Source organism: Callospermophilus lateralis, chromosome 18 (assembly GCF_048772815.1).
Source record: "Callospermophilus lateralis isolate mCalLat2 chromosome 18, mCalLat2.hap1, whole genome shotgun sequence".
In the NCBI taxonomy this organism is placed as follows: domain Eukaryota; kingdom Metazoa; phylum Chordata; class Mammalia; order Rodentia; family Sciuridae; genus Callospermophilus; species Callospermophilus lateralis.
Genome location: NC_135322.1, coordinates 839208 through 900155, shown reverse-complemented (window position 1 = coordinate 900155; position 60948 = coordinate 839208). Strand labels below are relative to the sequence as shown.

General features: G+C 43.0%; 4 protein-coding genes and 1 pseudogene across 8 annotated transcripts; all 5 read left to right on the top strand.

The window, feature by feature from the left end:
* Positions 1-2238: 2238 nt before the first annotated feature.
* Znf304 (zinc finger protein 304) lies at positions 2239-11632 on the top strand. 2 transcript variants are annotated; one of them, XM_076839684.2, is made up of 2 exons: positions 2239-2403; positions 7970-11632. In XM_076839684.2, the coding sequence occupies exon 2, from the start codon at positions 8092-8094 to the stop codon at positions 9676-9678; it is 1587 nt and encodes a 528-aa protein (XP_076695799.2). In that variant the 5' UTR covers positions 2239-2403; positions 7970-8091; the 3' UTR covers positions 9679-11632. The 2 variants fall into 2 exon arrangements, with proteins under 2 accessions (XP_076695799.2, XP_076695798.2); XM_076839683.2 differs by lacking the exon at positions 2239-2403 and adding an exon at positions 2879-4348.
* Positions 11633-14850: 3218 nt separating this feature from the next.
* Positions 14851-24191, top strand: LOC143402255 (uncharacterized). Of its 3 annotated transcripts, XM_077105844.1 has the most exons (4): positions 14851-14932; positions 16785-16820; positions 19075-19201; positions 20456-24191. In XM_077105844.1, exons 2-4 carry the CDS (start codon positions 16797-16799, stop codon positions 21910-21912), a joined length of 1608 nt encoding a protein of 535 aa, XP_076961959.1. In that variant the 5' UTR covers positions 14851-14932; positions 16785-16796; the 3' UTR covers positions 21913-24191. The 3 variants fall into 3 exon arrangements, with proteins under 3 accessions (XP_076961959.1, XP_076961960.1, XP_076715762.2); XM_077105845.1 differs by lacking the exons at positions 14851-14932; positions 16785-16820 and adding an exon at positions 20003-20096 and having other exon boundaries at positions 19113-19201; XM_076859647.2 differs by lacking the exons at positions 14851-14932; positions 16785-16820; positions 19075-19201 and adding an exon at positions 19622-20096.
* Positions 24192-27084: 2893 nt separating this feature from the next.
* Positions 27085-31513, top strand: LOC143384154 (zinc finger protein 17-like; annotated as a pseudogene). The gene is made up of 3 exons (XR_013154565.1): positions 27085-27096; positions 29478-29604; positions 30830-31513. The product of XR_013154565.1 is annotated as a zinc finger protein 17-like (transcript).
* On the top strand, positions 31479-33566 carry LOC143384551 (uncharacterized). Its single transcript, XM_076839692.2, has one exon. It carries the CDS (start codon positions 31825-31827, stop codon positions 32869-32871), a length of 1047 nt encoding a protein of 348 aa, XP_076695807.2. The 5' UTR covers positions 31479-31824; the 3' UTR covers positions 32872-33566.
* Positions 33567-35648: 2082 nt separating this feature from the next.
* LOC143384547 (uncharacterized) lies at positions 35649-48099 on the top strand. The gene is made up of 5 exons (XM_076839689.2): positions 35649-35768; positions 39930-40097; positions 40219-40257; positions 42318-42444; positions 43845-48099. The coding sequence occupies exons 2-5, from the start codon at positions 40080-40082 to the stop codon at positions 45131-45133; spliced, it is 1473 nt and encodes a 490-aa protein (XP_076695804.2). The 5' UTR covers positions 35649-35768; positions 39930-40079; the 3' UTR covers positions 45134-48099.
* The last annotated feature ends 12849 nt before the right edge of the window (positions 48100-60948 follow it).

Here is a 60948-nt window from a genome sequence, read left to right as displayed (position 1 = left end):
GCCGTTTCTTCAACTTCAGCCTTGAAGACTGGAATGTGTGACGGGGACAGCTTTCCTGGAACAGAGCAAGAAAACAGCCGGGATGGAGTGAGGGAGCCCGCCTCGGTGTCATTTGGAAGACTCCATCTCGCTCAGCGGCCTCTGAGTGAGACTTGGGGCCCCGATTGCGGGGTGCAAGGCGACCCCTCGTGATGGTCCTTCTCAAGGGCTTTACTTAGAGATTCCACACCTCCTTCGCTGTGACCCCCCCAGGCGGCGCCTCGAGCAGTTTGAGAGCTACAGATCCAGTGGAGAGACTCGGGTCCTAGATTTCTCCTAGAGGGAATTTATCGTGTTTATCCAGTGTGCTCGCGGGTGGTGGGAATATCTGAAGCTTTCTAATCAAGTCATCTTGCTGATGTCATTTCACTTAAGAACGCTTAAAGCTTTGATTTTAAAAACTAAACCAAAGAAAAGAAATTTTAAAAACTAAGCGTTTTTCATGTCATTTAAAATGTCTGTATGTCTCTCATATTTCTTTATTTTGATCTATTTATTCATTTATTATTTTCTCCAAAGCATGATGGTGATCATGTAGCTGTGCCATCTTCACAGGTGACTCCTAATCATTTCTTCTGATGTTTTTTTTTTAATTTCCTTTTGTTTTTAAATTTCTTGAGAACTTCTCCAAGTCAACATTTTCCCAGGGTTTTATTTTGGCTAAAACAAACACTGCAAAACACGTATCCAAATTGAATTTATGATAAATCTTGGAAAACACACAGGGAGAAGGGATTTCATTGTTCAGTTTCATGAGATTGTTTTGTGTTGCTATAAAGAAATGTGATTGGTACCAGAGGCATCAAAATGTGCAAAGGTATGGGTGTGTGAGCCATCTTGGGGCTTTTGAAAAACTTATAGGGAGATCAGGGGCTCAGTACTGTGTTGGTCTAGCTGAGAGGCTGGTTTGAGAGGCTTTCCAGAGGAAGTGGATACTGAGTTGGGACTAGCTAAGAATACATAAATCCCAGCGGACTCGTTCCAGGAATGCCAAGGGGCTGGCATATCCTGAGGGGCGATCAGACAACCCTGAGGTCAGTGGTGACTGGACTGTGGTAAAAGAAAATACCTGTGTCTGGTTCGCGTGCATTAATCAATAGCAGGCATTCTTTAGATATCATTAATAGAGCTATTCATTATCCCTGCACTGATTATTTGTCCATGTTAGTAAAATTACATTATGTTAAAAGGTGAAAATAGCCCAGGTCTGGTGGTGCACCCTGTAATCCCAGCTAACTAGCCTGAGTGAGGCAGGGAAGTTGCAAGTTCAAAGCAAGTCTTAGGATCTTCCTGAGAGAAGAGTTAAAACGTAGAGTTTAAATTAGAGCTATGGGCTGGGGATGTGGCTCAGGCGGTAGCGCGCTCGCCTGGCATGCGTGCGGCCCAGGTTCGATCCTCAGCACCACATACAAACAAAGATGTTGTCCGCCGATAACTAAAAAATAAATATTAAAAATTCTTTCTCTCTCTCTCTCTCTCCCTCTCTCTTTAAAAAAAATAAATAAAATAATAAAACAAAATTAGAGCTAAACGAAAACCCTAGTTCTCAAATATGAGGTTGGGCTCCAACCCCAAGGGAACATATAGATTGGGTCCCAGGAGTTTCATTTTTATGTCTGTGGCAATGCAGATGTTGTGAAACCTGGGACCCCAACTTAGGAATCAAAGGAGTAGAAGGGCATTTAATGTTGGTACCGGAGTCCCCACGAGGGAGGTGTATTCGTTTATGACAATTTAAGTTCAGTCTCCAAAAGCTGAGAGTTGAGGCTGCACTACCCGGGCCTCAGAAGCAGGAAAGATTGTAGATTGAATCACCTGCTGGAGACTTCTGAGGCCTGGCATCGTCCCATGTGACGACGGAAACCCGAGTACTCCCCAGTAAAGGGAGCTCGTGTCTCCCAGACACTGTTTCCACCCTCTTTCTCCCCTACCTGCTCCTCAGCGGTGTTCTTGACGGTGGACCTGGAGCACCCAAGAGTGCCCAGGGTCGAACTGCATTACCCAGAAGTCTGCGCGGAGAGCACGCGGCTGCGTCGGGCCAACAACCGCGGGGAGGGCGTTTCCTGCCACCGCGGCGTGGGGGCGGGACTTCCGGCGTCGCTCTGTGACGCGTCTGCTGCGCGCGTTGGGGTGCGCCTGGCGGGCTGGTTGCGGGCCGCGTCTCTTCCCAGCTTCGCGGCGGGCGTAGGGCGGTGGGTGACGGTGCTCGCCGTCGCCCTGCGAGGACCTGGGATCCGGTCTCCACCTGTCCAGGAAGGCTGAGCCGCGGCGGAGGCTGGGGTCTAGCGGGACCCGCCGTGTTCGCCCGCGTGTCGCTACCCGGTCCCTCCCGTGGCGGCGTCCGGGCTGATGGACGCGGCGCAGGTGAATAGAGCGCCCCTCGGGCCCTCGCTGACCCGGGCATCGGTGGTGTGTGCCGGACGCTTCGCCCGAATGTAGCGTCGACCTGGCAGTGCGATGAGATGCAGGTTCCCACGGCCCGGAGCCGCGGGTCGAGACGCGGGGCGTGGTGAGGACGAGTTGGGAGGTTCCAGGCGCAGGTCCATGGTGCCGAGCCAGCAGGGCCTCCTGTCTGGCCTTGAGTGGCAGCTGGAGGAGCCCCGCTGCTCACCCGTGGGGTCCGTGTGGAGACGACAGTGCTCCGGGCCGGCTCGCAGGCTTCCCCTGGCCGCAGAGTGAGGAGTGCGGGTGTTGGCGGGAGGACCGGCCGGAGCCTGGGGCAGTGGTGTCGTGTGCGTTGACGGTGTGGCCGGTGTGGCCAGTGTGGCCAGCGCGCTGGGGAGATGTGTCTGTGTTCAAGTAGACTCGTGAGGTTTTCTGAGGGAGTCTTGATATCGTAGGACTCTTCAGCTGCCCTGTCTACAGTGAAGTCTAAGCGCCCTGCATGGGTGTCATTTCTAGCCGGAGGTCCTGAATCCAGACCAGGTGTTCTGTGGAGAAGATCCGGTAGTCAGTGGGAAGACACATGGAAAGGCGAATTAGACCCAGGAAGTGGCCTGTGCAAACGCTTGGACAGAAGATTGAATTGGGAATGCTGAAGGAACCACTGCTCTAGTATATCTACTGGGAACAGAGAGCATGGGTAGGGGTGAGAGGAATATTAGGTTGCAAAACTGGGCCTCTCTTGTGAGTGTGGTGAAGGCCATGGGAGATTTGGAGCAGATGAGAGAGATGATGAAACTCAGATTTAAACAGTTCCTTCTGCCTTTCAGATTGAGAACTGACTGTGGGCATGAGGGAGGAGTCTACTATTATTGATGACATCTGACAGAGTTGTGGATGAAGAGGTGAAAGAAGTTGGTGAACTTCTTATCTGTGTTTGAAGAATTGTGGCAGGTTTTTTTGATGTGAAGGGTGAAGTAGAGAAAGTTAATTGTCATGGGTGATCCAAGGTTTCTTTTGTTGTGCTTTATTTGGTAGAGTGATGAATGTGCTGTCATCTGAGATGGAGAAGTTCTCGCAATGATTTTTGTGTTTATATCAGACATTCTACCATGTTTAAGGAGTCCAAGAGACTCCCTGGTGGAATTACCCAGCTGGATATCCAGGTTTTTATTTCTGGGGATGGTTTCTGTTGAAGAAATTTCAAAGGCAACAGGCAATATGTGGAGCTATGGGAATATCTTAAAGTCATGGTAGCAGTGCAGTTAGCAAATAAGAAAGATGAAAGTGAGGATGGAGAGGTGAGTCTGTTGCTTAGGTGCCTTGGTGGCAGTGGTACATGTTTATGTTAGCTTGGGAGGAATGCCATGGAGATGGTATGGGCCAGGAGTTGCGGTGCTGGGTGTCCCAGATGTGAGCCAGGTTGGTCCTAAGACTGATGTACGTATTGGAAGGAATGTGAACTGACAGTCTTCCAGCTCTAGTATTTGTGGCTTCTGGGAGAAGGTTGAACAGAGGTTAGGTTGTGTCTGGCACCCATGGTATGGATAAAGCAGTACTGGTTGTCAGCTGAGTGGCGCACTTCATGCCAGGCCCATAGTTTAGGCAGCATCTTCACAGTTGCCTGGTTATGCTCAGGTTTAGACGTAGTGGTGAAAAAGACATGAGAAGCAGGCACTAAGGGGTTCAAGGGAGACTGGCCTGGAGAGGGACCAAGTGCTGTGTGTTATGTGAGTGGATAAACTGGGGGACTCTGGGGAGAGATGCTGCCTGAGGGCTCAACTCTCCTCATCATGCTAGGGCTGTGTGACCTTCGAGGATGTATTTGTATACTTCTCCTGGGAGGAGTGGGAACTCCTTGAAGAGGCTCAGAAATCCCTGTATCGTGATGTGATGTTGGAGAATTTTGCACTGGTGGCCACACTTGGTAAGTTCCTATTTTAGTTATGTATTGTTACATGGCAAGTCACTCCAAAATTTAGAGGCTTACCACAATGAGAACTACGTAGTTTAGTGCCTCAGATGTCTTGGCCACAGTTTATGTGGGTGTTTTTGGCTCTGTGTGAGGTTTTAGTGAAGTTGTCAGCCAGAGCTGAGGTGTCATCTAAAGGCCTTCCTTGGGAAGATTCTACTTACAAGCTTGCCCCTCATCTCCTTTTTTTGGTGGGGAGGCATTACTGAGGATTGAACCCAGGGCCTTATGCATGCAAACAGGCACTGTACCACTGAACTATATCCCTAGCCCAAGTTTGTCCCTTCTGGAACTGAGAGCATGAGTTTCTTGCTGTCTGTTGGCCTAAGACCTCCTAGTGTACCTCATATCATAGAAGCTGACTTCTCTGAGAGCAAGTGAGCAAGAGAAAGCACCTGGGATGGAAATCCAGTATTGTAACTTCATCGTAAAAGTGACATTCTATTTCTTCTTCTATATTCTCTTTTATAAATCAGTCAGTGCAGCTTATAATGAAGGGAAGAGGCTTACATGAGGGTCAAATTACCAATAAGTAGCATCAGTAGGAACCACTTTCAGCCATCTTTGAGGATTTCATCCATAGAACATTATGCTTATCCCATTGTCCTTGAATTGATTCTCCCCCAGAGATAGCACTTGTATGCTGTCATATCAGTGAATTTTCCACACATCCCACCACTTTTTTTTTCCATTCTGGTTATCAAACCCAGGGCCTTGTGGTTGTGCTAAGGAAGTGATCTGCCAGTGAGCTACACCCCTAGCCTACCCTCGCTTCCTGGGTTACCAGAGTGGATGGTATTTCTTGAGCAGTCTCCACACCACTTTACATAGTCTACAAGACTATGGGGATTCAGGGTTCTTTTAGTCTTCAAAGGATTTGACACACCTTGAACACTTACTGTCCCTGTTGCCCTCTGCTCTGCCACCTGTATTTCACAGGTTCTGCATCATCCTCTAGCTGACCTTTTCTGAGATGTGGCTATGTGTAGAGATTTAGCTTCACCTGGCTACAGCCCTCTTGAATCTTCACCACATAGTGTTTGTCCTGATGTGTTTGTCCACATAGTTTCCTTTCCCAGCACACTACAAACAGCCATTAGAGTGGTACATAGCCTTATGACCTGACCCTGGCATTGGCAGCACCAGGAATTGGACTGCTGTCTTTAATACCAGCTGGAGATAAATCAGGATGCATTAATCTTAAATGAAGTAAAAGCCCGCTTCCTCTATAAGTTGCAGATATCCTCTTGACTTGCTGCTGTCTGCTACACTGCTGTGATCAAGACCCCAATAAATTGAACTCTGTCCATTTCTGGATTCATTTACCTTTTTTTTTTTTTTTTGCGGGGAAGGGGGAAGTGGGGAGTTTAATGGCACTTTGCAGATTTTTCTCATATGCTGAGATTGGATTTTTCCAGAGTTGTTTGTATGCCAGCCTGGAGACCAAGAAAATAGGGAAGAGAAAAACTCTTAGTGGGAACCTCAGATTGGCCATCTGTCCCAGTGTGGGAGGGGTGACCCATTGTTAGATGTTTGTGGGCCACTGTTTGTACACCGGGACAACCCAGGAATGCTTCTGGGTGTGGCACAGGTGTTTGTTGAATGCTATTTATCCCACTGCAGTAAGGGAAGACTGTATTTCTGCTACAGCATATTGGCCATTGCTGTGGGCTTCTCAGTTGGTCAGTGATGTCCAGCTGGCTGTGAAAGGGAAAGCAAAGAAATTGCAAGATTTACAGCTTGAAAGAGATATGTATCTACCCCTCTCTTAGCCTACTATTTGACTGAAAAAGTGGAAGACCACATTATTAATCTAAAAACCTTAGCCTGGTGATTTCTGCAGCTTGGGGCAAATTACTGAAAGGAAACTCATGTGTGAGCTGTTGTCTCATGACCAGAATGGGATGCAAGAAATTGGAATCCCTGAGAGGAAGAAAGTGAGGAAGGACCTGAGTGATAGGGGATGTGGACCCCCTTGCTGTCTATGAGTCCTGCTTTTCTTCTCAGCTGTTACTGCAATGAAAAGTAGAGGATAGCATATTCAGTTGCAGGAACTCTGGCTACTTGGGAATAAACTGGTAGCAGCATTGTCAGATGTTGCAAAAACTTTTAAACAATTACCCTATGACTGTCTACTCTTATCTGCTCTAATAAAGTTCAAATTAATGTCTGCTCTGATCCTGTCCCTTGTGTAGGTGATATACAAGGCTGATATATGTTACTTTCTATAGGTGATACATGTTGCAGAAGAGAGAGGCGTGTGAGATTGTAAGATTCAGTTCAGATGAGTTGAAAGGGATTCAGCTTGACTTGACTGAAGCCATCTTGAATTATAACTACCATGATCACATGAGTAACCCTAATCTAATTTTCCCCTGTGGTTTTCTAGCATGCTATAAACAAAACCATTAGAATGGTATGTGGAGCTCTATGACTGGAACCTGGTGCTGTTACAGCAGAAATGTGGCTGATGTCTGTGATAATAGCTTGAGATAAACCAGGTACATTTCAGGTGGATGGAGTCACTTCTGCCCTGACAAGTGTATTAACTGTCTCCCTCTGAGCCATAATCCTGGTCTGAACTGACACTCTTGACCATGCTTCTCTCACCAATAAATTGCACTCATCATTAAGGATCCTCTAATCTGCCTGCCACTTCAGAGTTATAGCACCTTTGGCCAGGTGCTATAACTGGGACCATTTTTTTTTCTGGAATTCTGTTACCACAATTAGAGGTACTAAGTGGTAACTGGACTGTTTTGACAAATACCCCTTGGGTTTCAGGGTTTGTTTTACATTTTATTTACTTCTCTGTAGGGTGGGCTGACCTGGGCTGGTCACTTTCTCTTTGTTTCCTTGCAACTTTTCTTTTCTAGATCCTGTATAGTGCCCAGCGGCATAGGGGCAGAAGACTCTGGGTGTCTGGTTGAGCCAAATTTGCTTCAGTTTATAGTAAAAGAGAACTGTTGGAGACCTGCCCACCCCTCAAAAGGGAGCTGGGGAAGAGTTATGTTAGGGTTGGATTCAGATTCACCTTGAATTGTTATGTTCTGATCCCTATTGAGCCTGTTTTTCTTGGTGCTTTGTCCACTTGTCATTTCTGTCAACCATCCCTTGGTTATTTCCCCTCCTTTGTGGCCTCCATGTGTCACTCACTTTTCTTCACTCCGTCTGAAATGCTGTATGACACTGGCATATCTTAACATGTCATAAGTTGTGCACATTGAATAGTCCTTGAAATCAACCAGTATTGGAGTCAGATTTTTCTTGTCCCAGACACATCCTTCTGTGCAGGGTGTGTCTACTTAACACTAGCAGCCAGAGCCCTGCTGAAACCCTTTTGCAGAGGAGTGAATTAGATACCTTCCTTCGACTCCCTCTCCCATATGCCATCATTAGGTCTTTGCTCATCATTAAGGATCCTCTATTTTGTGACTTGTAAAGTCAAGTGGTCCTTGCCCACCTGATCCTGGCTCCCTGGTTCCTCCAATAAGCCAATTTGACTTTTTCTTCTAATGGAGTTACTGTTTTCCACCAAAGTCAACATGGTCTTCACCAGCATTTCTTTGCTTTCAGGTTGTTGGTGTGATGCAGATAATGAGAAGGCACTTTTTGAGCAGAGCATTTCAGTTGAAAGACAGTTGGAGATAAGACATCCTGAGTCAGATCTCTTCATTCAGAAAGCCTACCCATGTTTTATGGGTGTCCCACTCTTGAAAGACATTTTGCACCTGGATGAACACCAGGGATCATGCCCTGTGGAAAAACTGCACATGTGTGGGCCATGTGGGAGAGGATTCTTGTTTAGTGAAAAATTTTACCGGCACCAGAAGCTACAGTCTATAGAGAATCCCTTCCGAAGGGGTGATGGAAGTACCTCATTTACGAAGACCTGTACACTCTACACACCAGGGACACTCTTTTCATGCAGGGAAGAAGGGATAAACTTGCCAGATACCTTTGGCTTCTTTCAGCACCAGCCCAAGCACAGTGGATTGTGTCCATTCAAAAGGACTGAGTACATGAAGCCTCTCTCACAGAGTTCCAGTCTCAGGAAACACCAAGGAGACCATGATCAACAGATGGTTCACAATTGGAGAGAGAATCAAAAAACCTTCCTGAACACCTTCACTTTTTTTGACAAACAGATAACTCATACTGAGGGGAGACCCTTGAGATGCCTATCATATGGAGATGTATTCAAGGACAAGTCAATTCTTTTTAATCACAGAAAAATTTACAGTGGAGAAACATCTTTTGTGTGTAAGGAGTGTGGAAAAGCCTTTGTTCACTTGTCCCACCTAAAAATGCACCAGAAATTTCACACTGAAAAACAGCATTACACATGCAGTGAATGTGGGAAAACCTTTAGCCGCAAAGACACACTTGTTCAGCACCAGAGAGTTCACACTGGAGAAAGACCTTTTCAGTGCAGTGAGTGTGGGAAAGCTTTCAGTCGTAAAGACACACTTGTTCAGCACCAGAGATTTCATACTGGAGAAAGGCCTTACGAGTGCAGTGAATGTGGGAAATTCTTTAGTCAAAGCTCTCACCTTATTGAGCACTGGAGAATTCATACTGGGGCAAGGCCATATGAATGCACTGAATGTGGAAAATTCTTTGGCCATAAATCCAGCCTCATTAAACATCAGAGAGTTCACACAGGAGCAAAGTCTTATGTGTGCAGCAAATGTGGCAAAGCCTTCAGCTGCAAAGATACACTTATTCAGCACCAGATAATTCACACTGGAGCAAGACCTTATGAGTGTAGTCAATGTGGGAAAGCCTTCAGCCGTAAAGACACACTTGTGAAGCATCAGAAAATCCACACTGGAGAAAGACCTTATGAGTGTGGAGAATGTGGGAAATTCTTTAGACATAGCTCCAATCTCATTGTACACCAGAGAGTTCACACTGGAGCAAAGCCTTATGAGTGCAGAGAATGTGGAAAATGCTTTAGCCACAATTCCAGCCTCATTCTACATCAGCGAGTTCATACTGGAGCAAGGCCTTATGTGTGTAATGAATGTGGGAAGGCCTACATTAGTAGCTCTCACCTTGTTCAACACAAGAAAGTTCACACTGGAGCAAGACCTTATGAATGTAGTGAATGTGGGAAATTTTTTAGCCGCAACTCTAGCCTCATTCTCCACCAGAGAGTTCACACTGGAGAAAAGCCTTATGTCTGCAGTGAATGTGGGAAAGCGTATAGCAGAAGCTCCCATCTTGTGAGACACCAGAAAGTTCACATTGGGGAAAGGCCTTGTGTGCAACAGTTTTGGTGACTGTTTATCTGTATTTCTTAAATTTGTTTAGCAGCAAAAATGTCACCTTAGAGGGAGGTCTTACAAATGCAGAAAATTTGCTATTTCCTTTTTCAAGTAATAGTGCACACATCAAATAAAATCTCTGAGTTCCTTTTGTGAGAGAATCATCAGCCTGCATATGAACCTTGTACATTGTTACATCTACTCTGGTGAGATTTCCAGTAGGCACACATATGCATCATCTTTTCCTGAGGTGTATAGGAGTTTCTAAACTGTTCGTGACTCCAGAGTTAACATCACTGCCAGTACCTGTGGCAGAAGCCATCTTATTGCCACCAAGTCTATGGATAATCCCACCATTCTGCTCAAGGAAGGCAATCTCTTCTTGCTCTCCTGTTCCCTACAGGAAATCATGAGTGTTCTGGTCCATTGAGGGACCTCATTTCTCCCTTCACTGTTAAGGTCTGAGCTAGGGTCTGCTGAGCATTTTGAGACAAATTTTCCCTTGATGCAACAGTGTTGGCTGTGAACACAATAGCCATGACTTATTTTTCCTACTGCCAAGTCACACAATGTTGCAACTACCTGTTCCATTCTACTGTTTTATACAGTTATAAAGGCACTTTATGTCATTCTTTTTGCTTTGTTTACTTTGTGGAGTGAATTGAAAAAAAAAAAATTGGCTCCCGCCAACATGAAGAGAGGAACACTTTTTGTGTGCACAACTTATATTTCCCTCAGGGGGGACCACAGGAGTGCAGAGAATGGTTCTCAGTCTAGTTTACAGTATGTGTGCTGTTGCCATTGGCCTGCTAGTGAAGACTGAAGAGTTTTATGTGCTCTGGTTCTTTGCTCTGGATGCAAGGATTTCTGGTAATCCCATTGTTCATTCTGAGGAAGGAATAATTGGTATGATTATCTCTCATGCTCCTAAAAATAACATGAGTCAGGTTCCCTAAATGTCACATCCTCCAGCATCTCACATGTTGAAGGATTACCATGTCTTGAACCTGTACAGGGGCCATTATCTTATATCCAGCATCTCATAGGCAAGTGCATTTACTGTTAAAACATACAGGGTAACGCAGGAGTAATAATTAGTATAGAAACAATGAAATACTGGAGTGGATAGGACTGGCAATCAAAAGATTTGTACATTCTGACTGGTTGCCCACAAATACCCATGAGTATGGCTGTGTAGGATGAGGATGTATGGAAATTCTGAATCTTTTTAGATATTGATATTATTTCCTGTGGCCAAAGCTACTATCAGAGTACATAAGGTTTGTGGATTTCTGTACCCTCCACCCCAGCTATTGACCTTATGGCCATCACTGCATAGGTGGGGACCACAGAACTGATAAGAAGGATAGGGTTTCTCTGATCCCACCAGCACTCCTAAATAGGGAAACGAATATGGGACAGCCAAAACAATTGGCAGATCTGGTTTTCCATGAAGGAGGCTTGATAGACATTTCTATGAGGGAATATTGTTCTTAACGGCTTTATCAGGGTATGATTACATGCAATACATTGCAAATATGTAAAATATAAAATGTGTGCTGCTACAGCATGCACATAACAGCTGTGAAACAATCATAACCAAGTTACTGAATATTCCTTTTATCTCTATAATCCTACCAGTTCTTCCTAACTCTTCCATATTAACAACAGTAAGCAAGCATTTTGTAGGATTTCATAAATGGAATGGCAATTTTTTTTTTTGAGAATGAGGGTTTTTTTCACCAACTATGTTGAGATTAATCCATCTTGTTGCATGCATCAGTAGTTTGTATTGCTGAGCAGTATTGCACTCTATGACACATTTTCAAATCCATTGTGTTGTTAATGGATGTTTGGGTTGTTTCCAGTTTGGGGCTGTTACAAATAAAGCTACTATGTAGATTTATGTTCAAGTTTTGAGGTAATACTTTATTGTATAGATGGGCCACAGTTTGTTTATCCATTCACTTATTGAAAGACATATTAGTTGCTTTCCAGATTTGACAATTATGAATAAATCTGCTACAAACTTTTGTGTGTAGTTTATGTGTGGACATAAGTTTTCAACTCATTTATGTACATGCCAAGGAGCATAATTTGTTTAAGAGTATATTTAAGGGAGCCCATGAAAGGAGAAGGTGTGTGTAGAAAGAGAGGAAGACAAGAATAAAGTAGTGGGGACTATGAGTTTTGTGTAAAGTATAAGGAATGATTAGGTGAGGGACATCCCCATTGGGCAGGAAGAGAATATGCAGGTTAGGGTTTGTGGTTTTGAAACTGGGGTCTCTCCACTTCTACAGGTAGGTCTGGTCTGCACAAGCTGCTGGCTTCTACAGCTGAGGAAGCCTGCTGTAGTGTTCAAAGCTCATCAAGGCAGGGGATCCTGCCAGCATCAGCCCTGAGGGTCACCTCTGGCAAAGCCTTCACTGCAGTTCCTCGCTGCCATTCAGGGGTGTGTTGTGGCTCTTAATGTCAGGCTATGCTTTTCTGTGTTGCAGCAGACCCAGAAACTCACTGTGAATTTCTTCTTTGTGGGTTCTTGTGGATTTGAAGAATGACATTTACAGATGAGGAAGAATGAATGTAAAATATTAGGATTTATTCATATGAGAAGAAAAGAGAGAGGTTGCTGCTTGTGCTGGTCTAGACGTTTATATAGAACTTAGGTCAATGGCCATTGCCCAAACTTATACTAGTGAGAGTTTGGAAAAAAAAAAAAAAAGACTTGTTAGTCCTCCAGTCTCCATTCAGATCTACCCAACTTCCACTTTCCTGATGCTCATCAGGAAGCCAGAGTTTGAGGTCTGTGGTGCAGTGCAGTGTGAAGTAGGCATTTGCACTGGGGCCAGGCTGGCCCACAGTGGTGTGACAGGCTGGTGTACCCTGGGTTGTTTTGGCCTTGGCTCACATGCCTCAGGCCGGGGCCAGAAGGGCAGGCTTCACAGGCAGTGCAGCCCATTCTTGCCACCCTCCCTCCACCCCACCCTGGCCACTGCTCCACTCTTTCACCATTGCCTCAACAATGGCTATTGTAGCTCTGTGATCAGGGAGCCAGGTCAGTTTGGGGGATTACAGTATGAATTCTGCATACACAGTAACTACACAATCATTAAAAATGGCTCTTGGTAACTTCCTTTTCACAAGAGTTTTCCAAATTTTAACAATGTGCAGATAGTGTTGCATTTAAAAATACATGCAAGAGAGAGGAAAAAACTGTTTGTTTGGTCCTGTGATTAATGAATGCCAAGTAGACAAACTCTGAATCTAAGAAAACAGTTCTGTAAACAGAGAAACTGGAAACCCTACTATTGTGCCTGAAACATTACATACTACATTTGATAAAGCAGTAAATACTCATCACTGTATTTTAACCTATGACAAGTCTCTCAATTTATTATCCACTTCTTCCACCAAACAGTTAATGAAGAATGAAAAAAAGAGCCAGACATTCTGTTCATGCCTGTAATCCCAGTGACCTTCTAGGCTGAGGCATTGCAAGTTCAAGACCAGCCTCAGCAACCTAGCAAGACCCTGTCTCAAAAGAACTGGGGGTATATTTAGGTGGTAAAGTGGCCCAGAGTTCAATCCTCAGTATGTGGTTGGGGGAGACAGACAGGTTCAAGGAGAAGGGGAAGAGGAGAAGAAAAGGTATCACATTAAAACATGAGTGTGGCAAATATTTTGGTACAGTAACAGGCTCAACTTAATTTTCTGATTTCTTGGACTTAGTTCTCTCCAGCTTTACTTAGCTGGTCATACTGAATAGATATTATTCTTTAGAACTGATTTTGAATAACTACACAATCATTAAAAAAGGGCTCTTGGTAACTTCCATTTCACAATTGTTTTCTGAATTTTAACAATGTGCAGATAGTGTGGCATTTAAAAATGAAATGAAAACCACTTTTCAGCAAGATAAAATGATGGAATCTCACACCTTTTCTCGGGGTTAATATTCATGCTTTGCACATGTGCTTCTACACGAACAGCTCACATTGTTTTGGCAGGAAATAGCACAGTGATCAGTTCTCTCACTTTTATTTTTAGAGTATTAAAATAGCTTGAAAATATTTTAGATATTAAATAATTAAACATTATTTGAATAAAACTTGTTTCCTAGGTAGGAAAACAATCACTGACTGTATAGCCAGGAAGGATGTTTGCTCTTGGAATCAAACTTTTGCCCTTTCAATTCACATCAGTACATCTTATCATCCCTCCTCCACATTCCCACTGCTAGTCTTTCTTCTCCTAGGCCAAACATATGGAAGATTATTGTTACTGTTATTATTTTTATATTAGTGGTGGAGACTAAACCTACAGTCCCGCACATGCATCACAACTGAGGTATATATACACTTCGTCCCCCTTGAAACTATGAAATAACTCCAAAGCTTATCTCTACATGTATTTGAAAAGCAACAAGACAACCAAAAACTTTAGAGGATGTGGAGTCCCTTTATGGCGTAGTGTATCCCTTTAATTAAATAGTCTTTTAGGATCTTATGCTTCAGAGTCTGAAATAATGGGTTTCTAATGGGTTTCTAAAAGACTCCTACACTCCAAGATAACTTGATATGTCGCCTTTAAGAAAAAGCTTCCTATCTTTGCAGCACTGGAACCCCACTTCTCAGGGTCCCACCAGTGCCACCCTGCCTTTAGCAAACAAGGCGTGGTCAAATCACTGAGAGGAGACGGGCAGCGGTGTGCAAACTCCATTACCCAGAAGTCCTAGCGGAGGTCGCAGCGACTGGCCCAATGAAAGCTTACGCAGCGTCATTCACGTGCGTGCGCATCGCGCGGGGCGGGACTTCCGGCGGCAGTCATTTTGGTTGTTCTTGGGTTTCTTAATCCCTTCGGGCCTATGGAGTACTTGGTTGTCACCTCGGTGACAGCAGGAAAGCGCAAGAGGTTTGGCGCCCACACCCGAAGCCGGAGACGAGCCTGAGCTGATCCTGGCTGGCGAAGGCGGCACTGTTCCTACCCAAGCCCTTCCCCCAGCCCTGCCTCGCTCCCCCGCTGCCCGCCTGGGCGGGGGGAGGCCGCGCCCCTGAGCTCGGCCTCCCTGCCCGAGTGCCCGACCTGCCTGGGACAGAGCCCGGGTGGAGGCGCGCCTGCCCGCGGTCGGCAGCCAGGGCCGGTCGGAGCAGAGGGGCTTCATGTGGGGTCAGGTTTCAGCCATGTGACCCGGTGTGGAAACGTCCCCGTCCCCGCCTCGAATGCGAGTCGGCAGCATTGGGGAAACTGGGCGTCGGCCTGCAGAGAGCAGGTGAGACGGAGGGCGCGGCAGCCTCCCGCGGGGCCGCCGAGGAAGGTTGTGGGCGGGGTGAATGGGAGGGGCGTCCCGAGGAAGCGGTTCACGGGAGAGAGCGGGCGGCCGGCGGAGGCAGGACCCAAGTGAGACCTGACTCTAAGTAAAAAACAAAATAGGGCTGGGGTGTGGCTCAGTGGTTGAGTGCCCCTGAGTTCAATCCCCAGTACCAAAAAGAAAAAAAAAAAAGGAAAGAAAGAAAAGAAAAAGGGAGTTTACAGAGAGATAAGATGGGGAATTAAGGCAGAGGGACTGGTGAGGTAACAGCAGTGGATCCCAGGAATATTCTGGTAGGTGCTAGTGTGATGAGGTTTTAGGGATCTTACAGAGCCTAAAGGATTTCCTGCCGCTCCCCAACATCTGAAATAATGGTGTTGGGGAAGTTAGGAGGGGACAGGTTCAGGAAGAAGACCATGGGTTATTTCAGCCATATTCTTCCTGTATATCTCAGGTGCAGATAGCAGATAGATAGTGGACACAGGGGCCCGCAGTGGGAGGAAGAGGGCTGGGCCGGAAATATCAAAGGGATGGAAAGTGTGGGAAGGGCCTGAGGGCCCAATTGGGTGAGGAAGTCTTAAGGTTTTAAGACTGGGGGGGCTCTGTGGGGTTGGCTGAGACGTGAAGCAGACCATGTCCCGACTCTTCAGAGAGCTGCAAACCTGGCCAAGGAGGGATTCTGGACCATGTATGCAAAAAAGGAGATTTGGCTGGGCAGGTGTTGCATGCCCATGATCCCAGCAACCTGACGGGATGGGGCAAGAGGATTCAAGTTTGAGGACAGTCTTGGCAACTTGGAGCTGGACTGGGATGGAGACCAAGATGTTAGATTGTTCATATTCTCCACCTGAAGACTTGGCTGACCTTTAGGATCACTGTAGAACAAAAGAAAGGTCATGTAGGCTAGTGTAGCAGATAGACTCCAGACCAGGACACTGCTTCTTTTCCTCCCTCACATTTTAAGGCAAGAAGGGATAATTTGCTGTTGTAGTCAAAAAGAGACACCAACAAGTTCTCTTCCCTGTTAAGTAAGCAGGCCTGGTTGCAGAAAGGACAAGTAGTTGACTTGCCTGTTCAGCCTCTTCCTACAGCTTATTATTCTGAGAATGTATGAGCTACTTATTGATTTAAATACTAATTAACCAGTATCTTTCTAAATATATATATATATATAGGCAATTAGAAGTGAAATCATTTAGCTGGGTTCCACAGTGCATGCCTGTAATCCCAGTGACTTGGGAGGTTGAGGCATAAGGATTGCAAGTTCAAAGCCAGCCTCAGTAACTTAGTGAGGATCTAAGCAACTTAGTGAGACTCTGTCTCAATAAGTAAATAAATAAAAGTGAAGTTACTCAGTAAGTGCAAGTTCTGCAAACTTCATGATCAGTTTGACATTAATTTATCTCTATTTGCTTACTATGGAAAATTCATATCATATCCTCTACAACATCAAAAAAAAAAAAAGCTGAAAGGATACATCCAATTTCAAAGCCATAGTCCTTCATTTGTACTGAAAACTTATAAAACAATCCTATGGATAGAATTATCTGCTATGTAGTGTGTGCGTCAAATGTTTGATACCTATATGAGCCCTGTAAGTAGGAACCATTCTTCTCCTCTATTTAGAGATGAAGCCCAGGGAGGTTTAGTTCTTTCCCAGAGTCACAGGTCTGCTAAGCCCCTCTGAGCAGCTGAGTTCATAAAATCAGCTTGAGGTCAATTTGATCCAAGGCTGGGCAGAGAGGCGGTGGTCCAACTCAACCTGTAGGTTCTACTGTGATTGTGATTTCTCATGACCTCCCTCTTCCCTCAGGGTCCCCTGGCAATGGCAGAAATGAACCCTGCACAGGTGAGTAGAGGGTTCCCTTTCAACCACCCTGTTACCTCCCATGTGGCTCTGGCACCCCAATATAAGAGACTGTTTTTCTGCCCTTCTCCCCTCTTTCATGTCTGAAGAATGGGTTCCACCAGGTCCAATATCCTATATTTGGTCTTGGGTCATTCCTGTTTTTGACAGCTGATGGGGTAAGGTACAAGGCACGGGATCTAGAATGTTCAAGTGCTTGGAGGTGAAACAGAGCAGACATTTTCAGGGAACTGCAAATCTCTATTATGTGTGGTAGGCGTGGGGGCAGGGAGGGGTGGACAGAGGCACAGACATCAGGCCTAGAATGACAGCCTCAGGTTCTGTTCCTCTTATTTCGGGGGGGGGGGTGGAATCTAAGAAGATTTGAAGCAGAAGAGGGCCGTGTTATGACTCAGACTTAAAGGACTCCCTCTGGCTTTGCCATATGCTTTGTACTGGAGCTGCCCATGTTTCACAATATAGAAAGTGATAAGTGGGCTGGGTTGTGGCTCAGTGGTGGAGCATTTGCTTGGCATGTGTGAGGCACTGGATTTGATCCTCAGCATCACATAAAAATAAATAAAGGTATTGTGTCCACCTACCCTCCCCCCACACGAATATACACATTTATTTAAAAAAGAGAGAAAGTGATGTGGTGACTCCTGGTGGAGGAGTCCATATTGGAGACATGCACAGCATGGTGGCTGGTGTGGGACTGAGAATGAAGTTGTGGGTCAGAACTAGAAGGCAGCGTCTGTAGTCTGTAGGTTATTGTGGTAATGCTATTTAAGGATAAGGAGTGAGAGGTCAGGGGGACTGCAAACTGCATCTCTCAGTGGGATGCTTAGGTGCTAGTGGTTGGAGTTACAAAGTACCGATGAGGATTCGGAGTGTGAGAGTGTATGTGTGAGATAGTGGGGTGGAGGAATAAGACAGAATGAGGAGCAAGTGAACATGATATGGATACTGTGGGGGAAGGGGGGAGGGGATCAATAACCTTGCTAAGCCTTGATTGGGGTGAGGTGGGGTGAGGGTTTGGGTGAAGGTTTGAAGGTCAGTGCAGCTGGGTTTTGAATGAAGTTTTGGTGGAGAGCAGATGGTCATGACTGCTTATGGGACAAGAAATGCAGTGCAGAAGCTGGATGGCCATAGTGTTTGAGGTCCCTGCATAGGCTTGGGTGACTGAGTAGAGTTGAAAAGGGGCTAGAGTGGAGACCGTCACAGCAGGGCTTTGATCGACCCCTGGTGCTAGGGAAATCTGGTGTTATGAACCAGGACTGGGGCCGAATTGGTCACTGGTTGTATTTGCTCTATGCTATCTTGTTTCCATATTGCAGAGTAATGGAAATATCTGTGGTGTGGTCCAGGAGGTGTCTCTGGAACTATAGTAGTGGAGGAGCCGAAGCTGTGATCAAAGTGCAGTTCAAAGAGTGATGTGTGTGTTGGAGAATTGTTAGTGATTAAGTCTAGGCCCTGAACTGGGCACAGGAGGGAGAGGGGTGAGTCCAAGTTTGGTTTTCTGGGAAGCAAGATCTGGGGGGCCCAGGGAAACTGGCTGGCCTGAGGGGGTAGAGTTCTGTATGCCAGGCCCACAGCCTGGGTGGTGCTTATTTACTCCTCCTCCCACCTGTTTTTCTGTGTGCTAAACACAGTGATCATGGCAATGAGCTGCTCTTCTACTTTGGGAGGTGTGGAGGAGATTTAGTAGTGAGTGGTTGTGGGGAAGGACTGGAAACTGGACAGAAGTGTAGCAGTGATTGAACTTTATGGATATGAATGAGTGACGACAGGTATATGCCAATGACAATAAAAGAAAGAATTTATTCCTTACATTTTTCCAAGAACAGTGCATGCCACATGTTGCAGGGCCACATCACATAAAAGAATTGATTGGTCAGAAGGCATAAGTCAGGAGCAAAGGGGACGTTTAGGCCATGGTCATTATTGGGGTTCCCAAGGAAAAGACAAGTCAGGGCAGGATGACCAGCTTAAATTTGGGTGTTAAGTAATTCCAGCATTCCTGGGGCACCAGGGTTTGGCCCTGGTTTGACTTAGGACAAGGGGACTATGGGCTTGATCTGTGAGAGCTAGATGAGGAGGTCACTCTGAATGTGGGCTTAGCATGGCCTAGGAGATGTAAACAAACCTGTTAGTTTAGCCCCGTAATCAATGGGTGCCACATAGATCAATGTAGGATCTAACACAACCCAGTTTGAAGAGAAGGCTCTCATCTACTGGACTTTTTCTACTGTGGCAGGGTCGTGTGGTCTTTGAGGACGTGGCCATCTATTTCTCCCAGGAAGAGTGGGGGCACCTTGATGAGGCTCAGAGACTCCTGTACTGTGAGGTGATGCTGGAGACCTTGGCACTTTTGTCCTCACTAGGTAAGGCTCTCACTTCTACACAGTATCTTTGGTTGGGCTCCTGTCCCTGTTACCCAAGGGCAGCTCTGTTTTCCTGGTATGTTCATGGGTCTACTTCCTTCCCTGATTTCCAAGCAGGTATGTTGTGGGGGCCAGGCCAGGGCTCTGTCCACAGCTCCAGTTCTACCCTAGCAGCCCAGCCCCCACTGCTCTGAGGGCTTGCAAGAAAGACTCAAGTCAGAAATGTCCAGTTTATCCAAGAGATTCTACTGACCTTGCCTGTCCCTTGCCAGGTTATATTTGAACAGATGGCCTGGCCTGGAACAGGAATTTCTGGCACTGCAATGATCATTAATGTGGGGGCCACTGGGTTGATTCTGCAGGACTGTTCTCTGACATGCTTATGATTATGGAATGTGGGGTGTCATGGGGTGGATCTCTGTCCAGTTTCCTTCTTTTCCCTGGGACCAGCCCTTTCCAAGTCTCATGCAGTTTTTCACCTTGAGTGATAGGGAGAGCCCTGGGTACCTGAGAGGGTGAATATTACTTTAGCAATTGTAATAGAGTCTTAAAGGGGTTTGGTTCTGTTGGCTGGTAGTTGAGAAAGGGTGATGTCAGAGCTGGGTTCAGATCACACTGGGAACCTTCCCTGAGCTCACCATTGTTTGATGCCAGGGCCAGAGGCCACAATTTATACCTTCTCTTCTCCATTGTCATATCTACTCTGATGTCCTGCCCTTGTCTACCACTAGTGCCACACATCCCCTCCTCCCTTTTGTGGCCTCCATCTCTCACCCATTCCCCCCAATGTTCCCTTTGCAGGGCCCTCCAACACGTGAGCTTTACTTAAGGAGTTGTGAAGTCTGCATGCATCTCCACATTGAACACCTGATGCTGTCACCAATAGTGTCCCCAGGTCTGGATACAGCCTTCTACACATGTTCACAGTCACAAATAGCCGTGCCTCCTACACACTGTTCACCCGTCACAAACAGCCATGGCCTGTTGAAATCATTTGCAGAGCAGTAGGTTGGAGGGCTTGCTTCTTTCCCCTACACCATAGCCCCATTTTGTGTCTTTATCCATCGTCAGAGCTTTCCACCATGGAAGCTTGCCAGGCCCAGCTCTGTGCTGCAGGCCTTCCTCACTGGCTTTATATCCACCTCCTGTCAGCAAAGCCATGAACTTATTCATGGACGTCTGACACACATTTATGATGGGGCTCCCCCTCTCATCAGAGTCAACTTGCACTTCATCATATTTCTGTCCTTACAGGTTGTTGGTATGGAGCCGAGGCTGAGAAGGCAGCTCCTGAGCAAGGTGTTTCTGTAGGAGCACCACAGGTCAGGACTCCAAAGCCAGGTTCATCCACCCAGAATGCCCAGCCTAGTGAAACATGTGACCCACTCTTGAAAGATATTCTGCACCTGGCTGAACAAAATAGAACACAAACTGAACAAAAGATACATATTTGTGAGTCAGAGCCTTACCAGCCCCAAAAGCAGATTGAAAAGAATCTTTCCAGAAGGGACAATTGGAAACTTTCATTTTTGAAGAACCACGGAGTTCACATGGCAGAGAGGGCCCTCACGTGCAGGGAAGAGTGGAAGGAATTGCCAGCCACCTCACGCCTTTTCCAGCACCAAGTCTCTCACTGTGGGTGGAAGCCAGACAGGGAAACTGAGGGCAAGGAAGCCCTTCAGAGTGGACACAATGATTACGTATGCAGTCAATGTGGGAAAGCCTTCAGATACAAACATTCAATGCTTGAGCACCACAAAAGCCACAGAGGAGAAAGGCCTTATGAGTGCAGCAAATGTGGGAAATTCTTTAGGTACAATGCCAACTTTGTGAAACATCAGAGGATTCACAGTGGAGAAAGGACTTACGAATGTAGAGAGTGTGGAAAATCCTTTATGTACAACTATAGACTCATGAGACATAAGAGGGTTCACACTGGAGAAAGGCCTTATGAGTGTGACATTTGTGGGAAATTCTTTAGGTACAGTTCCACATTTTTTAGACATCAAAGAGTTCACACTGGAGAAAGGCCTTATGAATGCAGTGAATGTGGGAAATTCTTTATGGACAGCTCCACACTCATTAAACACCAGAGAGTTCACACTGGGGAAAGGCCTTATAAGTGCAGTGAATGTGGGAAGTTCTTTAGGTACAACTCCACACTCATTAGACATCAGAGACTTCACACTGGAGAAAGGCCTTATGAGTGTAGCATATGTGGGGAATTCTTTAGGTACAACTCTAACCTCATTAAACATTGGAGAAATCACACTGGAGAAAGGCCTTATAAGTGCAGTGAATGTGGGAAATCCTTTAGGTACCACTGCAGACTCATTAGACACCAGAGAGTTCACACTGGAGAAAGGCCTTACGAGTGCAGTCAATGTGGAAAATTCTTTAGGTACAACTCCAACCTCATTAAACACTGGAGAAATCATACTGGAGAAAGGCCTTACGAATGCAGTGAATGTGGGAAAGCCTTTAGCCACAAACATATACTTGTTGAGCACCAGAAAATCCACACTGGAGAAAGACCTTACGAGTGCAGTGAGTGCCGCAAGGCCTTCATTAGGAAATCCCATCTGGTTCACCACCAGAAAATCCACAGTGAAGAGAGGCTTGTCTGTCCTGTAGGTGTGGGGCTTTCTTCAAGTACAGCTCCAGCTTTATTAAACATTAGAAATTTCACAATGAAGAAAATCTACCATTGACCATTTTAAATTGACAGTTAATGCTATGTAAATTCATATTTCAAATGCAATTGATCTCAGAAACCTTTTTATCTTGCAGAAGTGATACCCTATTCTCCTCTTTCCTGGTGCCCCTGACTAGTACTCTTCTATATTCTGTTCTAAGGATTTGTTACCTATTAGCATCTTATATAAGTAGAGTCATACAACATTCATCTTTTTGTGAAACACTTATTTCACTTAGGATAATGTTCTTAAGGTTCACCCATTTGTAGCATGTGTCAGAAATCCTCACCCCACTGGCTTTTTTCCCCAGTGAAATAATATTCCATCGTATGTACATAACACATTTCTTTATCTATTCATTGGTTAATGGACATTGGGTTTCTTTTACCTTTTGACTACTAGGGAAAGTGCTGTTATGAACATAAACATACATACATAGCTTTTTGAAACCCCACTTCAGTTCTGTTTGGGTATTAGGGTATATGCCCAGAAGGGGAAATTTTGGATCATAAAATATTTTTAGGAACTGTTTTTCATACTACCTGCACCAGTTATGTTTTCACAACGGTGCTCAAGGGTTTCATTTTCTACATCCTTGCCAATATGCCAATACTTCAGTTCATTCTCTCTCTCTCTCTCTCTCTCTCTCTCTCTCTCTCTCAGAGAGGGAATTGTTTTTTTGTTTGTTTGTTTGTTTGTTTTGTTTTGTTTTTTAGCAGCTATCTTGGGTGTGAGGTGGAGCCCTGCATTTTCTACTTTTATACTGCTAACCATTAGTGACACATCTTTTCCTGTGCTTCTTCAGATTTGTATATCTGAAAAAATATCTTTTCAAGTCATTTTTCCATTTTTTAATGGGGCTATTTGATTTTTTTTTGTAGACCTGTAGAAACTTTTTAAACATTTTGGATTTTAATGCCATCCTAAATATATGCTTTTCAAATATTTTCTCCCAATCCATAGGTTACCTTTTTGTTTTATTAATTGTGCCCTTTGATGTTGTTTGAAGGAATTTTGATTGTTTTGTAGTCTAGTTAATTTTTATCCGTGCTTTTGATGTTATAACCAAGAAATCACTGTCAAATTCAGTGTCATGAAGCATTTTCCCTAAGGCCTTATGTTTATGTCTTTGATGATCTTTTGAGATAGGGTCTTGCTACGTTGCCCAGGCTGAACACCTGGGTACAAGTGATCTTCCCACCTCAGCCTTTGGAGTAGCTAGGACTACAGATATGTGTCATTGTGTGTGACTTAGGTTTATTTTGGTACAAAATATTAGGCCAAACTTCATACTGTTCCATGTGGGTATATAGCTTTCTAAGCACAATATATTGAAAAGATTGTCCTTTCTCCCTATTGAGTAGGCTTAGAACCCTTTTCAAAATCATTTGACCACATATGCCAGGGTTTATTTCTGAATTCTGTTCAGTTGATCTATATCCCTTTATAAGAGTATTACAATTGGATACATACTTTTAAATTTTTTTAAATGAATATAATGCTGAATCCACTTGGAGGCCTAGGCTAGAAGTAGGTCAGTTCCTCTTTTGGAGCAGCTAATTATATCTGTATCCAATTACTTAAATTAGCCCATTCACAGGGAATCTGGGAAACAGCTAATTCAATCCAGTAGTCTCATATAAACTGTCCCCTACAACTTCAGGTTGCTGTGGCTGCCCTGATGCTATTCCCTGTGGGGCCTGCTTGAGTTTTCTCTTTCCTAGCTGTAAATAATAAATACTTTTGCCTTTAATATATATTAAAGTGACATATGTTATTTCTTGCCATGAAGTGAACTTTGTTTCAAAAAACAATCCATACCAAGGAAGGTATTAAAATTGCAGTGGGCAGTGGGATGTAGCTCAGTTAGGCAACATGTGCAGAACCCTGGGTTCAGTTCTCAGCAACACATACACATACAAATGCAGTAGGTGTTGGAAAATTCTTTAGCCATTTTTCTGACCTAATTCAACACCAGGAAATTCACACTGGAGAAAGGCCTTAGGAGTACAAGCAGTGCGTTCTTTCCTTGTTCAACATAACTCATCACAGCAAATCTCTAGTGATTCGTTTTCTAAGGAGGTAGTCAGCAATTGATCCCCTGCTGTCCATATTAGGATTATTTGCTGTGTTGCCACATATATGGGAAACTTTGTGAACTGTGTGGCACTACGGAGTTTGACTGGCACCTTTGTCAGAGTTATTTCATTTTTACAAAAGTCATCTTCCCTCTAGCAATGTGCAGAGAACCACAGTGTGTAACAACTTTGTCACATTAAAATGCTCAGATATGACATCATGCCGTGCTCTCTTATTTCAACTGGAGGATTCACCAATTTTTTGACACCTTTGGGGCCTCGTGCCTTCCTTCATGATTGGTTTGGTTTGTGGATGTCTTTGGACAAAAGACAGGGGCTGGTATTGGCTGGAAGTTTTCCTTCAGGGCATTATCTGTCATTTTGTGACTCCCAGGATGGATTTTTCCGAGCTCCAAGTCAACCATACCATGAACTCCTCCCTTCTCTCCAGTTTTTGTAATAATTTCATATTATTTAAGCTACCATAAGTCTTAGGTATCTACTGTGTGCTATTAGTTTAGAACAAAATTGGTCTCTGCTAGAATAAAAGGATGAACTTTTTTTTTTCCTTTTGGCACCAGGGATTGAACTCAGGGGCACTGACCACTGAGCCACATCCCCAGCCCTATTTTGTATTTTTACTTAGAGACAGGGTCTCACTGAGTGCTTAGCTCCTCGCCTTTGCTGAGGCTGGCTTTGAACTCTCAGGATTCTCCTGTCTCAGCCTCCCAAGCCACTGGGATCACAGGCACGAACCACTCGCTCGCCACCACTGACTTCATTTGTAATGCTATAGTTTAGATTTTCTAATTATCTAGGTAAATGAGATGCTACAGTTACTCTTGTATGGATGCTGATATAGCATTTAAAAATATTCATCCATGTTTGTGCAAAACCAGCGTCTAGCTTTTTAAGAGGGAGCAAGGGGCTGCACTTTGCATTATTGGTGCATTGGGAATAAATAGCAACGTGCCTTGAAGTTTGACAATCGCTCTGAGCAAAACGTTCCTTACTATAGGAAAATAAAGCTTAAGTAACTTATATTTAGGTTCAGTTAAATATGAAGCGATTGTCAAAAATTGTAAACTAGCCACATCCCAGTGACTCAGAAAGCAGGAAGGATTCCAAGTTCAAAGTTAGCCTCAGCAATAGAGCAAGACCTCGTCTCAATAAAAAGTCAAGGGGACTGGGGCGGTGGCATGCAGTAAAACGCCTTGGGTTCAATCCCCAGTACCATGCCCACCCCACACCCCCCAAAAACAAAAACAAACAGTGCTTCTATAGTCTACACAGAAGGGCAGTTCAGAAGGCCTTTATTTGTTCGTTTGGTGGCGCTGAGGCTCGAACCCAGGGCCTCACGCGTGCCAGGCAAGGGCCCAGCCACTGAGCTAAGGCCCAGCCCCCAAATGGAGGCCCTTTCTCAAGGCCTCCCGCGCAGCCTGGCTTTCACCCCAAGAGTCAGGAGGGACCTGCCCTAGGTAGCCGGGCGGGCAGAGGCGTAGGGGCCACTTTCCCCCCACACTGCGATGCCAGGACGCCCAGCTCCCGTGGGGTCGGGTTTCAGCCTGTGACAAGGCGTGTGCGTAAAGGCTGTAGGCGCTGCCGAGTGGGCAGCCCTGCAGGGAGCGGGGAGCTGGCGGGGAGCCCTGGAAGGTTGGCTGGGAGGTGGGTCAGTTCCGTGGGCCTGCCCAGGTGGGAGGTTTACAGAGGGGTGGGAAGGAAGGGAGAGAAGGTGGGGTGGTGATAAGGAGGTGACTGTGGAAGACCCTAGGTGAACCGTGGTGCCAGAAGAGGGAGTGGTGGAGGATTCCTGCTACATTCCCTACGGCTAAGGGCAGTAGGGAATAAAGGTCCCGTCCATCTCATGGTTTTCTTTCTTTTTCTTATTTTGCCTTGAAAATCAGAAAGAATGGAGTTGGGGAGTCTCTTTCAGTGTGGTCATAAGGTAGATTGTGGATATGGTGATTCCGAGATGTCACAGGTGGAGACATCCCATGGAACAGGACGTAAGTTCCAAAATCAGGGAAAGTAGCAGGTCTGGAACTTTCAAAGGGTTAGAAGATGTGCACAGGACACGGGCTTGGCCTCTGGATCAGATTGAAAAGGAAGAATCCTGTTTTATTTCACATGGGCTCTTTAATGAGGAAGGTGAGGACTCAGACTTAGGAGGTACACTATGAGGGAGGCAGAAGAATCCCTGACTTCCCTTCAGAAAGGAGTAGATTGATTAATTGATTGATTGATTGGTGGTATTGAGGACTGAACCCAGGGCTTTTGCATAGGAGGCAAGCACTGTACCAACTGAGCTATATCCCCAGCCCAGGAGCACATCTGAAGTAAGAATTCTGTTTGTACAAAGAGAGTCCTGGATGAAGTACTGATGCCTGGAGTAGAGGTGTAAGTTGTTATAAACATGCTGCCCTCTGGGCTTCCTAGACCCCTAGGGTTGCTCTGTGAACAAGGGAAATATAAGTTGGGATAGTAGAACATTGGACCAGACCTGGACATACTTTCTGATCATCTACCCCAGTCCTGGGACCTCAGCAAACGTTCTTCAGAATATTAATGTAACAGAGTTGGTTGGTGAAGGGACCAATCACTGAGCTGCCTGCTCAGCATCTCCCAACAACTTAAGAATTTATAAAATATTTATTACACTAATTAACCAATATCCTACATGTGTATACATAGCTAGTCAGAAGTTAATGCAACCAACAGGTTATATTTAAGTACTTCATAATTGTTGGGATGTTCATTTACCTTTAAGTATTTGCTTACAATGAAAAGTGTTATATAGGGCTGGGGATGTGGCTCAAACGGTAGTGCTCACCTGGCATGCGTACGGCCCTGGTTCTATCCTCAGCACCACATACAAACAAAATGTTGTGTCCGCCGAAAACTAAAAAATAATAATAATAATAATAATAAAATAAAATTCTCTCTCTTTTAAAAAAAAGAAAAGTACTATATATTACATGTTTTCTTAATCCTAAAAAGTAGGGGAAATATCCAAATTTTCAAAATTCTTCCACTTCTTTTGCACTGAAAACACATAAACCTTTAATCTATAAACTGTAATTGCCAATGCAGTGTATTCTACTATGCCAACATGAACCTTATGGTGTGGAAACCATTTTTATCCCCATTTTACAGATAAGATCACTAAGGCTGAGGGGAGGTTCTGTCCTTGTCCAGAGTCAAAAAGGTACTAAGCTTAGCCTTAGGTCACTTTGCTCCAGGCAGGGCAGAACCACTAGTATCCATTTTCCATGGTCTGCCTCTTAGCCCTTTTAACTCACCTGGTTTCCTACAGACTATAGCTCTGTGTCCTGTACCCACCTCTCCCTAAATAGTCCCCTTCTCTGCCACTCTAGTTTTTAACGCTCAGGAGTCAGAAATTTTATTTAAGATAACCCAAGAACCTTGCCTGTTCCTGGTCAGGTTTCTATTCAGGTGAATGAAAACTGTGCCTTCCCTCCATTTATGTTGCTGGCATTCTTAGGGCCTGCACATGCCAGAAACTAGTAGTTTCTTTCAGGCCATCAGATCACTTTGAGGGAAAGTGGAATCAGCCACAAATGTGACTAGGCCTAGAGTGAGAATGTGGAGGTGAGTGCAGCTGACCTTTGATTAGAGATAGGTAGAGAGAGAAGGTTCCACTGCATGACCAGCACGCCGGCTTCATACTAGAGGTTCATAGCATAGAAGTTAACTAGCGAGATCAAAATAAACACACAAAACTCAATTTACCTTTTTCTTTGTTTTTTTAATTTTTTAAAATTATTAGTTGTTTAAAACATTACAAAGCTCTTGACATATCATATTTCATACATTTGATTCAGTGGATTATGAACTCCCATTTTTACCCCATATACATATTGCAGATTCACATCGGTCACACATCCACTTTTTTACTATCTTTTTCCTTGACCAGGTCTGAGATGGCTCTCCCTCTGGCTCCTGCCTCGAGCCACCCTGTGGGGCAGCAAGGCTTACTCAGGACCAGCAGGAGAGAGAGAGAGAGAGAGAGAGAGAGAGAGAGCACGCCAGGGAGTGGCCTTTTATTGGGGAACAAGAAATTCAGGGTAAAATTCCATCCAATGAAGGTCGAGGGGGACAGCATTCCAAGGTCAGGGTCAGTGATTGGTCTTAGGGTCAATGGTCAGTCACACCCCCACACGGATGGGCTCTCGCACCTAGAGTGGGGGGGATTAGTTCCGACACAGTTTAGCCAGAACGCCTCACACCCAATCAGGGAGGTGCCCAATCACGGGTGAGAATGGCTTCCCACAAAAGGTCATACTGTTAATGGGACAGCATGTGCAGTGTAAATCAGAGGACATCCCAGATCTGGTATTCAGTGGAGGTGAGGGAGAACTGTGAAGTTCTCATGTAGATTTGGTAATTGAATTTAAAGCAAGAAGCAGGGCAAAACTGGAGACGTTTAGAGCAGGGGTTGGGGCTGCTCCAAGCACTAGGGAAGCTTGACATTTCGGTTATTACATGTGCAGCTAGGATTTTTATTGCATCTGTCATGTGCCTCCTTGATTCCATGTACAGAGTGCTGTGTTGGGAGGTCACATATAAATGCCTGTGGTGCAGACTGAAAGAGTGGATGAAATGGGTGGAGGAACTGGAGATGTGAGGGAGGTGCCATCCAGAGTGATGTGCAGTCAGGATTGTGAACGGATGGCCCTCCAGGCACTTAAGGGAGAGAAATGAGCCTAAATTTGATTCTCTGGAAGACAAGAATGGAGGATCCCAAGGAGAGTGGCTGATATAGGAGGGTTAGGGCCCCACTTAGCAGGCTGTGATGAAGCTTTTCTTCCCTCTTTCACACCTCTTTGTCCTAATCAGTGGAAATGAGGGAAAAGCAGGCTGCAGGACCACCAGAACCTATTACTTCTTCCCCATTGGGGTGGGCTAGAGGCTTAGTAGGGAATGGTTATGTGGGTTGGAAAGGGGGAAGCCAGAAGATCCTGGAGAGGAAATGCATCATTGTTTGCACCCATAAAATCTTAATTTTGTGAATTTGAATGATAGCTAATGATATTGAAAGGAAATTTATTTCTTATATTTCCCCAGTGCTAAGGATGTGCCGTGCAACAAAGGCCAGAAGGGAAGCAGTAGATGTGGTCTATAGGCAGATGCAGGGTTGAGAGAAAGGGTGCATGAGAAGCTCCATGAGGGTCTTGGCAGGAAAGGCAAGGCAGGGCAGGGTGAAACGGTTTTAAGATTGTCTAATTTGACTAGTCTGGCAAGCTTTGGGGCATAGGGACTATCCCTGGTTATACGGTCCCAGGCATCAGGTTGATTTAGTGTAGGGAAATATTGATGTGTGGGCCAAGTAAGGAAGTGGTTCAAAATATGGACTGGATCCCAGTGGAACTGGAAACAAATTTGGCCGTTTGGCCCTACAATTAATAGATGCAGAACAAATATATACACATTTGAAAACACAGAACAGGAAGCTGCTCATAATTGATGTCATAATTTTGGCAGGTCCATGTGGTCTCTGAGGATGTGACCATATATTTCTCCCAGGAGGAGTGGGAACTCCTTAGTGAGGCTCAGAGGCACCTGCACCGTGACGTGATGCTGGAGAACTTTGCACATTTGTCCTCACCAGGTAAGTCCCTCAGCCAGTGCCTGAGGTGGGCGCTCGCCCCCCACCCCAACAAGAAAGAGCTGATCTTAAGTTCTGTCTTTGCCACACCAGGCCTTGGGTGCTATCTCCTTCCTTGGTTTCCTACCAGACTATTGTGGGAGCCAGAGGTTGGTTCTGTGCACTGTATCTACCTCTGCCCAAATAGTCTCCCCTGCTACTCTAGCTTTTAATGCTCAGAAGTCAGAAATGTTTTAAGAGAACCCAGCAACCTTGCCTGTTCCTGGTCAGGTTACTCTTCAGGTGTATGAAAATTGTGCCTTCCCTCCTTTCATGTTGCTGGCATGCTTAGGGCCTGCCAATGCCAAGAATTTCAGGCATTTACCTGGTCACTACTTGTGAGGATTAGAGAATCATTTCTGCAGGACTCTCCAATGGAAATTCTTATAATTTTAGATGGAGAATATTCTGGGTTGTATGCTCTAGGTATACGCTGGCTTTTCCCTTTTCCTCTTTCATCTAGAATTGGCCAAGGCCAGGCTTAGGTAGTTGCTCACCTTAAGCATGGGACAGTGCCTGGGTCCTGTCAGGGTGGAATGCAGGAGTTACTCCACAATGACAAGAGAAGTTCAAACATCATAGCCCTGGTGGGTAGGAGCTGGGAAGAAGATTGATGAGAACTGAACGCAGATCATACTTGTAGGCCACTTCAGTTTCATGCCCTTGCCTGTGACATGTGTTTCTACTTCTCCTCCCCATTTCATTTCCCCCCTTACTTATGGCCCCTAGTTCTTCACATCTCTGGCCTCCACCTCTTGCCAAATCTCTTCTTTTTAACTCTTTCTGGTTCTCTTAGCATTTGACTCAAGGTGTTTTGAGATCTTGTTCACCAGTCACTCTTACATAAGTCAGCTATATCCCTGGGTCTGGACACAACTTTCTATATACTGCTCACCAGTTATCGGTATCCATAGCCTCATTTAAGGCCATTTGAAGAGCAGTCGGTTGAGGGCTGACCCTCCTCCCTATTCTTTATCCCTCCTTGCATTTTTACCTATTGTAGGGCTCTCTGGTGGTGGGAATGTGCCAGGCCCAACTCTGTCCAGCAGGTCTTTCACTCTAGTTAGACTTCAGTGTCTAATTTATGTCAGTAATCCCCTGGACCAATTTGAGTATCAGAAATTTGCTATGGTTCTGCCTGTTTCAACTAAAGTGATCCTGCGTATTATTAGTATATCTACTCTTACAGGTTGTTGGCATGGAGCTGTAGATAAGGAGATTCCTTCTGAGCAAGGTGTATCTGTAGGAACATCCATTCAGAAGCCCTGTGAGACATGCAGCTCACTTTTGGAAGACATTTTGCATCTGACTGTGCACAGTGGAACACATCCTGAACATAAGTTGTTAAGTGTTTGGCAGAGCTTTACCAGCACCAAGAGCAGCTGCTTAGATCAAATCACTGTGGAAGAACCATGGAGTTCACATAGCAGAGGACCTTCACAAGCAGGGAGGATGGAAAAGACTTTACTGCCAATTTAGATCTTTTTTTCAGAAAAAAGCTCTTCACAGTGGTTAGCCACCTGGGGACACCCAGGACAAGGAGGCCTTTCAAAATGGACAAAATGATTATGGCTGCAGATTATGTTGGAAAGACTTTTGCCACCAACTTATGTTTTTTGCGCACCAAAAAATCCACACTGGGGAGAGGACTTATGAATGCAGTGAATGTGGAAAATTTTTTAGGTACAATTCCCGCCTTATTAAGCATTAGCAAAATCATACTAGAGAAAAGCCTTACAAGTGTAGTGAATGTGGGAAATCCTTCAATCTCAAATATAATGTTGTTGAGCACCAGAAAATTCACACTGGAGAAAGGCCTTATGAGTGCATTGAATGTGGGAAATCCTTCATTAGAAAGTCCCACCTTATTTAGCACCAGAAATTTCTTTTTTTTTTTTTTTGAGAATTTTTTAACATTTATTTTTTTAGTTCTCGGCGGACACAACATCTTTGTTTGTATGTGGTGCTGAGGATCGAACCTGGGCCGCATGCATGCCAGGCGAGCGCGCTACCACTTGAGCCACATCCCCAGCCCTAGAAATTTCTTTATAAAAAGATCTGACCTCATGGAGCACTAGAGAATTTCCAGGCCAAGGCCTTTTGAATGCAGTCAAAGTGGGAAGGCTTTCATTACACAGTCCTACCTTATTGGTGACCAGAAGATCCATACTGGAGAAAGGCCTTATGAGTGCAGTCAATGTGGGAATGTCTTTATGTTACATTCCACACTTATTAGACATCAGAAAGTTCACACTGGAGAAAAGCCTTATTGTTGTGGTGCATGTGGGAAATTCTTTATGTACAGCTCCACACTTACTATTCATCAGAGAATACACACCGGAGAGAGGCCTTTTGAGTGCAGTGAATGTGGAAAACTGTTTAGATACTACTCCATCCTCATTAGACATCAGGAAGTTCATATTGGAGAAAGGCCTTATGAATGCAACAAATGTGGAAATTCTTTATGGACAGCTCCACACTTATTATTCACCAGAGAGTTCACACAGTGAAAAACCTTACAAATGCAGTAAATGTGGTAAGTTCTTTAGATATTGCTTCACACTGAGTAGACATCAGAGGCTTCATTCTGGAGAAAGGCCTTATGAATGCAGTGAATGTGGGAAGATTTTTATGGACACTCCACACCAAATAGTCATCAGAGAGTTCACACTGGAGAAAGACCTTATGAATGTAGCAAGTGTGGAAAATTTTTTAGATATCACTCCACACTTGATACACATCAGAGAGTTCATAGTGGGCAAAGGCTTTATGAGTGTAGTGAATGTGGGAAATTCTTTAGCCACAACTCAAATCAAATTAGACACTGGAGAAATCACATTAGAGAAAAGCCTTATGAGTGCAACAAATGTGGGAAAGGTTTTAGCCAAAATTCCCACCTCATTTGGCACCAAAATGTTCACACTAGAGAAAGAAATTATGAGTGCAGCAAATGTGAGAAATACTTTACGAACAATTCCACAGTTGTTAGTCATCAGAGAGTTCACGCTGGAGAACATCCTTCTGAGTGCAATGAATGTGGGACAGTCTTTAGATATAACTCAAGCCTCATTAAACATACAAGAATTCACATCAGAGAAAGGCCTTATGAGTGCCGTGAATGTGGGAAAGTGTTTAACCAAAACTCCCACCTCATTCAGCTCCAAAACATTCACATCAGATAAAGAACTTACAAGTAAATGTAGAAAAACTTCAGACAGAAATATGCTCTGATTTATAATTGGGAACTATTTTTTTTTTAATTCTAAAATGCTAACAAAATTTATCATCATTACAATGTTAAAGTGTACAGTTCAGTAATTGTCCACATTGTGCAATGAATGTTCAGAAATCTTTTCATCTTACAAGATGAAAACTCTATGTCCTTTATTAACAACTTATTTTCCATTACACCCAGCCCCTGATACTCAGCACCCTGAACTTCATTAGTACTCTAAGGAAAATTGTTTTGAATCTTATTATTTTGTGCCTCATTTTACCCATCTTCAAAAGGATTAGAATATCCTTTTTAAAGCTGAATAAAATCCCATGTATAACACTTTATCTATACATAATGAGAATTGATTTGCATCCACTTCATGTATTTGCTATGGAGAATAATGACTCCCATGAGTATATAGATAAAGATTTGAGGTTTTGCTTTTTTAAAATTTACATATATATTTGAGGGTGCTGCTGGGAATCAAACCTAGGGCCTCACATGTGCCAGACATTCTACCACTGAGCCACGTTCCTTCCCCTCTGCTTTAAATTCTTTTTTTGGTGTATAGGCAGACGTGGAATTGCTGTTTCATAGGATATGAGACATGGTTTTCATAGCAGGTATACCATTTTGGAGTCTCATAAATAGTACAAGTGTTCTAATTTTTCACACCACAATTCTTTCTCTTTTTAAATAGTTATTTAAATGGGTGTGAGGTATTTCATTGTCATTTTGATTTGCATTTCCCTAATCATTACTGATGAACATTTTTTATCTACCTCTTGCTCAATGTTCTTTAGAGAAATGTATATTCAATTCTTTTAATCCTCGTTTCTCTTCCCTCACTTTCTCAATGTTGGGGATGAAATCCAGAGTCTCACACATGCCAGACAAGCACTTTGCCACAGATCCACATTCCCTAGCTCCTTGTTGTTCATTCTTTTGCATGTGAGTATCTGGCTTTTGAACACTTTCTTCAAAAGACTCCTTTCCCAAATTAGTCCTTTCTGCACTCTCATCACATATCTGCATAAACATGAAGGTTTATTACTGTGCTTTTCATTTTGTTGTTGTGTCAGCTTCTCATTACTGTAATACATAACAGTAAAATCAATTTAGGAAGTTTGCCAGGCATAGTGGTGCATGTCTGCAATCCCAGCCACTTGGGAGGCTGAGGCGAGAGGATTACAAGTTCAAAGCCAGCCTCAACAACTTAGTGAGGCCCTGTCTCTAAATAAAAAAGGGCTGGGGATGTGGCTCAGTGGTGAAGCATTCCTGGGCAGTGCTCACTCCATCTTTCTCAACTTGGAGTGTTGCCCTGTGGGGAGCCACAAAGAATGCCCACACTCTTCCAGTCCTGATGCCGCAGATTCTGACCAACCACTGCATTTGCTCTGGTTTGGGCGGCGTCTAGCTTGGATAGTAGGAGGGTCTTCTTTGTGGGATGTGCCCCCAGGGTTGAGTTACACTCACCTGTCCCTTGTATCCCTCCCCTTCTTCCCTTTTCTGGATAGAACTTTCTAAGAATAAGAGTCCCCCCCCCAATAAAAGCTCATTTCCCAACGTGTTTCTCTCCTCCCCGCTTTCTCTCTCCCTGTCTCCTTTCTCTTGCTCTCCCTCTTGGGGAGCCTGAAGCTAGTATAGGGGTACACTGTGTCTGTGTCTTACTTGGAGCCCTTGCAGTTCACAGGCGTGATCTTAAGTTCAGCTACCCACGCAGGTCCGGGGCAGCACTGTCCAATTCATAAATCCTTCTTTATGCAAATAAACAATATATTTTTTTAAATTGGGGAATGAACTCAGGGGGCTTTACCACTCTGATACATACTCTTTATTCTTCGAGAGAGGGCCTGGGTTAGTTGCTAAGCTGCCTCCCACTTGCAATCCTCTTCCCTCAGCCTGTGAGCGCCATGTTCTCGTGTGTTCCGCGGTGCCAGCTCCTGGCGACCCAAGGTTCGGTGCGTCCTTCCTTAATGTGCCGGGTTGTATAGTAGTCCTGGACAAAACTGGCAGGTAAGCCTCACATCCTGGAAAAACAGTGATAACTGAACATGCCTCAGGATACGGAGTGAGAGGAGAAAAATCTCGGTCCGTCGGGGTCGCTCCCAGGGGGACACACTCACTGGCAGAGCCGCTGTCTGTCCCTCCAAGTCCCTTTCTCCTTCGGGTCAAGGCCTGTTTGGTTTTCACTCTCGGGATACCAGCCCACAGCGAACCCTGCTCCGTCAGCAAAGCCCGAGGACACGGCTTCCCAGGACCCGACCGTGGCCAGTGCCAAAGCCCAAAGGTCTGGGGAGGGACCCTGGCCAGAGCCCGTGGCGCCGCGAGAACCGTGTGACCCCGACCCCGCTGCGCGAGACCGTCCGTGGCCTGGGGCCGACGGGGCCGGGGAGAGGGCGTTTCCGCCAGGTGGAGCCTCCTGGGCGGGACTTCCGGCGTCCTCCGGGTCCTAACGCGCGCTGGCTGGACCACCGCGCCGGCCCAGGAGGGGCCGCAGAGTCCGATGGCGGCGGCCGCGCCGCGGGGCCCGACCCGGCTCAGGCGGCCCCGGAGGTCGGCGGTTCGCGCGCCCGTGCCCGCCCGTGGCCGCCGGTCCCGCCTGGCCGCCTCTGATCCCGCGGGGTCGTCGCGAGTTGGAAACGCGCGGGAGGGACCGCGGCCGCCCCAGCGGTCCCCAGGCGGCGGCGGCTGCCGGCTTTTACGGTGTCCCCTAAACTCTCTGCTCGGTTGGTCTGCACCCGCGTCCCGGGGCGCGTCTGTGCGTGTCCTTGGATGAATCAGATGTCGTTGCGTGTCCGCCGAAGGCCTGTGGCTGTTGTCCCTCCGGGCGCCACGCGCGGTGTCGGCGCCGTCCCCAGCCCCGGCCGCGTGGCCGAGCTGCGGAGCCGACCCCTGGGCGCCGTCCACGGTAGGATCCTTTCCCACGGTAGTCAAAGGCTTAACGTGGGTTCCCCGGAGTTTTCCAGAATTTCACAAATGAAGACGCCATTAGTGGTTTGTGACTTTTTTGCTTAATTCTACAGCTTTAGAAATCTTGGGCGATGTAAACCCTCAGCAGATTTTTCCAATCCCATGAGATTTTTAAAAAATTTACATTTTGCTGATTACCGTTAAGTTAAAATTTACATTTTAAAAGAAGAGTACTGTTGGCATCCGTGATTAGAGTACGTGCAGACAAGCTTTGCACTTTTTGAGTTCAGATTTTTCTCTCACTGATTTGTGGGATTATTTACTAAGTTCAAGCATTTACTTGTACATTGACATTTATAGTTTCAAACTGTGTAACCTCCGATTTCAATTGTTATGGTTTAGTATGATAGAAACAACCCTGAACTTTAGTCAGATTTATTATATATATATGTCTTTATATAACACAAGTACCTTGTATCTTTGGTCTAAGAAATCTGCTCTACACATGTTACAAATGTATTCTCTTCTATTAACTTTTAAATGGTATAATTTTTATCTTCCCAATTAAGTTTTATCTGGCCAAAATGACTTTTTGCATATTCTGTAGAACATGTGGTAAGTTTATATTTTGGGTAGTCCGTTGCCATAGAACAATTTACTTAAAAGCTACCTTTTAATGCTCTTTACCAACACTATGGTCAAAGATCAAGATCAACCTTGTGCTTCTTTGTGAGCTCTGTATTCTGTTCAACCTACTTTTTATGTCACAGTGTCAACATCACACTTTTTTTTCTTAGTAGCTTTGTAGTATTATTGTCTCTTTACAGAAATTACTCTAACCTTGCTTGTTAAAATGACTTTGTCTGTTCTCTGTTACATAGTGCCTTTTTAGAAATGGTTTCTTGAATTCTAAAGCACTTGGGATTTTCTACTTTTACTAGCTGCTCTCAAGAACTGTTTAGCAATAGTTCATAGTTTTTATTGCAGCATTACTAAGCATACCAGACTAAAATCTAACACTGTCAGTATGTGAGTATTTTATTTTTTACGTGATAATAAACCATGTTTTTTGCCCCTACTTGCCATACTTATTCCACACCTTACTGACTTGATAACTCTTTTTTTGTTGTTATTTTGTTTTTGATGATGCTGGGGATTGAACCCAGGGCCTTGTACATGCAGGGTAAGCACTCTACCAACTGAGGTATACCCAGCCCTCTTTCTTTGAATATGTCCTCCAAGACATTACAGACAATAGTTTTGCAGCCTCCGTTTTGACATGCTTTTTGTCCTTCGTGTTATTTTTCTTTAGTAACTTACTTAGTTTTGCCTTTTTTCCATGTTTAAAGATGCTGTTTGTGGTCTTGCTTCTTATTATTAGATATATGTTGTTCAGGTTTATTTATTTATTTATTTATGTTTTTTAAAAAATATTTATTTATTTTTAGTTTTTGGTGGACACAACATCTTTATTTTATTTTATGTGGTGCTGAGGATCGAACCCAGCGCCCTGCGCATGCCAGGCAAGCACGTTACCACTTGAGCCACGTCCCCAGCCCCCAGGTTTATTTATTTAATCTCTGTTTATATTATATATATTAGCTCTGTTTGGTTTTTGAGGGGGAAGTGCTGGGGATCAAACACAGACCCTTGCACATGCTACGTAAGCACTGTAGCACTGAGCTGTGTCCCACATTGAGGTGTGTTTATTGCACGGGTGTTATGGGGATAGACGTAGATCCTTTATATTTTTCTCATACAATTTAATGTGTGTTTTTTATAGAAATTATTATAGTTTAACATTTCCACTTTTTTGTTCTTATTTGTACTATGTTACTAATTTTATTTTTTTAGCTTTTGAATAGAACTATTATTTTGGGGGGTTCATTTTCAACACACTTATATTATATAAATTTACAGTGTATGCACATTCAACAGAGTTTTCATTTTTTAAGTGTACTCTTCTAACATTCTTAAATCATCTCTGATGTCATGACAAATCAAGATATTTTGCTAAAATACTTGTTTTTAAAGCGCAGAAATTAATCATTGTAAGGACAAAAAGTAATAAAGTTTCAAACACCAATAGAATGCTTAGAATTGAAAAGATATTTTGTTCTCATAGCAGGATTATGTTTTTTATTTTCTATCTTTTTGCATAGCAAGGATCAAACTAAGATGAGGTCCTAGCTTCCTTTCTTTTAAGTTTAAACCTTAAACTGTTGGAGGCTAAGTATATTTCCTTTGACTCTGACCACAACTCCTTTAATAAAATTTAGGTTTGACAGTAATAAATATTTGAGAAGATAAGGGGGGAAATATTTTTATACTTTTGGTGGGATTTTAAGTTAGTACAACCATTACAGAAATCCTTGTGGATTTTCCTCAAAAGTCAAGGAATCGAACCACTTTATAACCTAGCTATATAAGTCCTTGGCATTTATCCTAAAGAATCAAAAGTCATCATGCTATAGTGATACATGCACACCATGTGTATAGCAACACAATTCACAATAGTCAAGTTATGGAAGATCAGATGTTCATCATTGGATGGATAAAGAAAATATACAGACACACACACACACACACACACACACACGCACGTATATGCACATTCATACATACAATGGTGTTTTATCCAGCCATAAAGAAGAATGAAATTAATGTCATTTGCAGGTAAATAAATGGAACTTGAGAGCATTATATTAAGTGAAACTAACCTAACTCAGGAAGTTGAGAGTTGTAGGTTTTCTCTCTTATGTGAAGGCTGGAGAGGGCAAATGAAAAGAAAGGTGGATGGCTCTGTCTTATGGTAATCAAAGGGAAAACAGTAGAGGAGAGGAAAGGGACCGGTGGGGAGAGTGTAGGGAGGAAGGAACTATCGGCAGCTTTGACTAGGTTAGCTTTCTGTCGTTGTCGTTGTCATTGTTGCTGAAATACATGAAAAGGACAACTTAGAGAAGGAAGTTTATCTTGGCTCACAGTTTCAGAGGTTCAGTCCATGGTGGACTGGCTCCGTTGCCCTGGGCCAAGATGAGGCAGAACACCATGGTGGTATAGAATGGCAGAGGGGAGCTGCTCATGGTGGCCAGGAGACAGAGTGGAAGGGGATTCACAGGAGATGGACACTTCCAGAGCATGCACCCATTGACCTGCCCTTCCAGCCATACCCCACCTGCCTAGTTACCACCCAGTTAGTCCACTTAAACCAGAATGGACTGATTAGGATCCAGTTCTCATAATCTAATCATTTCAACCTCCTACATTAATAGTTTTTGGATGACACCTCATATTCAAACCATGACATTGACCAAATCACATTGTTAAATTGTGTGTACATATGAATGTGTAATAGTAAGTCCCACCATTATGTATAATTATAATATACCAATAAAAAATATGGGAAGAATATTAGTTTGAATGCAGTCAGTAAATGGTTCGGAACTACCACAGCAGGGAAAAACATCTACAGAATTAAAGGTATAAAGTATCATTCACAAAAACAAAGTGAATGAATTTTAAATAATCTCTCCATATATTTTTGGAAAAATCTGACTGTCAAAAATATGAATAGGAGCCCAGCACAGTGGTGCATGGCTGTAATCTCAGTGAATCAGATGGCTGAGACAGGAGGATCTCAAGGTCAATACCAACTTAGACTCTTTCTCAAAATAAAAAATAAAAAGGGCTGGGGAATGTACCTCAGTGGTAAAGTGCTCTGAGATTAGATCCTCAGTGTGTGTGTGTGTGTGTGTGTGTGTATGAATTGATATTAAAAAATATTTTTGAATTCTCTCATTTAGTGCTATACTAGTTTAAATTTATCAGAATTTAGTTAGCCAGATTTGTGATTTGGTCTGTGAACTAGGTAAAGTGGAATTTTCATTAATTGTTATAATTTTTATATAAAATAATATATGATAAAACCAAAGTAAGTATAAAATGGAAGTACACCAAGTCACATAACTGTCTAGCTATAAATACTGACTATTAACTATGAGCTAAAGGAAGAGGAGAATATATTATTGACACAGGAAGAGATGGAATACGATGCAGGTGTCAGAAATAGACTTGCACATTTAAGTACTTAATTTTGATATATGTAGGCCTAAAACCACTGAATCGTGTTGAGTAATCTGTGCCACTGCTTCTCCTCCAGCAGCCTCCCTTGCTCTTTTGGCTTACTGGGCTCCAGGCACACTGGTGTTGTGGGTGTTCTCAAACACAGCCCCAGGAGGGGGACCTTGGACGTGTTTTTGCCATTCCCAAGGACTTTCCTCAAGATACCCACAGGACACGTGCAGGATTCATGACTTCTTCTCCCCTCGTGCGTACCTTATCTTCCCCTTCAGCATTTGTTTTCACCTAGGATGTTAAATGTTATACTATCTCCTTTATTATCTCTGCCCTGCTGTAATTACAGTGACATGGCCGTGCTCTCCCCACAGGTTCTTCTTGCGGCAGAGGCGTGTATGAACCCTGCACTGGTGAGTGACATTGTCTTCAAACTCTGTTGTCACTCTCACCCCTGGTGTCTGGGGCTGGTCGAGAAACCTTAAGCCTAGGTTTCTAAGGCAAGGTTAGAAGTTACGTGGAAAGGCTTCCATTTGGGGCAATCATTGGAGTGAGGTATGAAAGGTTACTTTAGGTGCAGAGATCAGCAGGTACAAATGCCTGGAGATAAGACTGAGATTGGAGTGTTCTGGGACTTGTAGATGGGGACAGAGGCCAGGGGTTCAGAGTTAGGCCTGCAGTGGTGTCCTGTGACGTTGCGTCACTGACTTGAGAATGGTGGCAGCCATGGAGTTTTTGGAGTAGAGAAGATCTGATTCAGGTCCTAATGTGCGTCCCTTGGTTGCATAGTACAGAATGCAGTCAGGGAGAGGAACAAAAAGAGACCGTGAAGGGTGCCACTTACATTGTCCGGATCTTACTGGTTATGGCAGACGAGAGTGGTAGATGTGGAGATGGAAGACATTTTTGGCTTCTGGATTTATTTTTATAATAGGGCTGACCAGATTTTGAAATGGGGAGCATGACAGGCTGATGAGTCATGGAGGTGTCCTGGAAGAATGAAATTGTTATCAACTGAAATGGGAAAGCCAGTGAGTGGTACAAGTGTTCTTCAGTGAGAATACTAGGAGTCAGGGTTTGGTTGTGTCTCAGATGTTTTAGAGAATCCCAGAGAGGAGAGATGAGTGGATAGCTGGATCTGTCTTGAGTTCTGTGGAAAGCTTCAGAATAGACTGATCCGTTGTATGACATTTGGGATGTGGACCAAATTGGAACTCTAGGTCCATTATAGGAGGGGTCTATTTTTTCAAGTCATTGTGATATTGCTGTTAGGGGACAATGAAGAAGAGGGTGGTAGCTGTTGAGTCTCTTGCTTGGGCAACTGGAGGAGGGATCACAAATACAAGGAAGATTGGTTGTCATCAGCAGGAAAGGGGAAGGAGAAGGTCCAGCAGGTGTCAGTGTTTTCATGGGCAAGTGGATATGAGGTGGATGAGGAGGCAAGCAGTAGTCGAGGTAAGTAGTGAAGTTGATCTGGTGCTTTTTTCATGCTTCCTTGACTCACCAGTTTTTTTTTTTAATTTTTTAAAAATATTTATTTCTTAGATTTCGGTGGACACAACATCTTTGTTTGTATGTGGTGCTGAGGATCGAACCCGGGCCGCGCGCATGGCAGGCGAGTGCGCTACCGCTTGAGCCACATCTCCAGCCCACACCAGTTTTTTTTTTTTTGTTTTTGTTTTTGTTTTGTTTTTGGTGCTTTTTGGTGGGGCTTGAATTATCACAATGTCAGATTAGTTGACCTAAGTCTTGGTGTTAGTGAGTATAAGTATTCAATGAGTGAGGGGTGGACAGACATTGTAACTGGCAAACAGACATAATGTATAAGAGAACAGTTAAGAATGTCAGGGGTATTTAGATCTGCATGTGATTTTGAATGACTAAAGTCACACCAGTTGGGGAAGCTTTCCAAGTAGGACTGGAGGCTGCCATTGGAGTTCTGGGGCTTAGTAGGGTCCTGTTACCTTTGCCAAGCACTTTCTGGGTGTTGTATGCATGACAGCATATAAAGAGGCCAGAGAGAAATGCCAATTTTGTGATCTAGTTGGTGGTAGTAGAGATCAGCTAAATGTGGGAGATATGATTTAATGAGCGATATACTCAGGGGATGAGTGTGAACTAATTTTCTCAAGGCTCTGGAAGTAGGACCTTAAGAAAGAAGGATGAGATCAAGTTTGGTAATGTCTGGGAAGCTTGGTCCTGGGTACTCTCAGGCTGATAGTTTGACAGGAGAGGTTTGAAGGCTCTGCATACCAGGCCCAGAGCTTAGATCGCACGTGTTTGCCCACTTTTGTGTTGCTTAAGGTTGGACCCATGATCAATGAAACATGAAATGAAAACGGGTGTATTGCCCTTTAGTTGGGAGATGATGAGGGTTATGAGCAGGGATTTATTGTGGGTTAGGGTGGGTACATGTTTATGGGATTCCAGGGAGATAATCTGCTTAGAGACACCACTCTTTTCATCATTACAGGGCTCTGTGACCTTTGAGGATGTGGTTGTATCCTTTTCCCAGGAGGAATGGAGATTCCTTGATGAGGCTCAGAGAATACTGTATCGTGATGTGATGCTGGAAGTGTTTGCACTTGTTGCCTCACTGGGTAAGGCCCTCATCTTCACCTTAAGCATCCTGAGCTGGTTTCTGCCCTTCCTCTTTTTTCCAGAGGCAGCTCTGTTCTTCTCATACATGGACAATGGGCACAGCTTCAGTTTCTGGTTCCCTTTTATAGGTGCTACAGGTGTCAAGGCTGGGCTGTGTATACTGCTTCCTTTTACAAGAATCCCCAACCTCAGCTGCCCTGATGCCTTCTCAGGGAAGATTTGTGGGTCAGGAGACTTGGATTTAGTCCAGTGGATCCTATCTGCCTTAGCCTCTCCCTGCTAGAATCACACTCTGCACCATTCCACCTCTGTGCTTCAGGTTCTCCCCACTTCTAAGTGATATTTTGGGGGGTCTGACTGTATCAGGAATTGTAAAGACCCAACATAGTCACATTAGTGGGGACCAGTAGGCTTTTTCTGCAGAATGCCTCTTCATTATGTAATACTAATTTTCTTTCCTAAGGTTGTTCTGCAACTGGTTGCCCTCAGCGAGTGCTGAACTTTTACCTGTTCTGTCTTTTCCTTAGGACTTGCGTCTTCTGGGTCCCATGTCATTGTCCAACTGGAGCTGGGAGGAGAACCCTGGGTACATGACAGAGTAGACATGACTCCAGGCATAGCAAGAGGGCCTCAAAGTAGGCCTGGCCCTGGTGATTAGCATCAGGGGAAAGATGTGATACCAATAGCTGTGTTCAGATTATCACAGGAACATGTTTTGTGCCAGATACTTTTTTGGTGTCAAGGCCAGGGGCTGTATACCTCATTTTGTCTCTTCTCATTTCTGATATTTTTCCACCTATCATTTCTACTCTTAACTTTTGATCAGAATTATCTCTCATCTCTCCCTCTTCTACTGCCTAGGCTTCTATCTCTCCTCTTCCTGTCTACTGCTTTCTATGCTATGCTCTCCAGTATTAGCCTCCTCTTAATGTGTCATGAGGTTTGCTCATATCCTTAAAATAGTCTTGATACTAGTTACTCGGGTACAATAGGATTTTCCTGGGCCTGAACACCCTCTTCCACAAAGCATGCATCTATCACCAGCCAGCCAAGAGCCTGGTGAAAGCTCTTTCCAGAGGAGTAGGCTGTGGACTTTGCCTCCCTTCCTTGTACTGTAGCCCACCCTTGTGTTTCTGCTCTGTGACATTTACAGGCCCAGTACTGTGGAGCAGCCCATCACTGAGCCTAAACCTTGTACTGTAGCCCATCCTTGTGTTTCTGCTCTGTGACATTTATAGGCCCAGTACTGTAGAGTAGCCCATCACTGAGCCTAAACCCAGCTGCCTCATTCTTACAAAAACCCCATGGATTCGTTCCTTGGAATATTGGACACATTTGTGATGTTGCTGCCCCTTCTTATCGATGTTAATGTGTATTTCACTAGTATTTCTGTTTATAGGTTGTTGGCATGGAGTTGGGAATGAGGAGGCATCTTCTCAACAAAGTGTTTCTGTAGAAGTGTCACAAATAAATACCACAAAGGCAGATCTGTCCACCCAGAAGCCCCATCCCTGGGAGATATGTGGCCTAGACTCAGAAGGTGATGTGCATCTGGCCGAGTGCCTAGGGACCAACTCTGGGAAGGAACCCTGTGGGGCATGTGGAAAATGTCACCCACCCCAGAAGCAGCACAGTGAAGAGGAACTCTTCAGAAGAGATGAGAACAGGGTCTCCTGTATGAGGAGTTGCAGTATCCACGAGTCAAAGAAGTGTTTCATTTCCTTGGAGGCCAAGAAGGACTTCTCAGACAGCTTGAACCATCTCCAGCTTCAGGTCACTCAAAGCAGAGGGAGGCAACAAAAGAATATTGAGCATATGGAAGCTTTTCACAATGGACAGAAATGCTATAAGTGCAGTGAATGTGGGAAAGCCTTCTGCCAAAAATACAGACTTGCTCAGCACCAGAGAGTGCACACTGGAGAAAGGCCTTATGAGTGCCATGAATGTGGGAAGGCCTTCAGCTACAAACACATACTTGTTCAGCACCAGAGAATTCATACTGGAGAAAGGCCTTATGAGTGCCATGAATGTGGGAAAGCCTTCAGCAACAAACCAATGCTTGTTCGGCACCAGCGAATTCATACTGGAGAAAGGCCTTATGAATGTAGTGAATGTGGGAAATTTTTTAGCCAAAGCTCCAGCCTTAGTGAACATCAGAGAATCCATACTGGCTCAAGGCCTTATAAATGCAACGAATGTGGAAAATTCTTTACCTCCAATTCCTATCTAATTAAACACCAGAGAGTTCACACAGGAACAAGGCCTTATGAATGCAGTGAATGTGGGAAAGTCTTTAACCAAAGCCCCAGCCTCATTAAACATCAAAGAGTTCATACTGGATCAAGACCTTGTAAGTGCTTCGAATGTGGGAAATGTTTTAGTCAAAGCTTTGGCCTAACACAGCACCAGAGAGTTCACATGGGAGAAAGACCATATGAGTGCAGTGAATGTGGAGAATTCTTCAGTCAAAACAGCCAACTTACTCGGCACCACAAAGTTCACAACCACGAAATGCCTTATGAGTGCAGTAAATGTGGAATAGTCTTCAGTCAATGGTCTGCTATAATTGAGCATGAGAATTATCGCAGCCCAGATAGTTCTTATGAGTGCAGTGAATGTGGGAAAGGCTTCAGCCAAAGATCTAACCTTATTCAACACCAGAAAGTTCATACTAAAGAAAGGCCCTAGAATGAGATGGAGATAGCAGGGAATGTGCTATCTCCATATTTATTGCATCAACACATTGGAAAGCCTCAGTAACGGAGTCATCAGCAGGAAGTGAACACCATGCATCTGAACATTCATGGTGTGGACATTTCTTATGAGTACCAGGCTCAGGCAGCTTTTATTTATTTTATTTTGTTTTCTGAGTACTTTCACACTGAATTTCTACAGTAGAAGCCATCATCTCAATGGTGTTTACTAGTCACTTCAGTGTGTTCAGACTTCTTTGCTGTTTCCCTCTCCAGAGGAATCATAAGTAGCCTGGACCTTTGTTTATTGTCATTCTACCCAACTAGGATATGGCCCTAACCAGCTTTGACCAACAAAACCCAGTTTCTCTTCTGCTGGTGCCAAGTCTTTCCTTCTTTGGCCACATTATGAGACACCTATGATCTTTACGATGGATTTTTCTAGCCTTCAGGTCATCAGTCTGGGAACTACATGCATGTGTGAGAGTAAAAATTTAATGTTTTAAGCCGCATTCTTTCTCCCTTCTATTTTTAAAAAAATTGTCAGTGCTGGGAATTAAATGCAAAAGCCCTCTACCACTGAGCTACATCCCTAGCCCTTTTTATTTTGCTTTGAGATAGGATCTTGCTATTCTGCTGAGGCTGGCCTTGAACTTAGAATCCTCCTCCTTTAGCCCAATCATGGCGTTATAGGCATGTACCCCTACACCTGACTAAGCCATATTTCATCTCAAAAGTTTCTGTTCACTGGCTGAGATGGCTTGAGAACAGAATTGGGCTTTTCTAGCATGAAAGGATAAACATTTTTGTGGGTGTCCCAGACTTTGTGTATCCCAGAGGGAATAGTATGGCAGAGTATCATTTTAACTCCATCTTTGGTCTTACTTGCTTTGTTGTCAGGCCTCCAGAGATAGACTGTAGGACCTTATGTGACTAACCTTGTGATCCGATTGTCAGGACTTTTTGAAGGTGTGGCAGTCACCAGAGATGGGGACAGTTATGGGGACCATGTGTCCTTTGTGGGGAAGTATAAATTGGTTTCTTTTTCTCATGTGAGGTTATACAATGTCCATTACTGTTGACTGAAACTGTTCTCTGGGGCCTGTAAAAGAATCGTGCTTTAGCAGCCGGAATTGGGGAGTTTGTGTTACTGATGTTTGCACTACAAGAATCAGATGAGAACCATGTTTTGTTATAGAAACATTGATTATGAGTGATGGTAAACCGGAGTTGATGTGCCCATTTGAAGACTGTGTCTTGAAATGTTTGGGGGACTATGGCTATTTAAGATGAGGGGTTTACAGAAATCTCACAACCTATAGAGCCTTCTCCTGTGGTAAATCACCTCCAAGACCTTAAAACTTTATTCCTGAGAAGAATGTTTTTGTTCACACAGGGCTTTGAGCCATGCCAGATAGTTTATGTTAGTAATGTGTTTTATGATAGGACCTTAGGTCTCCTGATACTAATCTGATGTCTGTAGGGGCCAAGTAATTAAGGGGAGCTGCACAAGTGTCCCTCGTCTAGGTGACAAAACAACAACAAAAAGTTTGGACCTCTGTGCCTGGTGGTGCACATCTGTAATCCCAGTGGCTCAGGAGGCTGAGGCAGGAGGATTGTGAGTACAAAGCCAGCGGGGTTGGAGATGTGGCCCCAGGTTTAATCCTTCATAGAAAAATAAAAAGTGGAACAAGGCTTGGGTGAGTTTCCCTGGTTGGCAGTAATTCTTGTGTGTTGTCAAACGTTATTGCTGGAGATTTAAGTACTGTTTGCGTGACTCCACTGGAGGGGGGAGTTTGATACTTGTCCTCGCTCTCTAGATTCTGCCCTGTGCACCTCTTTACTTTATTTTCCTTTAACTTTAGGTACCAGGTCTGGAACCCAAAGCCTCATGCATGCTGTGGATGTGCTCTACTAATGAGTTAACTCGCCCCCCCAGCTCTTTGTTGATTTAAATTTCTCCTCTTTGTAATATATTCACTAATAGCTTTAACCAGTTCCTTGAGTCTTTCTATTGAATTATGAATTTGAGGTGACTTTGGGGATTCAACACACATTTACATTTTTTTAATTATTAGGTATATATGACAACAGAATGCAGTTTGATCTGTTGTACACAGATGAAGCACAGCTTTTCATCTCTCTGGTTGTACTTGATGTAGAGTCACCATACGTGCAGTCATACGTGAACCTAGGGTCATAGGGTCATGATGTCCATCAGAGGGGGAGGATGGGGGCAGGAAAGGTGGTGGACTGAGATGACCATCATAGCCCTTTTTCTTTTTTAAAAAAATTTATTCTAACCAGTTACACATGACGCAGAAAGCTCTTCGATTCATTGTATACAGATGGAGAAAAAATTTTCACTTCTCTGGTTGTACATGAAGTAGAGTCACACCATTCATGCAGTCATACGTGTACCTAGGGTCATGAAGTCGGTCTCATTCCACCATCTTTCCTACCCCAGTGCCCTCTCTCCCCCTCCCCTTGATTGGTGGAACAGTAAATGAAAACATTAAAATATTAGCAAAATATTCAAAGTTCTAGAGTCTGCCTTTCTAGAAAATTGAAATTGAACATGCTCATGGTTGCTTTAAAAATTCTCATTTGATTTTTATCATCTGAAATGCAATTATTATGTAAATTCTTTTCATATGTTTACATAAGCTCTCTATAAACTGTCTTGAAATGCCAATCATGTCCACTTTTGTACTGAGATCAGGCTTCAAATCTTGCTCCATTTCAACCAAACTATAGCGTTCTGTTCCTAGCTCTCAAAGGTTCATTTCCATCTCACAATGCAAAGTGTGTTTAGAACATCCCGAAGTCTTCACTGTTTCTGTGATCTATTTTTGATGTTATATTTTGTTTATTAGGTAAGATCGTGGTTTCCTGAAAGTTCTTAATTCTTCTTGGCATATGATGGCATTTGTACATTAAATATTTATTCCAGTCTTTCAATCTCTCTTGCCTATGTTCATCCTTCCAGAGTGGGGTATTTATATGTTCTTTGAGCTTGTGGTATTGCCGCTATTTCAGCGTTACACTGTGCCCCAAGTCCAGCTTTGCCACAAGCCCAAGGTTCTTGTGTGGTCATTGTTTCAACACTATTTCAGCATGCCAAGTATAAGTTGTCACAGCTGCAGGTAATGCCTTCAGGATGAAGGGGGGTCATGTGTGGTGAGTGAAACGTGTGCCTGGGGCTAAGCTATGTCCAGATGCTTCATCCACAATCCCTGGCCTGGGGGCCAGCACTAGATTCTGCCCACTGCTGCACCTATCTGTAGTGGCTCTAGGCCCTTAACATTTTGTGCCTCCCTCCCTCCCTCTTCCCACCAAGTAAACAAAACAAAACAAAACAAAACCCCCAAACTACTGCCCTCCTCCTCCTGATCCCTTCCGTAGATTATTGGCCATCTTAGAACTTCCTCGCTGGGCTTGGTGGCACAAGTCTGTGATCCCATTTCAGTTTTCCATGGTGGCAACTTTTGAGTTAGATGTAAGAATACATTTCAATAGCCACAATTTTACCACTATTTGCTTTGCAGTATTTGTTTCTTAATTGCAAAACTTCAAAAAAATTTGAATTATTTTCTGTGGTACTGGGGATAGAACTCAGAAATACTCTGCCATTATGACATATTCCAACCCCATTTATTATCTATCTATTTATTTATTTATTTAGAGAGAGGTATTGCTGAGCTGTGGGGCCCAGCCTCAAACTTGGGATCCTCCTGCCTCAACTCCCAAGTCTACATCCCCATCCCTTTTTTATATTTTATTTATAGAGACAGGGTCTCACTGAGTTGCTTAGTGCCTCACCGTTGCTGAGGGTGGCTTTGAACTTGTGATACTCCTGCCTCAGCCTCTCGAGCTGCTGGGATTATAGGCATGAACCACTGTGCCTGGTAATACTTTTTTGTTTGTGGTAGTGGGGACTGACCCCAAGGGTGTTCTCCTGAAATCCCCAGACCTTTGTTTGTATTTGTTGACACAGGGTCTTGCTAAATTGCTGAGACAAGCCTTGAACTTGCAATCCTCCTGCCTTGGCCTCCTGGGTATCCATGATTATAGGTGTGAACTACCACACCTCGCTAGGCCTAAGTCCTTTTTAGATATGAATTTCTATCGAGATATTCTTGGTACTGTAACAGAGTCTTATTTGAATGATCTTATTCCAGAAAGCATTATTGGAGTATTATCTCCAAACTTGACATAAGATTGAGAAGTTGATGAGCATGCATATATCAAATGTGAGTTTGCAACTCCATGGCACCATCAGTACATATATATATCATGAATACACACACACACACCCACAGGTATTGAATCCAGAAGTGTTGAACCATTGAGTATACCCCCAACCCTTTTTATATTTAATTTTGAGACTGGGTTTTGCCAAGTTTCTGAGACAGGCGTCAAATTTGGGATGTTCCTGCCTCAGCCTCCTGAGCTGCAGGGATTACAGGTGTATTCTACCGAGCAAGGCCAAAGCATCATATGTTTCTTATTCAGAGTGTAGGTGAGGCTTTATCTTTGAACATTCTAGTCTCCTGAAAGAAAATATCACCCTGATGCTGCTTATTCTCCAAAATTGTCCACCTGTCTTTTTTGGGGGATGTGGGGAAGCCAACTTTGATTTATACAGATTAAGAAAATGGACTTAGCCTTAAGGTGTTGGTCAATGTTTGAATACATTTTGTGTAAAAGAAACATTTGTAACATTTTTCTTCTATTATAAAATGTAATTCCTTGCTGGGCTTGGTGGCACAAGTCTGGGATCCCAGCGGCTCAGGCAGCTGAGGCAGGAGGATCACAAGTTTGAGGCCAGCCTCAGCAACTTAGACCTTTTCTCAAAAATGGCTGCAATGTAGCTCAGTGGAAGAGCACACCGGGATAAACCCCCAGTTCTGCAAATACGTATATAAATCCTGGGTACTGGCTACAGTACGATTCCTACCTCCAAAGGAGTTAAGCAAGACAGACATTCCTTATACTAACAGTCACTGTCCTTGGTCTAAAAAGAGAAAAACTGAGCTGCTCTCAGAAAGTATCCCACAGATTGTATAATCTAATTATCGAATGCTGTAAGCATGACTGTCTTTCCTCACAACAAAAGAATACTTTCCCATCTAATAAAAGGAAAACAGATGTCCATCCTGCCCAAACTAAAGTATTTCCTCAAGTGTCATTGTCACTATGAATCCAGCCAAGGATATCCAACATGCAAATTTCAACCTAGCCCTTTGACTTTTCTCTATGTTCTGATTATTTTTTCTGTTTGCAATAGGGTTTTGTAAAATACTATGCTACTTAATACTGTAGATGAATTTCTGATTGTCTGATTCCATCAACCACAGTGTAAGTTCCATGTAGGGAAATTTCTTTTACACTGTGATTCCTGATACATCCTACATATCTTGCAATGTGCCCGAAACTTATAGAGTATCTAATGAATATTTGTTGAACCTCTAAATGAATAGGACCACAGTTTTCATTTACCACATCTGAATCCTATTTCAAACTCGGCTTTCTGTCTCTTCCTCTAATTTTACCACCCTTGGTGCTGTTAGAATGGCGGAAGAAGTCTTATTTTGTAGACAAACACTTAAATTCAGTACCAGTTCTGGTTGGTCCTGTGCTTAGTTTTCTTTCACTTAGTTGACGTCAGTGATCTCTGCTCTTCCTACATGGATACTTTGCTTGTATATGTAAGTAACTAGTTTTCCCCACCTGTTACCAGTACTCCTGTTGGGCATCTTTATTATTCACTTTTTATTTATTCCTTTTTAGATAGGCATGATAGTATAATAAGTCCAGAAACTTGCTTCATTCACACATGTTCTCAGAGATCATCACTTCCCAGCAGGGAGACAGTCATGAAATCTCGGAACTGTATCCAGATATCCCTGTGACACTGGCACCCGTAGGAGGCAGACTCAGACTTGGTAAGTAGCTTTCCTTTTCAGTTAAGCCTCATATGCTTGAAGTTTATTTGGAAATTCGAGAATAATTTTTATATCATCCTTCTGAAGTTGGAATTAAAACTCTTCATATAGATGATAACTAGTTAGCTAGCTGTCATGTAGCCGATACATAGAAACAAACACACTCCAGGAGCAAGTGCCTGTGAGGGCATCCACAGGCCACTCCCATTGTTGTCTGTATGCTGCCTGGTGCCTGCTTCCCCTCCCGCATCCCAATTACCTGATCTCTGGAACATCTCCATGCCAGGGACTGAACAGGGTTCCCTTGAAGCACTTGTTCCAAAAGGTTCAGTCCTGAGGCGGTGGGAGGTCGTAAGGTAACAGATAACCACCAGGACAGACTTGATGTCTGTGTGCGGGTCTTAGGCCTGTGTATGTGCCTCTTGCTCTTTTGTTTTGGGAAAGGGAAGGCAGCACGAAACACAGTCCATAACAACAGGTCCCTGAATTTCTGTTATCAGTGGAAGGTCCTTAATCATGTCCATCAGTCCAACGACAGGCACCTCAGTCTCTCCCTTTCAGAAAGGGCACGGCTGAAGTTAGCACCCACATTGTGAAATGTGGACTCATCAGGCTCTTGATACTCACAATAGGCAAATATTCTTCTAAACTCTAACCAAATCATGTAGGCGCCTGTGTAGTGCTATTCTCACCCTCAGTCGACACTCTCCTTTGCAAGGCCAGGCTGCCCTCTGGACCAGCCCTGATATAAATAGGCTTGTAGTCAGATTATGAGATTATCTGCCCATCTCATCTGGCCCTGTATCTTAGCAACCTGTGTACTATTTCAACTTTAGTGTTGCTTCACTCCAACGCAAACCCCAGTTTTTGGGATAGTCATTCTTCAGAGGAAATGATTCTGAGCAGATGCCCTTTGGCAGGCATTTCCTCTTCCCTGTACTTGGGAGCAGGAGCACTTTGCTGTACCTCCCCGTGTCTTCACAGAACTGTGAGATTCGGGAACCAGGAGGCATTCTGTCCGAGTCCCTGCACAGCAGGGTTGCCTCTCGGGCTCTGATTTATGTCAGGGCTCAGATTCCCATTCACTATCTGTGGAAGAGTGTGTTTCCTGTTTGAATTCACTTATAATCCATCTTCCAGATGATGTCATTCCTTATCACCTTATCTTTCTTCACTGTTTTTGTTTTGTCATTTATTTTCATTATGCTGGAAATTTTGGGGGGATTCCTAGTTTTTCCATTTCAAACTTGGGAATTATAAGTTTTACTGAGTGTGTTTCAATGAATCCATGTGTGTACAAAACTAAATATTCACTGAGACACATATCCACATAGTCCTTCTCTTTCCTGATCCCAAAAAGGACAGTGTTAGCAATTACTGGGAATTCTGCAGACAGATTTTTTTCCTCCAACTGCACACATAGATATTTATTTAGGAAAGTAGATGCGCTTTCAAGGGAGAATGGTGTGTGTGTGGGGGGGGGGGCAGTCTCAAAAGAGAGATGTCTTGGGGCAAAGCGAGGAGTTCCACTTTAAGTGGAAATGCGGGCTACTTTGGAGGGTGGCCCACCCATTGGTGTGGGTTTCAATGTGTACCTGCTGTGTTTCCTTGAAGCTTATTTACAGGGGGCTGGGCAAGAGGTGCGGTCAGGGTGCAGCTACTCAGTTATATGCTAGTTTCTCTGTTGCTTACACATTTTCCTCATTTTACCAGGCCATGAGTCAAGGCAAGTGGTTCATGATCTCCATCTGTGCTCTCTGCACCTCCATGGCTCATAAGATTCAGTCTCTCTCTCTTTGTCCCAAATCCCTCTTCATCCCCACCCCTAGAATTTGATGCCTTGGACTTAAGGACTGGTGGGAGTAAGGATCCCTCTTCTGTGGCTGCTTTAAGTGGGCTTGGGGACACAACCCTGCTCCTCAGAAAAACAGTTGACATGTGGGTGAGAAATTTGTTTTATGGACTTCTTCTGCACCGTTGACTTCATCTTCTGTTTTCTTTCTGCAAGCTTATTCTTTTTCCTAAGGAGTCTGTACACTTTCCCAAAATTTGTTTTATACTGTGTTCATTTAATTAGTATTATTGCTGAGGTTATAGTCAATAATTTCCACTTCTTCACATATTTGAGAATTCTTGTTTTTTTTTAATATGATTTCTACCAATATTAGTATGAGTTTACTTTGAATAATATGATTAGTACTTTGAGGCATGAATAATAATGTCTCTTTCACCCCAGATTATGAAAAATATTCTTCAATATATTCATCTAGATTTGTCCTTTGTATTGTTGCTTCAGTGTGTTATACTTTACTAGGTACAGTATAAATTTACCATAAAGAACTAATTACCAAAATCTTTTAATAACAAACTCTAAACTGTTTCTCCATGAATTAATTATTAATATTTCTCAAAATATGTGTTTGTGTGCGATTAATTTTATAGATTTCATTTTCTCTGTCATTAAGTTTGAATTTTTTCAATACACAATGACTCCCTTTTAAAAAAAGTTTTTATGTTTCAGTTGTAAATGGGCACAATATCTTTATTCCATTCATTCATCTTTTTATGTGGTGTTGAGGATCGATCCCAGGGCCCTGCACATGCTAGGTGAGTGCTCTACCGCTGAGCCACAACCCCAGCCCCGCAATGTCTTTCTTTATGTGTAATTTTGATGTATTGAAAAAATTTATTTCCCTAATACGTGAGGTAATTTAGATAAAGTATGATTTTGTTTTCTTTTGTTCAATAAATTAGTTTAAAAATTTAAATATTGGAATTTTATCTTGGGCTTCAGTGTGTCTCTGCTGTTACTTATTTGTGATCTTGATATTTCTATAGTGTTTTATTATTCTTCGATATTTCCTCAAAATCTCTTTGTGTTTTTTCCAGAACTTAACTATCCTGCATTGATTTATTTTACTTTATTACTCAAAGTTATGATTTTCAACATACAGCAAATCTGCTGCCTTCTGGTAATTCATCTAGCATATGTGACATCCTGAATTAATTTTTAACCCTAACAATAACTTTGTGAGTCTGTGATGCCTTTGAAGCATGTGCCATTTAGATTGAATTATCAACGATATCTTAGTTTGTATGCTTGCCTTTTCTTACACATGCCTCTCCTTCATCTGTTCCACTGACTGAGCCAAACAAGCACAATAATAGTGACCCTTCATGCTGGTGCCAATACAATTGTCTTCTTTCTTTGGGATTGAACCCAGGGACACTCAACCACTGAGCCACATCCCCAGCCCTATTTTTTGTATTTTATTTAAAGACAGGGTCTCACTGAGTTGCTTAGTGCCTCGCTGTTGCTAAGGCTGGCTTTGAACTCTCAATCTCCTGCCTCAGCCTCCTGAGCTGCTGGGATCACAAGTGTGCGCCCAGCACCTTTGTTTTCTTTCTGAGATAACATCAGGAAAACATCTCACAAAATAAAATTATGCATTAAAAGAAGACTTTGAAATTTACTATAAAAGAAACTAAGAAATATACAGAAAAGAAAAGGGTGTAATAAAGGATATGGATGCATCAGTAGCTTCAACAAATAATTATCAGCACACACTTGTTGCACTGCACCCAATCCTATGGGCAGCTCTTTATGGAAAGCCCAACATACATCCTTGTTCACCAGTCAGTAAGGATGTCTGTCTCAAAGTGGACACCCTTCACTAGGAGGACCTCAGTGTCCCCGTTACAGCCACACAGATGAATTCCATCAAAAATGCCATCAATGTCACATCATGTACAGACTTTCCTAATTACGCCAGAGTTTGAAAAAAAATCAGTTAATTTTAACAAGTATCAAAACATTTTATACCTACCATTGCTGTGTTTCCTTGAAGCTTATTAAAAAAAAACCTAACAGACCTTCCTCTTCTGAGCTTACAGATGTGCACTAGCATGCCCAGCTTTCTTCATATTTTTAATGTCCCTAATATATCAATTACATTGAAACAAATTCACATCTTCAAAGCTACTAAGATTGCAAAACTCACTGGATTCAGACACAGATATCTCTGCCATTTATCTCTAAGTTGTGGAGATCTGTTGTGTTTTGTGCCCTCATTCATTCATGTCCTTCCCTGCAGATCAACACACATGCTGCCTCTGTGTTTTGCCTTTACACAAATAAACACAATGTCTTCATTCTTGTTTAAAGGGAGAAATTGTGGCTAGAGTAAACAGGGAGAACTTTCCTACACAAGAGTAAGATACTCTTTTTTCTACAGGTTATTCCAACTTCAACTGAAGTCAACTACCCTCAATACTGAGAATGGCTTTTGGAAAATTAGAAATGGAGATTATCTTCCTCACTCAGACTGGAGTTGGAATACTGGGGCATTCCTTTCTCCTCTGTATGATTTCACCTTACTCACTGAATACAAGATGATACCCACAGATTTGGTTCTCAACCAACTATCCTTGGCCAATTCCTTGGTTCTTTTTTATTTTATTTTATTTTATTTAGTTGTAGGTGGACATAATGTCTTTATTTTATTTATCTATATGTGATGCTGAGCCACAGCCCCAAGCCCCTCCTTGGTTCTTTTCTTCAAAGGAATACCTAAGACTATGTCAGGTCTGGAGTGAAGTTCTTTCTGCATAGTATTGGACGTAAACTTATCTTTTATAAGTACACAGTGGCCATAGGTGGTTTCTTCAGCCCTCTCTTGCCTCCTCAATGGATTCTAGGCTGCTGAAGATGGAGGCTGGTTTGTGCAGGTAGATGGCAATCAAGTTAGATCACTAAAGTTAATCAGCTTCTGTTGTTTCCTCTCTCGGATCCCACACATCTTGTTAAATTCATGCAGTCTTGTGAATGGTCCCCTGAATAGCAAAGAACATAGTGTGAAAAGAAGTTACAAATGAAATCTTAGCGTAGTTTTTATTTGCATTTCTCTAATTGCTAGAGATGTTGAACACTTTTTTATATATTTGTTGATTGATTGTAATTCTTCTTCTGTAAAGTGTCTTTAGTTCTTTAGCCCATTTATTGATTGGGTTATGTTTTTTTTGGGGTGTGTGTGTGTGTGTGTGTGTGTGTGTGTGTGAGAGAGAGAGAGAGAGAGAGAGAGAGAGAGAGAGAGAGTTTTGAGTTCTTTATATATCCTAGAGATTAATGCTTTCTCAGAGGTGTATGGGGTAAAAATTTTCTCCCAATCTGTAGACTCTATCCTCACACAATTAATTGTTTCCTTTGCTGAGAAGAAGCTTTTTAATTTGAATTCATCCCATTTATTGATTCTTGATTTTACTTCTTGCATTTTAGGAATCCTGTTAAGGAAATCAGATCCTAGGCCAAGATGGTGAAGATTTGGGCCTACTTTTTCTTCTATTAGGCACAGGGTCTCTGTTCTCATGCCTAAATTGTTGATCCACTTTGAACTGATTTTTGAGCAGAATGAGAGAAAGAGGTTAATTTCATTTTGCTACATATGGATTTCCAGTTTTGCCAGCACCATTTGTTGAATAGCTGTCTTTTCTCCAGTGAATGTTTTTGGCACCTTTGTCTAGTATGTGGGTTTGTCTCTGTGTCCTCTATTCTGTATCATTGGTCTACAAGTCTATTTTGATGCCAGTACCATGCCATTTTTTTGAGAGAGAGAGAGAGAGAGAGAGAGAGAGAGAGAGAGAGAGAGAGAGGGAGGGAGGGAGGGAGGGAGGGAGAGAGAGAATTTTAATATTTTATTTTTTAGTTATCAGTGGACACAACATCTTTGTTTGTATGTGGTGCTGAGGATCGAACCCGGGCCACACGCATGCCAGGCGAGCGCGCTACCGCTTGAGCCACATCCCCAGCCCCACCATGCCATTTTTGTTACGTTAGCTCTAGTAGCATTGTATGTAGTATACTCTAGTGTGTAGTACAGTTTAAGGTCTGGTATTGTGATGCCTCCTGCTTCAATTTTCTTGCTAAGGATTGCTTAGCTATTCTGGGTCGCTTATTTTTCCAAATAAATCTTATGATTGCTTTTTCTATTTGTATGAAGAATGTCACTGGGATTTTTACAGGAATTGCATTAAATCTGCATAACACTTGGTAGTATGGCCATTTTGAGAATATTAATTCTGTCTATCCAGGAGCATGGGAGATCTTTCCATCTTCTGAGGTTTTCTTCAATTTCTTTCTTTAGTGTTCTGTAGTTTTCATTGTAGAAGTCACCTCTTTTGTTAGAATGGTTCCCAGGTTTTTGTTTTGTTGAGGCTATTGTGAACTTGGTAGTTTTCCTGATTTCTCTTTCAGTGTATTCATCGCTGATGTGTAGGAAGGTGTTTGATTTATGAATGTTGATTTTATAACCTGCTACTTTGATGAATTCATTTATTAGTTTTAGAAGTTTTCTAGTGAAATTTTTTACATCTTTTAGATATAGAATCATGTTATCAGCAAATAGTGATAGTTTGAGTACTTTACCTATTTGTATCTCTTTATTTTCTCTTTTTGTCTAATTGCTCTAGCTAGAGTTTCAAGGGTGATGCTGAATAGAAGTGGTGAGAGAGGACATTCTTGTCTTGTTCTAGTTTTTATAGGAAATGCTTTCAATTTTTCTCCATTTAGAATGATGCTGGCCTTGAATTGAGCATATGTAGCTTTTACAAAGTTGAGGTATGCTCCTACTATCCCTAGTTTTTCTAGTGTTTTGAACATGAAGGTGTACTGTATTTTATCAAATGCTTTTTCTGCATCTCTTGAGATGATTACATGATTCTTGTTTTTAAATCTGTTAATATGATGAATTATGTTTAATTATTTCCATGTTGAACCAACCCTGCATCCCTAAGATGAACCTCAGTTGATCATGGTACACTGTCTTTTTAATATATTTTTGTATGTGATTTGCCCGAATTTTACTTAGAATTTTTGCTTCTATGTTCATCAGGAATATTGGTCTGAAGTTTTCTTTCCTATCTCACTGCTGTCGGATGACAATCATCAAGATTATAGGCAACAATAAATGTTTGCAAGAATGTGGGGGAAAATGTACACTCACACATTGCTGGTGGGACTGCAAATTGGTGCAACCACTCTAGAAACCAGTATGGAGATTCCTTAGAAAACTTGGAATGAAACCACCATTTGACCCAGCTATCTCAATCCTTGGTTTACACCCAAAGAACTTAAATCAGCATAGTACAGTAATGCAGCCATGTCAATGTTTATAGAAGCTCAATCAATTCACAATAGCTAAACCATGGAACCAACTTAGGGGTCCTTCAATAGATGTGTGGATAAAGAAAATGTGGTATATGTGTTCAATAGAATATTACTCAGCTTTAAGAAGAATGAAATTATGGCATTTGCCAGTAAATGGATGGAGTTGGAGAATATCATGCTAAGTGAAAAAAGTCAATCCCCCGAAACCAAAGACCGAATGTTTTCTCCAACATGCAGATGCTAATTCACAATAAAGTGGGAGCACTAGAGGAAATAGCATTACCTTAGATTAGGTATAGGGAAGTAAAGGGAGGGGAGGGGAGGGGAGAGGATGTGAGGATAGGAAAGATAGTAGAATAAAACAGATATTATTACTGATAGAATTATATTGATCATGAAGTCACATGTATATGTGACTTCATGATCAATATAATTCTATAACAGGTACACTCAGAAAAATGAGAAAAATATCCCATCTATGTATGATATATCAAAAAGCATAAATGCATTCTACTATCATGAATAAAACAAATTTAAAAATTAAAAACAAAAAAGTTACAGAGACTGTTCTTGGCAAATGACAGGGATTTCAACTCATACACAATCCTGTATTTATGGGTTTTATGGTTTGGGCCAGTGACTCCACAGTCCCTATGTCCAAACACAAGCAACAAGTCCAACACATTCGTGCCTATAGACTCTCCTCGAGGCCATCCCATGAGGCCAGAGCCACATGCGCCATCATAATCTCAGTGAGCTCACTTTTTGTTTTCTGTTCATTCTACACTCTCTTGGATATTTGGATATTAGGCCAGTGGATTGTATCCTCATGTTTCCCAGAGTTCAGCCCCAGATGTGTCTTAAATTCTGCAAGTATAAGTTTTGTCTTGAAATGCCAATGTTTGTTTTACACAGATATTTTCAGGTACGGTCAGTGACATCCACATTTTCTGATTCTGCTTTGCCTGCAGGCTGAGGAAGAACTCACTATCTACCTACAGTAAATATGGCACATTTTTTTAAAACATCTTTAAGTATTCTTGTGCAAGTGGATGTCAGAAGGGTTACAGCTGATGAGTTAAAACTGGTTTTCTTCATCTTGTTACCACATCTGTTGTATTCATGGAGTTCAACATTAGCTAAAGTTCGGAAGCTGTTAAGTGCTACTGATTTAGGATGCTAAGAGAAGCATGGGCAGTGATGTGCCTGACCACATGGGTCTTGGCAGAGAGTTAAAACAAATACTGTGTATAACTGACACGAGGAACACCCAGTCTAACTGTGTCACATTCATTATCAAGTCCAGGAAGTCTTAACGTAGGTTAATGGGGGAAAGTTCGAGCTCAGTGATGTAGGGAGCTTCCCACATTGAAGTGTGAAGAATCACGGAAGATCTCACAGATAGTTTGGACACAGAATTTGGTTCTGGTGCTTCTCGCATAGGACAGATCTCCTTGAGGGGCCTCAGGTAAGAAATCCTGTGTGGCGTCATGGGACTGAGGGACGTCCAGGAGACACGGAGAGAACAGAAGCATGTGAACCTGGAAATGGCAGTGCTCCATAGAAAGATCATCTATAAGACATTCAGTCAGAATGATGAATGTATTTAATTAAGATGTCAAGTCATAATTATGATGCATTAAATTAAAACATATTACATAAATCTTCAAAGAATACAAATTACTAATGGCCAACATAAAGTATCTAAGTTATTTACAAAATATTTTGTTAGCTAATTTCACCTAATTTAAAGTTTGGATATAATTTAAATATGAGTAAAGATCTACTTCTCTTTAGAAAATTGAGTAGATTCATTGTTCCTTTGAATATCCTCATCCTTTACTAGAGAGAATCACAAGGATTATGTAAGTACTTTTTATTTACCTATATAAATTCTGTAATTATAAGTTTTTGTCTTGAAAATGCCAATAATGTTTATTTAATACAGGTATTATAGACTTTAAATTTTGCTACATTTCCAAACTCACATTGATTTTTATCTCTTGATTTTTTTTCTAGTAAAATGTCACATATCCTGTGCAAATTTACTATCAAAACTGTATTTTAGCTAGGGGCAAGTGGGGTATACCTGTAATCCCAGCAGCTCAGGAGGCTGAGGTAGGAGGGTTGTGAGTTTAAAGCCAGCTTCAACAACAGCAAGGTGCTAAGCAACTCAGTGAGACCCTGTTTCTAAATAAAATATGAAAAAGGACTGGGGATGTGGCTCAGTGGTTGAGTGCCCCCAAATTCAATCCCCAGGAGCCATTCCCCCCTCAAAAAAACTATTGTATTTTAAGTAAAAATTCTCTGAAATATTTTTCACATTACCTTAATGTATACCAGATTAAATATAAATGATGGATTTATTTGATAGCAAAGTTCTAAGTATAAATAAAAAGATATTAAACATTAATTTAGTGGAAAATTGAAATGCACTTATCTTTTGGTGTTTGTCTTATTTTAAATGCAACTTTCTAGAAGACTTGGTTGCAAGTAAAAAGGAGATTTTACCTCTGTGTCAAGTGTCTTGCAGTAACAACCCCTAGCAATTTCTGTTAGGTTTACCACTTTCTTTTTAACCTTTAAAGATCTACATAAAATATCTCATGACAGCCATGTTACTTTACCCAACTCTGCATGTATTTATGCAACCACCAAAAAAGTTGGAGAATTCATGCCCACATTGACCTGTGAATAGCT

Bases quoted from the DNA above. Each gene is read 5' to 3' on its own strand.
- LOC143402255 (XM_077105844.1), top strand. From the start codon at position 16,797: ATGGCAGAAATGAACCCTGCACAG. The intron at 16,821-19,074 runs GTGAGTAGAGGG...CTACTGTGGCAG, and splicing joins CAGAAATGAACCCTGCACAG to GGTCGTGTGGTCTTTGAGGA. The intron at 19,202-20,455 runs GTAAGGCTCTCA...CTGTCCTTACAG, and splicing joins GGCACTTTTGTCCTCACTAG to GTTGTTGGTATGGAGCCGAG.
- LOC143384547 (XM_076839689.2), top strand. The intron at 40,258-42,317 runs GTGAGTGACATT...TCATCATTACAG, and splicing joins CGTGTATGAACCCTGCACTG to GGCTCTGTGACCTTTGAGGA. The intron at 42,445-43,844 runs GTAAGGCCCTCA...TTCTGTTTATAG, and splicing joins TGCACTTGTTGCCTCACTGG to GTTGTTGGCATGGAGTTGGG.
- LOC143384551 (XM_076839692.2), top strand. From the start codon at position 31,825: ATGAGTGCAGTCAATGTGGGAATGTCTTTATGTTACATTCCACACTTA.
- Znf304 (XM_076839683.2), top strand. From the start codon at position 4,315: ATGTTGGAGAATTTTGCACTGGTGGCCACACTTG. The intron at 4,349-7,969 runs GTAAGTTCCTAT...CTTTGCTTTCAG, and splicing joins TGCACTGGTGGCCACACTTG to GTTGTTGGTGTGATGCAGAT.